We start from the raw sequence: 71,711 nt of genomic DNA on the forward strand, positions 1-71,711 counted from the left end.
AACGTGGCGCAACTTAGGCGTTTTTACGCCTAGAGTCAAAATATAGTCTTTGTAAAGCTTCAATGTACTGAAACGCCCGCGAGTTTTCAGACGCACTCTTTTCCTTTTTCGGGGCACCGAGTGGGGCCGGAGAAGGTTTTTAATGAGGCGGGCTCGCGGTGCTGCAATATAATAAAGATAGTGACAATATAACTTTTCTTCTTTATCGACATGACCAAAGTCTTCGCTCCGACGAATTTCAATATAGTTCATCGACAAAAGAAAAACCTTGCCTTGGTATTCAGATACCTCGTGAGTAAACAAACATACCAAATAGTACTCAATAACCAGCTCGCGGTATCAAAATCGCCTTAAAAATATAAATGCCTTGGTTCAAAACCTCGCAAACATACAAATATAGTAAAGAGTCACCGAAACACTCGGGGGCTAAACAAACAGAGAAATATAATGATTGCTTTACAATATAGTCATGGATTACAAAGAAGAAATATCTACAAGAAGAAAATAACTAGTCTTGATTCAATATGTCATCAAGAGTAATTCTGTTTTCCTCAGGAGCGGCACCAAGGAAATCGGCATAATGGCCATCGGCAAAAAAGTCGGCATCCATCCGAAGCAGGTCCTCAATCATTTCTTCGGCTATAGGCGTAACCTTTGTGTTAATCCTGTCAATACCAACTCTCCGACGTTTTACCTTTTGATGAACCCTCTCGACAACCTGGGTAAGGTCAAGCTTCGAGTGGCAGATCTGGAGCATGATAAGAGCAAATGCGCGCCAGCTACCAGTTGGGCTTTGACAAAATCATGGATACTGCGCGCATCCTTGAACCTTTCCATCAATTCAGGAAGAGTTTTTGGTTGGACGTTCCGAGGAAACATGGAGTTGTAAACCATGGACAAGGACTTGGTACAGAAGTCAAGGAAATCGCGAGTTTGAGAGGCGCGATCTTGAAATCTGACAATTTGGCGGGTCCTCTCCGGGGTAGCCCAAAACAAAGAACCATGGTCCAGGGAAAGATTAACAAGGAGGGTTGTCCTAGCATTTACCCTCTCTTCTTCGGCAGCAGCATCAGCAAAGGCACCTATCAAAACAAAGAAGTGGAAACCTTTAAAAGACAGTAGCATGAAGATGGAAGATATCAGAGGATGAAACAGGCATACCCGACATATCTACACTGGCTTCATTCATTAATTCGAGCATGAAATTTTCTCGAGTAGTCGCCTTTTCAGCTTCAGAAGCAGCAATTTCTTTGGCAGCCACGGCTTCGCGAGCTTGCTGAAGCGCAACTTTTTCGGCTTCAGATGACTTACGAGATTGCTCCATCATCACAAGTGTTTGTTTCTTCGCATACTGAAGTTGCTGCCGAAGTTCATCCAGTTCTTGCGACAAGGTATCGTCGACAGGAGCGGTATCAACAAAAGCCCTCTTCGCGTGGGAAGAAGAAGGCGAAACATTCGAAGGAGCGGAAGATGGAGTATAATTATCAAATATCAACTGAAATTTAAACAAGACAACATCAAACAACAAGCAAGGATAGAAGTTTTCATTAATTTCTTGGAGTAATTACAAGGGCATTACAGTGGAGCTAAGGAAGTACGTGTCGCCAAAATGACTACTTTGGCGACAAGATCAAAAGAAACAGAAAGAAAAATAGAGGCATGCAACTAGACCTCCGGCCTTGACGAGCTAGGAGTCGAAGCTGGCTTGATCCCCAGATAGGCCAAGATCTTCTTTGTGTTGGGCTTGGCTGCCTTAATCAGCGACCTCCACCGTGATTGTTCTATCTGCTCGGTGTCGCCAACTTTCATCCAGTCAATAGATCGTTGATCGTCGCAACCAATGCGACAAAGGTTCTCAACGGCAACCTTCATATTCTCTTGGCGCACCTTTAGTCCAAGGTCTTCCGACGTATTGAACATCTTGGCAAGATTAAGGAAAGTCGCGGGTTCTTCTTTCTTCGGGAAGAAGTAAGGGAACAACGCTGACAATCCTGCATTAGCATTCGCCACGCCTTCACGAATTTCGCGCCCGTGAAACTCCAGAAGAGAAAGTGCGTCAAGGAGAGGATCGTTGACAGGATTATCCAGATCAAAATCCTGGTTTGTTTGGGCTGCCACACGAGACAAGACATCAGTCAACAACCAAGAAACAGAAGTGCAAGAAAATAAAAGGGATTGATAATATTACTCAGAGTACGTCGACTTTGCGACTTCAAACGCTTGAGGATTCCTTCGTCACGAGAAGCTTGTGCAGCTTTGTGCTCATCCAAGGCAGCTGTCGCATCCTCAAGTTTCTTCTGCAGTTCCTCGACACCAGCAGCTTTCGCCTTAGCTTCATCAGCTTCGACCTTGGCTTTGCTAGCAGCGAGTTCGGCTTTCTTGCGAGCCGCCTCACTTTGCTCAAGTTTTTGAGCCAGTGCGTCGGCGCGTTCGTTAGCCTCTGCAAGTTTCTCTGTCGACATATGGAAAAAGAGAGAAGAAAGATCAAAAAATCGCGGCAAGTAACAGGAGTGACAAATTAAGGAAAAACGACAAGTATGAAAGTCGTTACCTTCGGCTCTATTAGCATATTCACGGTACCCAATAAATTGGGAACCGATGCGGAGAAGATCCTTGATCATAGGCTGTTCAACGTGAACACAGTAAGAGAAACATCGGCATAAAAAAAAAAAAAAAAAAAAAAAAAAGAAGAGATGTGAAGAAGGAAAATAAAGAAAATATAGATGTCGACAAACTTACATCATCTAGGAGCGGGGGCGACGAACTGCCCAACTGAGGGGCAGGATCAACAATATTTTCAACCCGTGCCCTTTTTGGTGAAGGGGCACGGGGGCTCGAAGGAGTAGATGTATCAACATTTTGTTGAGGAGGCGACGATTCCTCCCCTTCAACTGGTTTTTCTGAAATAACTAAAGTATGTGACGTGCTCGTTCGAGCAGCCACATCTAAAGTTGGTGTTTCTTCATCATCACTGTGACAAAATAGTGGCAGCATAAAAGCAAGGCAAAATAAAATTCTTCAAATAAAAAAGGAAAAGAGCAAGGAACCTACGAGCTGATGATACTCTCGATGTATGGATCATAAGCTGCTTTTCGAGGTGCAGGAGCAGTTTCTTCGGGTTTCGAGGTCCCGGAATCTTCGGCATTGCTCCTTTTCCTTTTGCTCTTCGGAGAAACAGCAGGAGGAGGAGATTGCGCTGATGTTGTATCTTCAGAGGCAGCATCCTTCTCAGTAGATCCCGCAGATTTTCGAGAATCTGCGGGTTCATTCACAAAAGAGGGGGTCTCCTGGCTGACATCATCGACAACGGCTCTTTCTTCGACCTCTCCATCCTCAGGAAGAGGAGGAAGGGAAGCCATAGTAGGATGATTCTACAAGGAAATAGTGACAAAAGAGAATAAGTGAGATACCACTGCAATAAGATACGAGGAACAGTTCAGAACAAGATAGAACTTCGAGAAGAGAAATTACCTCGGGAAGAGGATTGGAAGCACTGTATGGTTCCACTCGACAGGAGGAGGGAATAGGATCCTTCTTGCCTAGTCGAGAAATTCTTCGAACCAATTTTTCCAAGTCCTTTACAGAAAGATCACTGGAGATTCTGTTGGCGTCATTTTCACCAGAATACGTCCAAAGGGGATTTTTGCGAGCCTGAAGAGGCTGCACTCTAATCCTAAGGAAGTAGGCAGTAATTTGAACACCAGATAGCTCTTTGCCTCGAGTGTTTTGAAGATGACGGATACGAGCCATGAGCGCCTCTGTCGCCTTTTTCTCTTCTTCAGAAGCTTCGGCATCCCAGGAACGGCGACGCTGAATCCTGGCACTTCCGTCAAAAGGAACTATGTTGTGCTCCACAGAATTGGCGCTTTCTTCGTGGATGTAGAGCCACTTTTTGCGCCATCCTTGGACAGAATCAGGAAACTTGACGTCGAAATAATCGACATCAGTCCGAACACAGATAACAACGCCACCTATGTTATAAGTGACGTTGTGGGAGCCATTACGGCGGAGGCAGAAAATGCGCTTCCACAGAGCCCAATTGGGAGGGATTCCGAGGAAGCATTCGCAAAGTGTGATAAAAATAGAAATGTGAAGGATGGAATTGGGAGTCAACTGGTGCAGTTGAATCCCATAAACGAAAAGAAGGCCGCGGAGGAAATCGTGGATTGGGGTTGAAAGGCCGCGGATCAGGTGATCAACAAAACTAACCCGATACTCCATTGGAGGCTTGGGGTAGCTTTCTTCGCTAGGAAAGCGGATGGCGTCCTCCTTCGTCATGAGGCCGAGCCTCTTCAGCGTGTTGATGTCTTGATTGGAGATTTTGGATCTCTCCCACTCAAGATCCTCGGCGGCCATCTTGGATTCCGGTGTGCTGTGGCGAGTCAGACGTGTGCGCGGTGGCATCAACGGCAGTGGGCAGAGCAATGTATGTGCGTACGGAAGATTGGAGAGAGTTGGGCGCAGGGGAAGTTTTGCGAAGAGGAACAGGTAAGCGGCGCAAGCAAGGGGATGAACGGAGGTTGAAGAAGGGTTTATATAAGAATCGGGTGAAGCAGTGTGCCGTTGGATGAAGAAATCGTGTGGTGAGAATGGATCTTCTAGACACAAGGGCAAAACAGTATTTTTATTGAGATAGGCGTTACCGTACGTGCGCCAGGAAAAGCGGAGGACGTGTGTCCCCCACTTGCACGACGTGTCAACATGGTCGAAGCAATGGACCCACAGGGCAGAGAACTCACGATTATTCGAGAAGGATGAAGTAAATTTGATTAAGGGAAGTATGTCGACAAGAAAAATAAAAGAAAAGTGGCGACAGAAAGAATTATTCAATACTTCGGGAGCCTTTGATCAAATACAAGTTTTTGCCCAAATGCTCGGGGGCTACTTCAGAAAAAAGTAAATTTTCGAGTATGACAAATATAGAAATTGCGGGAGCCTACAACCAAGCACAAGTTCTTGGTTGTAGCCTCGGGGGCTACTCCCATCGGGAACGCTGTTCGCGTGCCCGATGAAATTAACAAAAATAGAAAAACAAGAGAGTATATTTCGAGTTATAATTAACTCTACATATACTCCCATCGGGAGAACAATATAAGTCATATATGACTCGATAAAATGTGCCATTCCAACAGCCGGAAAAGCACTCGACAATATATTCTCAGAACGCCGAAGTTGCGATCAATTTCTGAATGCCGCAAATTTGCGAAGGTAAGACCCCAGATCCGTTCTGCTGGGCGTGGCATCGCCAAAGACTGCGCTCTGCTACTTTTATCCGTATCAACAGATACGAAGAAAAATCCTAACGGACGCGTTAGGTACCCGATAAATTTGGCGGGACTCGACGGAATGGTAAGACCTTAAGCGGCACCTGTCGACGTTTACACCAGTATCCCGAGATCATGTCCGGGGACGTGATTTTGAAGTAGGTTTTTGCGGATTGCCACTAGAGCAGTTAACTAGTACCTGATCCGTCAGATGAACTAGCCCCAATTACCAGTATCCCTGTACAATATAGAATTTTATGTGAAGAAATATAAAAGGTTAAAGCTTTCGAGTAAAAATAAACAATGGAGATTTTCCCTGACTCTACGATTCAAGCAAAATCTCGGGGGCTACTGACATAGGCATCCCAAATGGGCCTGCCGAAGATGGTACCCGGGATTTACTGGAAGCCCAATACCCGAAGAATAAGAAGATTCGGGAGCCCAAGATTTACTAAGGAAAGATAGAGTTGTAATAGGAAGTGTTGTTTGTAATCTGGCGGGATGAGTTAGAAACCGTCCCGGACTCTGTAAACTTGTATAGCACGAATCCCTCGGCTTCACCTCATATATAAGGGGGAGTCGAGGGACAAAGAATCAATCGAAACATTGTCTGCAAACCCTAGTTTTCATAGTCGTCGAGTACTTTTCGGCTGAAACCTTCGAGATCTACTTGCCCTCTACTTCTAACTAAACCCTAGCCTACAATCCATAGGCATTGACAAGTTAATCCCTTGTCAGGTAGAGATAACGTCCTTCATGGGAGCCGCTCTTTGAAAGTCTGTTTGACAAGGGGGTTAGAGTGCCCATTACCATTCGCTTGACAACAACAAACACCTCTCAAAACTTTATTTTTTATGCTCTCTTTACGATTTCAAAATCTTAAAAAGCTCTAGCACATGATTTAATCCCTGCTTCCCTCTGCGAAGGGCCTATCTTTTACTTTATGTTGAGTCAGTTTACCTACTTCTTTCTATCTTAGAAGCAAACACTTGTGTCAACTTTGTGTGCATCATTTCTTATATGCTTGCTTATTGCACTCATCATAATACTTTGTGTTGACAATTATCCATGAGATATACATGTTAAAAGTTGAAAGCAATTGCTGAAACTGAAATTTCCCTTTGTGTTGCTTCAAAACCTTTTATTAAGAATCTATTGCTTTATGAGTTAACTCTTATGCAAGACTTTTTGATGCTTGTCTTGAAAGTACTATTCATGAAAAGTTTTTGCTATATGATTCAGTTGTTTAGTCATTACCTATTTGTTAGCAAACTATAGACCATTACTTTGAGTCACTTCATTCATCTCATATGCTTCACAATAGTATTGATCAAGATTATGTTGGTAGCATGTTGCTTCAGAAATTATTCTTGTTATCGTTTACCTACTCGAGGACGAGTAGAACTAAGCTTGGGGATGCTTGATACGTCTCCAACGTATCTATAATTTCTTATGTCCCATGCTAGTTTTATGCCAATAGCTACATGTTTTATATGCACTTTATATCATATTATGGCATTTATTGGACTAACCTATTAACAAGATGCCACAGTGCCAGTTTCTGTTTATTATGTATGTTTATTGCAGAAAAGGCCCAAAAATCAAAGTGCTCGGAAAAATCCAGAAAAATTACAGAAATTCTATTTCGCCAGAAGACCCACGGAGCCAGAAGGGCCAGGCCAGAGGAGGCCCACGGCCTCCTCCCCATCCATTGGTGCGGTCAGGAGGGGGGCGGCGCCGCCCTATGGGGTGGGCCCCTCGGGCACCCCCTCGCGCCGCCCTTTCGCCTATATTAAGCTCCTACCCTGAAAACCCCGAGGAGATCGACGATTTCTCCAGAAGAGTTCCGTAGCTCCGCGGCCACCAAAAACCCTAATTCGGGGGACAGAAGTCTCTGTTTCGGCACCCTGCCGGTACGGGGAATTGCCCCCGGAGCCATCTCCATCGACTCCATCGCCATCTTCATCGTTGTTGTTGTCTCCCATGATGAGGAGGGAGTAGTTCTCCCCCGAGGCTGAGGGCTCTACCGGTAGCTATGTGGTTCATCTCTCTCTCCCATGGTGTGATCTTTATGTGATCATGAGCTTTGTAATCTAGTTGAATATGTAGATGTTACTCTTGTCTATTATGCACTCTAGAGGTTACTTTAATATGAACTCCGGAGTCACTCTCCACGGTGTGATGGTGACAGTGTGCGCATCATGTGTGATTCCTTTATGACGTTGTGGAGCTTGTTTACTCCGGCTTGAGGTGTGCTTTTGCAGCCCTACACAATGAATGGTGTTTGTTATCCAACAAGAGAGTGTTTGAGAGTAGCATTTATTTATTCAATTATGTGATCATTATTGAGAGTGTCCACTAGTGAAAGTATGATCCCTAGGCCTTGTTTCTAAGCACAGAAACACCATTTCCAACAAGTTCTGCTACATGTTCGCTTGCCGCCATTTTTATTTCAGATTGCAATTACTACTTATAATCATCCATATTACTTGTATTTCACTATCTATTCGCCGAACTAGTGCACCTATACATCTGACAAGTGTATTAGGTGTGTTGGGGACACAAGAGACTTCTTGTATCTTAATTGCAGGGTTGCTTGAGAGGGATATCTTTGACCTCTACCTCCCCGAGTTCGATAAACCTTGGGTGATTCACTTAAGGGAAACTTGCTGCTGTTCTACGAACCTCTGCTCTTGGAGGCCCAACATTGTCTAGAGGAATAGAAGCGTGCGTAGACATCACTGCGCAAGAGAAACAGTTTAGTAAAATTCTACAGAGGCAAAGCCGGTACGAAAGAAACCGGTTAGCTCAAACAAACCTTAGCATTGGCTATGGGTAAGCTGGAGCCCGTCGAACACCTCAGTAAGGTCGCGGTGCTCCCATAGCAGCTCCTCAAAGAGTTGCTTGCGTGAGTCCAGCACGTCCTGCAAAGTTAATCATGAGAGATGCCAGTTTTTGGAACAGTTTTGCACTAAGTATTGCATGCTTAACCCGAAACTCGGGGACTATGTATGCTGGTTTTTTCTAACCAGTTTCGCGCTAAGTACTGCGTGCTTAACCCAAAACTCGGGGACTATGAGGATATATATCTACAAGATCTAAGTTCGAAACAATCTGGTATGACGATAAATATTCAAGTTCGAATGAGAAGCTTACCAGCACATTCTTGTCCGCATCGTGCCAGGCGTTGTCAAACTCCTGCACGGCGTGCTTGAGCCGCGCCAGATGCTGCACGGTATTCCCGGGGCCGCGGGGGTCAATCACCACCTTCCCATCCTTGCCAACGCCGAGGGTGGCCTCGGTCATGTCGGAGGTGTTCCATTTGTCGACATACCGTTGGAGCGCGCCCAAGTTGGCCTCGCCGCGATTCAACTCGTCAATCCGGCCCAGTTGTGCTGAGACCTTTGCGCTGGCAGCGATCGCTGCGCGCCCGACATGCAAAGTAAGGGCTTCGAGCCGGTAGGCTGAGCTGCTGCAGCTTGGACTGCGCTAGAGAGCTGCTCTGCGGTAACGTTGGCGACCTTCCAGGAGAACTTCTTGCCGGAAGGGCCAGAGGGAGGCTTGCTGGAGGAGGTCGACGGTGGTGCAGCGGCGCCCTTGGCCGGAGAGGGTGGCTTCGATCGTGGAGAGGGAGAAGTCCTGGCAGGCGAGGTTGTTGGTGCTTCAGTTCTTTTTTCAAGGACGGGCGGAACCAAAGGTTCCGACCACCCGGATTGATCTGAACCGGTGCCCGTGTTGCTGGCGCAGGTATCTTCGAAGCCCAGAGGGGAAGAAGAATCCTCCTCGGCACGATGATATTCTTGCTGGGGACCGCTTTCCCCGAACTTGTTGTACCTCCCCGAGGGGAGGAAGGAGCTTTGCCGGCACCAGAGTGTGCAGGACTTTTGTGAAGAGGATCCTGAGTTTTTGCCGGTATCCTGGGGGGCTTCAGGCCTCATCCCGGGTGTGCTCCGGGTAAGCTCAAGAGGTCTGGAAGGTAAAAGAAAATAGAAGTTAGCCACAGGAGCTGCAAAAAGTAAAAATATAAACCGGAATGGTGCTTTAAGAAAATTTACCCGGAGGAGGTAGGAATGGAGTTATTCTTCTTCGGCGGCCCGAAGCTTAAGATCTGCCGGCGCTTGGGGGCTGACACACCGCTTGAACCGGAATCAGAGGCGGGAGCCTTCCGGACTCGAGAGGCCGGAGGATCCCCGACCTCGGCGTCGAGCGGGGTAACATGCTCCAGCACCTGGCGATCCTGGTCAGCTGAAACCGACATTGAAGAGAAAGCATAAGATGAGAAAAGCAGATCAAATACCTTAAGTATGACGCAATCATCGTTCTCACTGCCGGAATCACCGACCCGAGTTCTTGAAGGGCGAGATGCAGAACTGTTACCCGAACGCGAGGTGTGGGTGGTGCCCATCTCGTGCGTGTTTCCGTCCCTGAAAGGATCCGGGTTCACGTCGTCCTCGTGAGTACGTCGGGGAGCGAAATATTCCGGTTCCTCGGCGCTGATGCGGACAAAGTTCTGCAACACAAGAAACAAACAAGTTAGAGAGCGGTTTTCGGTATTCCGGAAAGAATATTCCGGAAGCCCCAAGATCTTACTTCGGGGGCAGGCGAGCGTCAGCGGCTATGAAGCTGCACGCCCCACTTCCAGTCAATCGACATCTTTGTTTTGCAAATCTGTTTGGTCTTGGAGACCACATAAGATCTGCTGAGCGAGAAGGTTGTGATCCTCGTTGGATTAAACCGCCCAGTCATTTATCACATTTTATGGGCGCGACGCTATAAGGGGAGAACCCAGCGCGAGACAAAGGCGCGCACTATATCATCAGCTGAGAGATCGGTATCCTTCTTCAGCTTCTTGATATACCGGACGATCCGGTTGGTTTCATCGTGATTGTTCTGGGGGTTGTACTGCCAGTTGGTTCTGGCAGGTGCGCCAGGGACGTATGCCGGAAGATTGATAAAATCTACCGGCCCGGAGTTCCTCACATAGAAAAAAGTTTGCTTCCACTTCCGGCAGGACTCTAAGCCGGAGGTCCGGATCCTGGATCGAATTGATCCGGAGGTTGTAAAATTTAGCGAAGGTCTCGGTAGTGGGCCAGAGACCGACAAATCCTTCCATGAAAGAGACAAAGGAAGAGAGGTATAAGATGGCGTTGCCAGGAAGATGGTGAGGTTGGAGTTTGTAGAAGTCAAGGAAGCGTTGGAAGAAGTCCGACGCTGGGAGACCGAAACCGTGCTCAAAATGGGCGGTGAAAACTACCACTTCACCTGGGCGGGGCGCAGGCTCACGCTCGCCGCCAGGAATCCGGCAGAACACCTCTGCCGGTGTCCTCTGGGACCGGTATAACCAGTTAATCTCAGCCCGGCTCACATCGGAGCCCCTCCAAGTGCCGCGCGTGTACGCCGCGTGGTTGGGACCGATACCTTGATTCGGTCCGTCAGCTTGTTTATCCGGCCTGTCGAGCTCCTCCTCCAGCCCGTCGGTTTCTTGATTTACGGCTTCTTCTTCACCCAAAGAGATCTCGGGCTCTTCACTAAACTGGGTGCTACTAGAAAGCTCCATACCGGGTTCTTCGGAAGCCATTTCTCTAAGTTATGGGCGCTACCTAACAACAACTTTCGCAACTCCTACTCGCTTGCGAAGATCTAGAAACAAGAGAAAAAGAAAGGAAACGATATGAATAAATCTACCACAGTGGTGAAGAACACGTAGAACAGAGAGGAAGAAGATTGCAACAGATCAAGATGTACTAACCGTAAATGGGCGGCGAAGGTTCCCCACGGCCGCGCTGCAGAAGTTCATTGTAGGAGTTGTCTCCGGTGGCAAGCGGCGGCGCGGGAGCTCCAGAGGTGGTGTACGTCAGAGAGAAAGAGGGTGGCGCAAGCAAGAAATGGGGAGGGCCTGAGTTGGGTGGTCCAGCCCCCGCGGTCGCGCAGCGAGAGTTCGCCAGAGGGGAGCGTTTCGGCGGCGAGCGGCGGCGCAGAGATTTGAGAGGCAGAGCGCCGGAGGTTGCGAGAATGAGATTGAAGAAGAAGAGAAGGAACCATCGCCCCCTTTTATAGACGAAGGGCTTAACGGGCCGAAAACCTCTCGGCCCGTGCCTCTTCAACTGGTGGGCCACCACGTGGCGCTGAGATACACGCGTTTCTCAAGCGGCCACACGGGAGGCCACATGGATCGTACGCGGCACATTTAATACGCGCAGGAGACGAGGGATTTGACCCCCACTGACACTGCCATACCAGTTACAGTGCGCATGTCACTGACAGGCACGAAAATTGAGATATTCTCGACTTCGCCGAGGAGAACTTAATGACGAAGACCGTCGGAAAGAAGCCGGAAGGGTTTCGAGGAATCCGGTTTGACGGTATGAATCTGATATGACACCGGTTGAGTATAAATGGAAACCGGAATGATTAATCCGGTACGATCGGTTTAGGAACCTGGCATGGTCTGTCGGATAAATCCGCCAGATCACACCAACTTCGGGGACTAATGTCGGGGGATGGCCCCCGGTAGGCCAAGACTATGGCAAATATGCCATGTTTAGTCATTTGTGTACCGGATTATAGATTAATCCGGATCCTGAGATTAAGCTTAACAATGCTAAACCGGTACAATCCGGTATCCCAGGAGGGGTATGCCGGAGTACGGGGAGCAGGAGAGTTTTTGCTACCAAGGCAAAGATACCGGAGCTCGCAGGTAAAGGTACCAGAGATCCGGCGTAGGCTCAACTGTAGCATGTCGGCACTTCGGTCAAAGATTCCTCAAGGACTAATGGACAAGATGAGCGAAGCACTTCAGCTAAAAACGAAGCCCTGACGTCAAAGCAGAGGATGACATTAAAGAAACCGGACGAGGTCACCAGCCTCTGAGTAAAGACATGAGCATTGTCACCAGGGCCAAAGAAGCTTTATAAAGTACCTTAGGTCATCAAAGATGCCATTAGGGTTTCTTCCTTTGTAAGCCACCTCTCCCCTATATAAGGAGAGGAGGTACACCCCTGCGCGGGAGAGATCCGTTCAGTAGCGAATAGGTGAAGGTCTTGTAGCCGTACATCTTCAACCTCTGGCCCTTTGCCAAGTTCATCAATAAAATCTTGAGTTCAATCTCTCTTTTCCTCTTAACCTTACCCTCACGCGGATCCTCAAGCGTACATTCGGCCCCAACTTAAGCCATTCCATGACATCTGCCGTTCCACCACGACGACACGCACACAACCGCGAGCAACCGCCGCCGCCTCGGCGGGTGGAGTGGCGACATCCGCTGCGGATCTTGCCGTCGGCGAGGCCGCACCCCGCGGGTCGAATCCCGGCTGCACTGCATGGTTGCTGCTACAATTGTGGGGAAGAAGATCACATCGCCTCGCAGTGCGAAAATGACACCAAGTGCGTGAGGTGCGGCGGAACGCATCACACTTGAAGGGACTGCAAGCGCCCTCGGCGGGAGCTCCGGGTCATTAATGAGTTTCTTCTCGATAGAAAGCTTATTTCTAATCTGCCACGGCCCAAGATTGGGCCTGAAACAACACCCACAATAAACGTCGCGGTGACCCGACTAAGCTAGACAGAATATGGTGAAATTGGGCAAAATTCACCGATCGCCAATTGCACCCCATCATTTGGGGAAGCACACTCCAAGCGAACTTGGCCGTGGCGAATCACACTTTAGCTGTTGGAGGGGAGCTTATCTAAAGCTAACTCCACAAGAAAATTTTAATTTTTAAGGGCACTGCAACTTTCTAAAGATCTTTACCGAATGCCACCGTCACCCCTTGCCACAGGTTGCCGTACATAGATTTGACGGAGAAACAACCAATCTTCTATTCAGTATTCACTAGCTGTATTGGGAATTTTTGGGGCACAAAGTGGCAAAGAGCACACCTGCTGGCCTGCTGCAGCCAACATTGCTCTTGCTCTGGTCTTGCCTGGGCCGAGCGCCTCTACACCTGGGCAGCCAGAAGCTAGAACTGGGGAGCGACCGCGCTGGCGAGGGGATGGAACCTGCAGGGGAAATCAAAGATGGGGCGAGGAGGCGAGCGAGGCGGCCAACAACGAAATTAGGTCTAGCTTCATTTCCCCTTTCCGTCTAGTCTAGAGAGAGTCGAGAGAGAAGCGGGATAGCCTCGACGCACCCTAGCAGACGTTCTTCGATCTGGAAAAAGGCCAATTGGGCCATGTTCTGAAGCAGTAGACTAGGTGTAGTGAAGAAATTTCAAAGAATTTCACCCTGTTCGTACGCCCATGCTTTGTGCCACGTGCTCTTTCTTGTGCTATATGAAGCTTTTTCCCCAACAGTGCATGACTGCGATGCGTGAAGTTCGACCGTTTGGCATGAGGAGGGCTGTTTAGCATTGGGAAAATTTCTTTTGGTAAACAGAAAATATAAAACTTGTTTTTTAGGGAAAAAATAAAACTTGCTAAATCTAAAAGATCTTATAAATAAAAAGGAAAAACATATTGCTCAATCACTTTTCCTTAAATTTTTGTAAGATAAGACAAGAATTTAATTATTTTTTTCGTATATATTTTATACTTTGTTTTTTTTTTTTTCGAGTTGAGGTTTTGCTACATTGTGCCGATCCGCACATACACGATCATTGCCACGCCGTGTGGTGGGGTGTGCCCTCGTGACGTCCTGGCGTCCTTAGCACTATTTTATACTTTGTTTTGATATAATATACTCGTATAGAAATGTTTCCCTTTTAAATCTATTTATATTTATATAGGACGCATATTGGTGTGAGGAGGATCGAGATCCGTCCGATTGAATCGCACGTGTCAAATCTCTGTTCACCCGCCCCCCCCACGCTCTCAGTCGTCGAAACCCTTGACACCGCCGCCGGCTAACTGCGGCGCTTCCTCGCCGCCACCCCCCTTAGCCTTGCCGCCGTTGTATGCCGGAGAACACCATGCTCTCGGATTAAGGGGAATCCCCGAAATCCTTGTTTCGGTGAATCCGATTACTCGTGCGGCGGAATTCCTTTCGATTTTGTTCTCGGGATGCCTGGTCGCCGTCGGAGTTGTGGTAGCTTAATATTGACGCAGTTTCATATAGCATACTGTTTCCACCTTTCTAGTTTTCAGATTGAAAAAGTAACTATACATGATCCTGGAATGTCACGTCTGGCACTGAATGACTGAAATAAGGTTAACTTGAGTCTCATAGATCATGTATTCGTGTGGCGTTGGTTTTGCAGATTGTAGCTTGCGTTTGATCTAAGAGTGCTTCAATCCTTGTGCGCCATGGCTCCACATTACCAGTCCGCTACGCTGATTGCTTCCCCGTCCTATCCGAACGCCATCGCCTGGTCAAACGAGAACTTGGTGGCTGTTGCCTCTGGTCACATTGTCACCATCCTGGTATGTGCAGTTTCATCAACCTACGGCACTTGCCTGCGGGCATTACCATACTTCAGCTCCTCTATCGGATTGACCATCCATTCATCATGTTTTCAATACAGAATCCAGCAGCACTTGAGGGACCTCGTGAATTTGTCTTGCTTCGTGCTAGCGAACCTTTCCCCATTGGAGTGGTTAAACGAGAAGGTATTGGTCTTCAGGAAAACACACGTGTTGTGCTCTGTTCCTTTCGTTGTATAATAAATGTTAGCATGCTACTCATGAAATTTGACAGACGTAATAAAGCGAAATATAACTTTAATTTTGATATCCTCAATACTAAATGCCTGTGAAAGTTCAAGCTATTTTGTTAGTTCTGAGACACTGGGAAGTTTGAAGTTTTAAATTGGCACACTCAGTGAGATATTTGGCTGAGAAGGTGGAGGGAGGGCCAAGCTCAAAGGACGATGTTGATTAAGATACATTTTTATTTTATTTTGCAAGTATCAATAAAGATTTAGTTTAATCACTGTAATCAGAAGCTTCTTCCCAATATTAACATTGCAGATATTGCTAGTATATGCTATTCTAAATGAATGGAAAAGCCAGAAACATTTCAGACAATAGTTGTTCAACGATTACTAACAATTTAAGTAATCAGCTACTCTATGAGAATTCAAAATTAGCAGCTCTTTGCTTGATCTGAAATGTTCAATTCTCAACATATGCAGATCTCTTTCAACCATGTTTAGTCCCCACTTTCTTAGTGCGTGATACTGAACCATGTGCACGGTCTATTTCATGGTCTCAGCCAGGATTTGCACCTAATTCCGGGTACATATAATTTTAGTGGCATTTAAAGCTAACTTTTTGAAGTAACGTTTGTAGCCTAACTTTTTCTTGTTTATATGAACAATTATTTCAGTTGTTTGCTTGCTGTTTGCACTGCTGATGGTCATGTGAATCTATACCGCCCACCAATTTGGGAATTTTGTGATGAATGGGTTAAGGTAAAGCCTATTCTGTAAATGTTTGTAGGTAATCAAAATATGCATTGAACTTTCATAGTAAAGCAGCTAGAAAGCTAGATCAAATACCCACCAAATTTCTATATTTTTTTTGAAAGGAATACGGTAGGGGAATCCCCTACAGTGTTTTTTTTTTAAATAATAAAAACCCAATTCTGGATCCGTGGGGACTTGACTTGAACCTGGGTGGCTGGGTTGTACATCCTCTTCCCTAACCGAATGAGCTAGGCTCACTTCTTACCAAATTTCTATATTGCCAGGCAAACACAATCTGTAAATAACTAAATATTCCCTGAGGATAAGGAAGTCAAGATGAGCTCACAGTTTAGCAAGCTTGCATTCTATTTATTTATATAGTAGTACTTCCTCTGAGAAAATCTATACCACTACTAGAAACACTAGTTTAGTTTCGATAGTTCTTATCTTGGTCATTACTGCCTTTTTTCTGGACTAGTCACTGGTCACATGCAAGGAACCTGCAAGGTGCAAGCCTAAGAATTGCTCTGTTCACGGATGACCATATGAATTGACGTTAAATAATATGGGACTTGCCCTGTTCACCGTAAGAGGACATATGAACTGATGGCAATTGACGAGGAATGTTTTGGGATCGGTTACAACAATTGATATGCTTCTGGGAATCTGCATGGTCTTTTGCCATGGCATAGTTACGAAGTTCGCAGACTAAGAGCATCTTCACTCGTGCCCCCATGCGGCGTCCGGTGCAGCCGTATTTTGGGCCGTATGGGGGACGGCCAGCTAAAATGTGAGATTGGGGGCCGGTTAACTCCCAGCCACGCTCCCCATAACAAAATTTTCAAATTTTAGATTTGATAAAAAAACTAGCGATTTCATAGATATTTTGGGCGATTTCATACAAAGTTCGGGTAATTTATAAAAATCCCTAAAACTATTGGTGGCCACCGCCGATGCCTAGGCGTCGGTACATCGCCGCTATGTAGTCCTGCTCGTCGTCGTTGGGCTCATGCTTTGGCGGCGCGTAGTAGCTGCAGCCTCGGCTACCGTCCCCGTGTCCAGCTTGATGATCCGGCAGAGGTGGTTTTCCAACGCGGACCACTGTTCGAGGTACTCGTCTGTTTCCTGGAACGAGGCCCGCTCGGCGATCCGCTGGCCCGGAAAATCCGTCGGATCCTCCTCAACCTTCAGCTGGAGCGCCGTCGACCTGTACTCCAGCGGTGACGTCCACTAGCGCGTCTCACGCTTCGGCTGCAGGTGGCCGTGGAGAGGAGAAGGAGCCCACACGCCGCGGATGATGATGCCGCCGCCCCCCGCGACACGTGCCCCATCGACGAGACGCGTCAATGCCTGCAGCCACTGCAGCCACTGCAGGCGCTGAAGACGAGCAGGTGATGAAGGCGAGCAGACGCGAAGGATGTTGAAGCGGCGCGGAAGGCGAGAAGGAAGACGACTGGTCCCTTGCACCCTTCTTCCCGCCAACTTGCGCACATCCGGCGCCCCCGCTAGCCTCCCCGTGGGTTTGTTTCGGCCGGCGGTGCCGGATAAGTTCTTGGGCCGCGCCGGCGCGAAAATGAAATTGGGGGTGTAGCAGATTATGAAGCATCCACCTTTAATGTACGAGTACAACAAAATTGACCTTAGTCGTACTAATACAACAAAAATCAAGTGAGTCGTACTAAAAATTCAGGTTATAATTTTCCTGATAACATTCATGATATATCGCCCGATATGTTGACCTAATCTTGTATGACTTTGGGATGTTGGCTTCACATATTTTGTCCTTGCACGCTAGCATTTGAAATCGGGTTCTTCGGTTGTAATTGGCCTCACCTCTTCATGAAACTTGGATTTTCAATGTGGACTACTCACCTCTAAATAGTGAGTAGTACACACGAAGATTCTGCATGGTGCCCCGTTCTTCTATCCTTGGTCTCCGTAGTACACACGAAGATTCTGCTCTTCATTTGGTTTTGGCCAACTTCTAGCATGTGGCAATTTTGGTACAACGAGTGGTATAGACCCAACAATTAGAGGTTTCTGTTGTTGTCCATGAGGAGAGCTGCTTGCAGTGATGCTACTTGCACTCTCCCCCTCTTGACCAGCAATATTTAGTGGCTGGTCAAGCCCTTTAAATATAGCACTCAAATATGTTTTTTCACTTCCCTCTAGCTTGAACTAGATTGTCCTTAACCTTTATCCATGGCTGACATATTTTCTCTAGCACTCACTTGATAGTTGGAATACCCTACATTCCTGCCTCTAACTCCCATGAAAATTTCCTTGGCCATACCCCCTTACATGGTCGTGTCTTGGAGCTAGATAATTATGACTTTGATGCCCTTTTTCCCACATTGTGGCAATCACATGTCTCCTGCCTATTTGACACATAAGCTGGTTTATGTACTGCCTCCATTTTCTTCATTTGTTTCAGCCTAGTTACTTCTTGTGCCATGGCTGCAATGGCCTCTTCTGGTGTAGACAATGGAGGAAGATGCATTAGCGCAGCCCTCAAATGCAAGATTCAGCCACTTCAAAAATTTCATCACCCTTCTGTCCTCAATCCACTTCTTCATTGCTTCCACACATTCAGAATGAGGCAACACCAAGGGGGCAAGGTGATCCAGGTCTTCCCATGCACGTCTCAACTCTCCTACATTTGTCATCACTGATTTTTCACCTTGAGTTAAATTGTGTATTGTGTCTTCAATTTGAGAGACCAGCATGGCATTTTTCTTGACCGACTACATTTTTGATGGGGCATTCCATATCTCTATTGATGTGGAGAGCGCTTCCACGCTGCAACAGTGCAACAACAAGTGTCAAAGAATTCAGCAGCCAAGTGAGAACTATTGAATCTGTAGCATTCCATCTCTTCCACTCCCGCTCCTCCTTGTCTTTAGGCTCAAGAACCTTTCCTAACACGTACTCTTCCATCGACTTGTCCTCAGAATCAACGTCCCCTTCCAAACCCATCCAGCTTGATCTCATTTGGCATGAGATCAAGCTTATATTGCATCTCCCCATGTGGGTCTGGCTGCCTGCCTTCCCCATAAGTAGCAGAAGATGCCCCATTTGCTGTCTTGGCAGCCAACAAGTTGGCCAGATTGTCAAGCACCTTGGCCCGGCCAGATCCTTCGCCATCTCCAATCACAACAACACAACTTAACCACAAGCACAACTTCTTTCAACCTCCTTTGGATCTGCTGCCACATGCAGGAGATCCCACACTAACCCATGCTTGCCCCTCAAAGATGCAACAACAGGAGCACCATCATCGTCGCCCTGGTTGTCGCCGACACTGCCACCACTGCCGCTGGCTCTGCTACCATGTAGAAGAGGAAGGGTGTTTGACCTTGAGGCAGCCAGCAGCTGTTGTGTTCTTTCTTAGGGTTTCTCACAGACCAACCTTAGCTTATATACTATCCCATGTCACTTGGGTTAATGGGCCACATGGGCCAAAATAGGTAGACAAACTGCTAGATAGGATGCAGCCCATATGATGTCCAACACTTCTTTACCACTCTAAAACCTCATATATCATATGAACAACATAGGCATGCATGCTATAACTGTTAGCAAAGAAGTAAACAAATGCTTCACTAATAATTTTAAGATTAAGGTTATAACCCATTGGGTTTTTGGAAGTCCAACTGGTATTATACGACACCACCTAAAGCTATTATTGTTCCAGCTAGGACGTGCTGCTTGGAGAGCAAGTTTAATGTGGAATGAAATCCTTTGGAGTTTTAACAAATATTTGTTGACTAGATATTTTTCCACACATCTGATTAGAGAATGAGTTTAACTCTGGATGTATTGTAAATTTTTTGGCATCTTGGTCGAATAGGTAGAGAACAAAGTAGACAGAACAATGATATATGGTTGTCATCTGAGACTAATGTGAGTTACAGAATAGAGTAGATTGAGAGTAGACAGGCCTAGAGCTTTGAAACCATTTTTCCTATAAAACAACAATGACATTAACCATAATGAAAAAAATACTCACGCATCATATATAACTATTTTAAAATTGATATGCTTCTTGGAATCTGCATGGTCATTGACATGCCATAGTTACAAAATTCACGAACTATTTCCTTTTTATCTGTGTCATCGACATATGCGTAGCAGATGTTTGGTCATTGGCTCCGCTGGGTGACCATGATACTTGAATTTGACGTGTGATTAGTATAACAACATCAAAGCCTTTTTTCCAAGCAAGTTGGGGTAGGCTAGATATGAAACCTAACGGAAACATAAGGAAACCAAAACAAGGAAAGAGAAAAAAGAACAATTGAACTAAGATTTTGGCACATGGATCGCTGATTTCCAAACGGTCCTATCAAAGAGACAAATCTATTGGGACATTCCAGTCCCTTGAGAGTCTTTTTATCACCTCCACCCATGTTAACTTTGGTCGTCCTCGGCCCCTCCTTGTATTTCCCGTACTCCTTAGAATTCCACTCTTGGATATGACCAAACCACCTTAGTCGGTGTTGAATTAGCTCCTTGTCGATCGGTGCCACCCCTAGCCTATCACGGATTACCTCGTTCCTAATCCGTTCCTTTCTTGTATGGCCACATCCACCGTAGCATGCACATCTCCGGAACACTCATTTGTTGCATGTGTTGTCTTTTAGCGGGCCAACATTCCGCTTCGTATAGCATCGCCGGTCTAATTGCTGTCCTATAGAACTTACCTTTTAGCTTTTATGGGCCATTCTTGTCAAATAGGATGCCAGATGCTTGTCGCCACTTCATCCATCTTGCCTTGATCCTGTGACAAACATCTTCATTGATATCACCATTGCTTTGTAGCATTGACCCCAAGCATCGAAAGGTGTCCCTCTTAGGCACTATTTGTCCTTCTAAACTAACATCTCCGTCTTCACACGTAACACCGCTAAAGTCGCATTGCAAGTACTCGGTCTTGATCCTACTAATTCTAAACCCCTTCGATTTTGAAGTCTGCGTCCATAGCTTTAACTTCATATTTACGCCAACCCTGGTTTTATCCACTAGCACCACATCATCAACAAAGAGCATACACCAAGGAATATCTCCTTGTATATCTTTGTCACCTCATCCATCACTAAGGAAAACATGTATGGGCTCAAGGATAACCCTTGATGTAGTCCTACCGTGATTGGGAAGGTATTAGTCTCACTATCACCTGCGTAAACACTTGTCACAACATTATCATACATATGTCTTATGAGGGTTATGCACTTTGTTGGAACTTTGTGTTTCTCTGGCGCCCACCACATGACTGTCCTTGATATCTTGTCATATTCCTTCTCCAAGTCTACGAAGACCATATGTAGGTCCTTCTGCTCCTATACCTCTCCATAAGTTGGCAAAGTAAAAAAATCGCCTCTGTAGTCGATGTCGATCACTCGGGCATAAAACTGAATTGGTTGTTAGTTAGATTCTTTACTCCTCAAGTGATGCTCAATGACTCTCCCAAAGTTTCATAGTATGTCTCATAAGCTTAATTCCTCGGTAATTAGTACAACTCTAAATATCTCCTTATTCTTGAAGATATGTATTAATATGCTTTTTCTCCACTCTTCGGGCATCTTGTTTGACTGAAAAATGTGATTGAATATCTTAGTTAGCCATACTATTGCCACGTCTCCAAGGCTTCTCCACACTTCAATTGGAACATCATCAGGACCAAGGGCCTTTCATCCTTTCATCCTTTTAAGGGCATCCTTAACCTCAAGCTGTCGCACGAAACGATTGTTAGTGTCATCCAACTTAGGCATATTGATCCCATTCCCATCATTGAATAACCCATCAAAGTACCCCTCCATCTGTTCTTGATCTCTTTATCTTTCAATGGAAGTTGATTAGCCTCATCCTTGATGCATTTAACTTGGTTGAGGTCCCTCGTCTTCCTCTCACGAATTTTCACCATCTTCTAGATATCCTTCTCGCCTTCCTTTGTGCCTAGTCTGCCATATAGCTCATCATAGATCTGCCCCTTGCTTCACTCACGGCTCGCCTTGCATTCTTCTTCGCCTCTTTGTACTTCACCATGTTGTTTGTGCTTCTATTGTGGTGCCAACTCTTGTAGCACTCCTCCTTGATAGCCTTTTGGGCATCCACATTCCACCACCATGTGTCCTTAGCTTCATGCTTGTTACCCTTTGTCACTTCAAGCACCTCCCTAGCTACCTTCCGAATGCAAGTTGCCATCTTCACCTACATGCTATCTGCACCATCCTCTTCGTCCCATGGTCCTTCCGTGATCATCTTCTCCCTTAAGGTCTGTTGCACTTCACCTTTGAGCTTCCTCCACTTTGTTCTGGTGATTTTGGTGCCTTTGTCCCACGTCACACGAGCGTGGAAGCGAAAGTCGGCCACCACAAGCTTATGTTGCGCCACAACACACCCAGGGGTCACCTTACAATCCAAGCAAGCCCTCCTATCCATTCTTCTAGGAAGGACAAAGTCAATCTGGCTAGAGTGTTGGGCACTGCTAAAGGTGAAGTGAGATTGCCTCTTCCTAAAGAAGGTGTTAGCTAACAATAGGCCGGCAAGCGCAAATTCTAGGATGTCTTTACCCTCTTGGTTTCTATCGCCATGCCATACCTGAAGCCTCCATGCACACCCTCAAACCATATGTTAGTTGTACCCACATGGCCATTGAGATCTCCAGTGAAAAGCTTCTCGTTTGTTGGTACACTTCCAACGACGTGTGATTAGTACTCCTTTATTATGATATTGCCTATATCTTCGCATTGTTTGTTCATCATAGTGTGGATTTCATTTTACGGCGTTTAGATCTGATTTGTGATTTCTGCCTAATAGATTTTACACCCTCATGCAAATTAGTAGTTAGAATGCATTTGTTCTGACACTGATTAATATGCAACTTGGTCCTGTTATCTTGAACGATATACCCATGTAAAAGGGTGTGATAGCTCGTGTCCTATTCAGTTCTCCGTGAATTTTAGCATGATTCATTGATTAAAAAAGTATCGAGGTAGAATGCACTTAGATTAATCAACAAACAGAATCTGTTGTTAAACAATCAATAATGTTTAACTATTATTCTCCATATTGTGTTGGCTCATGTAATTAATGTATTGCATACCCATCTTCATGCATGAGCCAGTGCAACACTAATAATTACTATTATTGATAGTTAAAATATTGCTTATTTTTACTGATTATTAATCTAACATAATTTCTTCACCATTCATTCTTATTTCTGTAGAAATTCACGGAACACTGGATTGTACACAAGCTATGACACCCACTTACAAAGTATTTTGTCCAGGATAAGAGAAGTAGGTAGCATATGAAAATCAATATAACAATAATAGAGAATTATAGGTACTACCTTGGAGTCGGGTGTCGAATCCTTTCGATAGGAATTAGCTGTCATTTTGTATGAATGTGGTCTGAAGGATATAGAGGTAATCCGTAAGAACAATGAACCAGACGATAGTGGAGATAGAGGCAATGTCATAATGCACGTCAACCAAAGTATCAAGGTCACCTGAAAGGGACTCAAGGCCTATGTGTCAAAGACACTGATAAATAATAAAGAGTTAGTCCCTCCGTCCACGAATAAGTGTACATCTAGGTTTTGTGTTTAGTCAAACTTTTTAAACCAAATATATAGGAAAAAGTAGTAGCATTTATGACACTAATTTAGTATCCCGAGATTCGTTTTGAAATGTAGTTTCAAATTATACCAAAAGCTCATTATATATGTTTCTACTTTTTTTTCTACGGTTGGTCAAAACTTAAAATGTTTGACTTAGTACAAAAGCTAGAAGTACACTTATTTGTGGATGGAGGGAGTAGTCCACAAATTTCACAACTATATCATGTTAGTTTGGTCACAAGAGTAAGTCAATTTGAAGATAATGATGTAGGATTCATGAATTTTTATTTCATTATGGTTAACTCGTTGGTTTATTTCATTGGAAATAATGGGTTTGGAGCTCCAAGCCTTAACCAATAAGTTTCAATCTCAAACAGCTACAACACAAACACTAGAGAATCAAACTATGGACCTTAATTGCTTCAACGTGACCACAAAAAATGGTTTAGACTTTAGAGATACTCCATGGACCTCAGGTTTTCCGTAAATTCTTACAGTCACATATAATTTCTTTTTTGCTTTCATCTTAGACGACGACGACATATCACTGATTTCATAGTTCTAATAATCTTTTGTTGCATCTCATACAATGCTGAACAATTCCGTGAGAGACCTAAAGTTTCTCTTATACTCATTGATATACAGTGGCACATCCTCGCACAATTGTTCGAGTGCTGGACTGAGATGGGCTTCGATGTCTCAACATGCAAGTTGGTTCCCATGTCTGTTTAAGCCTAATTCTATTGCAATGTTGTTCTGTTTGCTTCTACCTCGCTTCTACCTTCTCTACGTGATCAACCAAGATGTCAAAACATTCACTTTACTTGAACCCGCTCTCTTATTGGATTTGTGGAAGAAAAAACAGTTCAAAACTATTTTTGAAAACTAGAGAGAGGATTTCATTACACCCTAACCTTGCTCAACTTAGCGACATGTCCTAGGTAGAACGATGTTTTTTTGCTGGCATCGTATAATATCAGTTTGACTTCCAAGAAATCTAAAGAGGTTACAACCATAACATTGCGATAATTTATCAGTCTTACATCTACTCCCTTTTTAACAATGCATACTTCTCTAAGATTTTTTTGTATATTATATATGTGGTTTGGTAATTGGCAAAGCAGCAGGACCATGTGTCATGAGAACTAACCTACACTGAACATTGGTTAATGGACATATGAAACCAGGTGCCAGCTGCTGACATAAAAAGTCAACGCATGTGAAGCAAACATACCCATAATTTTACGAGATATGGCCAAAACATCGGGGGAGAACATTGTTTAGATATATGTTGAACGTTATCATGAACATTATGTTGATTCATGATGATAAATATTCACCAGAATTTTGACTATGATCCACTTGCTTATAATTATATTAGTATATATAATATTAGAGAATTGTGTTTGCTTATAGCACCTAATAGAGGCCGGCCACCTTCATGTTCTTGCAGTCCAGGACCTGTTGAGGGCAGCAAGCCAGAAGAAAACCTTGAGCTTCCGTGGTGCCTAGGAACTCCAGGTAAGCTTCCCAGCTCTGTATCTGGATCTGGTAGAACCCTCAAAGGAAGCTCTTTAGGAAGGTTGAGCCGTGCGGTTGCCGTTCTGTGTCCAAAGCCAAATGATACGATCAGCTTGTTCATTGAATTGGACATGGGACACGATGCACGAGAGCTGCAGCAGCCAGTTGAGCTCATTCAAGGTAAGCAACCCACATATGTCGAGGACCCAAGAATGGTTATGTACAGCCGTGGCCAGAATCCTCTGTTTCCTGAGTCGCTTAGGCACATGTGCATATATCTCTGACGCAATCTCGCAAGCGGCTTGGTCATCAAGGCATCCGTCTTCCCAGAAGAGGAAATTTGTGTGGCTCCCGACATACATGAAGGTGGAGGCGAAGAACATGTACTTCTCAGTCAATAAGAAAACACAATTATCTAATATTATAAACAAATACAACCAAATTAAGCTCCCCTTCCGCACACCTTGCCTCGGCGAGCTCCTAGTCGACTTGTGGCTTTCTGCCATGGCCCGCACACCAAAGGACCTTCGCAAAGGCGAGGCCTCAATGGTTCTTCTCACCTCGTGGATGCTGTGGAAGAACCACAACAACTGCACCTTTAATGGTGCCCATGCTCGTGCTGCTACGCTACTCGGGCTGATCAAGGAAGAAACCAAGCTTTGGGCCCGTACTGGCATCCTATGGCTTGAGTGTTCGCCTGGAGAACGGGATGCCATTAATCCCTAATGCTCTACGATGCATTGTACCTGCTCCCTTCCTGGGGTTTTATAACTATTTCTACCTTTTGAATACATCTAGACACAAGCTCAGCATGTTCTCGAGTAATAGCACCTAATAGACGCTTCCCAATTTATTTAATATCGATTCGCCAGAGCTCATATGTTTACCTAGGAAAAATGTAACTTCCATTTATATGGTGATCCAGTCCATTCCTGTGGTGGATGAGCAATTCCTAGGGTCACACTTGCCCAATGACTGTTAAAAGTAAACTTGGACATTGCAGTTTTGATCTGTCATTTAAAAAACTTTTTTCTGCTTTCTATCAATTTCCCTGCAGGTTGTTCTTGGCAGAAGTTAATTTTTCTGTTTTCATTGCATTACTTTTGTTCATATGGAGATGGTCTAGGTTTCATATACTGCTATGCTCATGAACTTCTATTTTATTTCTCTAGGTCACGGATGTATCCAAGTTACTTTTTGACTATTACAGAAGTATAAACTTTGGAGAGGACGATAGTCCTGATTCAGTTCCTCAGGTAAGCTCCCTTGCACTCGAACATTGGAGTGTTCCTTTTGTTAATTATCTCAGACTTTTATTGTGAACTGTTTCCTCTCATATATTAGGAAAAGGCAAATAGTAAGAACGTGCAGGAAATAGGATGTACTGGTCAACTGCAAGAACCTCTTTCTTGCAGCGATCTTGGACGGAGGACAAGGAAACCAGCAAGGTGAATAATGCTTTCCTTTTTCAATTATCAAGCCTTTTCACAGTATCAAAATTCAAGGGTGTGCTGTAAAAAAAGCAGCATGAAGTTTTGAAATAATAAGATGGTCCAAAAGTGTTTTGTTCAATCAATGGAAAGCACATTGTACTTTCTTTCTTCTTGCAAACACAATTGTACAACACACACCGACAGTCCCTCCAAAGAAAATTTTGTGTTCAGCAGTTTTCACTGACTTGGATCCGATCATGCGAGAGATTATATATATTGAAGATATTTTGCAGTTGCTTTCTGAATCAAGCCCAACTTATAGTGAGAATTCTCCGATGAAAAGTTATTCGTAAATTGCAGTAACAGTAACACCATTTGCTAGTTCGTCTTTCCTCATCTTTCCATCCATATTCATTGAATTAGACTGACAGAGATCTAAGAATTCTTGCAAGTTGCAAGTGTGGTACACTTGAGAAGGATAACTCAACCTTTACCCCTACTGGAATTGCTATCTATGTGATTTTGTTGTGATTAATATAAACATATATCACCCTGTGGTGTGTCCTAAACCAGCGCTAACAGTCCCGACTGTTGATATCCTTCTCAATTCTATCACACTAACTGTGGTATACAACAACAACATCAAAGCCTTTTTCCCAAGCAAGTTGGGGTAGGCTAGATATGATTAAAATAAAAAGCCAGCGCTAACGGTGTGGAGGCTATTGCACTATCAATTTCTTCTATCGTTGTTGACTTGTATGTAGTACTTACGGTTAAAGAGAAAATTAAGGTAAGTCGAGATAAGGGTAGTGTTGGAGTATGAGTTAGTGTAATAGTAGTAGTACTCTAGTAGAGTCTAGTGTACTCTAGGGGTTGGAGACTGTTTGAGTATAGTAGATTAGTAATAGTGTCCTAGGAGAGTCTAGAATATTCTAGGGGAGTGCTATGAAGTGTATAAGCATAGTCTGGAGTATTCTAGAAAGTGTTAGTATAGTAGTAGTAGTGTCTAGATTATTCTAGTGTATGAGTGAAGATGTAAGACTAACTTGAGCTATATGTAAGAGGGTGTGGAGGTCCAAGGGACCAGCCCATCCAAAAAATTTCCCCCAAAACCTACATGATATCAGAGCTAGGCTCCTCCTAGTCATAACCCAAGACACCACCATTCCACCACTGCAGCACCCAGTCCAGCTAGTGTTTTCAAGAACACCGGGTGCATTGTAGTCACCTACGCGGCGGGAGGCCGCACCCTGTCGCTCTGTGTTGGCGGTAGCCACCTCATGTTTCAGGTGTCATGTGAGGTTTGGTTGTTGGTCTGCACTGGGTGTTGCTCCAGAAGCTAGTTATACTGGTGCAATTGAGGTGCGGAGAGGAGGAGAATAAGTTTGGGGACCAGGAGAAAGTAGAGGTGTAGGAGCACCTCTGATCTGGTCAGAGATGGGTGAATGAAGAGGAAATGCAGGCGGTTGTGAAGGAGTTGGGCGTCTGTGTTGTAGTGGTAATGGCTGGAGCGGTGCTGGGCTGTGGTGGTGAAGGGGAAAAAGAGAGGTAGGCTGTGGATATGGGTTGTAGCAGCCTGAGGTATCAAGTGAAGGTACACAGGAGTGCTCCCAGCAGGTAGTTGCTTTGGTATTGCTGGGCAAGATTCGGTTTCAGGAGGAGGAAGTTGTAGGTGTTGTGTTGCAGCAGAGACAAGAGGAGTCCAAGAGGGAGCAGCTGCTGGGGCTGTTTTGGGTTGGCTGCGATGGAGGAGCGAAGGGAACAGAGCTTGCTTATAGGAGAAGAGGAGAGAATGGAATGGATCTGATTGAGAGGTAAAGATGTCCTGCAAGTTGAGAATTGTGGAAAGCAGCAGAGGAAATGATAGGATCAAAGGGGAAGAGGAAGAAGTGGAGTCTAAACTTGTATCGCATGGTTCGTGTGATGTTGTTTTGTTGTGCTGGAGACAAAGGAGAAGAGCAGCTTGCTGCTTGGACTTTGTTTTAGGGGGAGAACAATGGTTTGCATGTTGTGGTGGTGAAACCGATCGCAAGTGTGGTGGAACTTGAAGAGTAGTTGTTGGTGGAGGTGTGTAAATGTAGATGGCAAGCAAGGAGCTTGAGGGTGATAGCAGAGATTGTGTTGCTGGAGTTGTCCAAGGGTTGACGGAAGGACTGGTAGAGGCTGTGATGACCAAGGCCAAGATGGCTGGTGGGGTTAATGGAGATGAGGTAGAGGTCAAGGTTGTGACCGTGTTGGAGAGGTGGAAGACATGTGAAGGTTAGGAGATTGTGGATAGAGGTGAGGTGTTTGTGGCTCGGTAAGAGCTGTTGTTGAGGTGAGGCAGCAGTGTTGAAGACATGGGAAAGTCAGGAGAGTGGGGATAGCTGACCGGTGAGGTGAGGTGGCTGTGGCTCTGTAGGAGCTGTTGTTGTGGTGAGGCAGCCGTGCTGGAGAGATGGAAGAAATGTGAAGGTCAGGAGAGTGTGGATAGCAGACGGTGAGGTGAGGCGGCTGTGGCTATGTAGGACCTGTTGTTGAGGTGAGGCAGTTGTGATTCTGTGCGCATGGTTGGAGAGGCAACGGTGGCCCAACGCAAGTGGGGTTGGAGCTAGATTGATGCAGAGTTGATGCTGATGGTTATGACTCGCGTTAGGCGGAGCTTGGATGCAGTGGCGGAGCTACGTTGGGACCAACCCAGGCCCTGGCCCGCCCAGTTTTCTCCCATATACTCTTGACTTTAGGCTTATATCTGACCAAAAGTATACATCCATGCTTCCCTTCAACTGCTGGCCCGCCCATGTTTCTTGTTCAAGCTCCGCCAGTGCTTGGATGGTCGGAGTTGAATGGGCGCTTAACAACCAATGGAGCAAGAGCTATAGTAAAATACTCACTGGCATCGTTGTGTGCATGTAATCTAGATGCATACTGATCGTAGCGAGAGTCATGGAGTTGTAGCAAGATAGCCATGATGGTTAACCCATCCCATCTTGAGGGGGAGTGTTGGAGTATGAGTTAGTGTAGAGTCTAGATTACTCTAGGGGTTGGAGACGGTTTCAGTATAGTAGATTAGTAATAGTGTCCTAGGAGAGTCTAGAATATTCCCCGGGAGTACTATGAAGTGTATAAGCATAGTCTGGAGTATTCTAGAAAGTGTTAGTATTGTAGTAGTGTCTAGATTACTCTAGTGTATGAGTGAAGATGTAATACTAACTTGAGCTATATATAAGAGGGTGTGGAGGTCCAAGGGACCAGCCCATCCAAAAAAATTCCCCCAAAACCTACATGTAGACATGTTATATAAATCCTATTCGTTTTAGCTATTATTTAGAGTGTCAACAGTTGATATGAGAGTCTTTTCCACCCATTAGCATGAAAGTTACTTTGGTGTTGTTTGATTCCAAGCTTATAGATGGCAACATCTAGTTAATTAGTGTTGACGAGTTATTGGGCTGTTGTGTACCTTACCTTCTAGGCCCATGTGGCCCGGTTAGAGAGTTACCTTAAGGAACTATATAAGGGGCTTTGGTCAGGGTTCCTACCCTAGCCGCCACAACATAGAAGAATAGATCAGGTTAGCTACTTCCTTTGTTCGACATGGTATCAGAGCAAGGGGCGATAGAGGTGGCTATGGTGCCGGCAGCGGAGGTGATGGTGACTGTAGCAGCGGCCTAAGGGATGGCCTGAGCTGTTGAAGGAGAGGAAGTTCCGTGGAGTGATTGCTGTGCTGTGGAAGATGGGGGATGAGCTCACAACAGCTCTTGAGAAGCTGGCACAACTTCTTGTGGCCAAGAATGTAGAGAGCACTTCCGCTGAGGGGGGGTGCTGCTCATGTTCCACAGGCAGAGGTGGTGCAGAAGGTGGAGCTCATGCCCAATGAAGTGAAGCTAGAAGGGATGAGCAACTACCTGAGTTGTTCGAGGCGAGCATTGCTCATTCTGAGGACAACGGGCCTGGCTGGGCATGGCACGTTCAGGGAAGCGCTGTTGAACTAGAGGATAAGGAGAGTGCTGATTGGAAAAAATGGAGTGTGACAAACTCCTTGATCTTTACCTGGCAACTGAACTCTTTGACCCCTTCTATTGCTGCTTGAGCTGAGGGTCTTCCAATTGCCTCGGAGGTATGGAGTACTTTGTCAAAAATGTACTCTGGTAAGGGAAATCTGATGCTAATGGCGCATATTGAGGACGCAGTGCATGATTTGCATCAAGGTGAGAAGGGCATGATGACATATGGGGCTGACTTGTAGCGTCTCTGGGCTGATTTGATTTGGATCACTATGATCCTCTTGAGCTCCTTCATTTAGATTGTGTGGTTACTGTCAAACAGTATGTGGAATGCCGCCGGGTGATGAAGTTTATGAAGGGATTGAACCCCTGTTTTGAGAGCATACGTGCGGCCTTAGTGCACCAACCCAAGCTTCCTTCTCTTGACGAAGCTATTGCAGCCATGTCACAAGAGGAGGTTCGTCTGAAATATGCTGGAGGCAGCGAATAGCCAATGCAGTCTGTCTTTGCAATGACCACTAGGAAAGAAACAAGAGACTGTTTTACCTAGGGCACGTAAGCAGATTCTGTACTACATCAATCAAGGGAAGAGGAAGAGGATACAATGGTGGTTACAACCACCGAGGTGGTCGTGGTTGGTGTGGCAACAACAACAGAGGTGGTCGTGGCTAGGTTGCTGGTCCTCGGCATGGAGAAGGTGCTCACATGGCAAATATGGTTGCACAGAGTGAAGGTGAACAACCTGTAATCGGAGAGCCTAGAGAGGGACCAGAAGCTACTACTTCAAGCTTTGGCAATTTAGCCAACTTTGTCGACACAAATAAAGGTAAGAAAGAGAATGTCAGTAGCAGCACATTCAATTAAATAGAGGATGGGTTTTAGACTTAGAGGCATCCAAACATGTTACTGGAAATCTGAAAGAATTTGAATCCTATATTCAATATCCCCCTACATATCAGCACAACCTATTAGAGGAGTTGGGACAGTTAAGGTTATTGAACTATCATCTCGTATGTGCCTGCTTTTCTGTGAACTTAGTGTCTTTCAGCATGGTGGTTGATCAAATTGATTGTCAAGTTACCATTAACAAATATATGTGCTCGATAGAGGAGAGGGTAACGAGCAGGAAACTTGGGACTGGACCAGGCATAGAGGATTGTGGTACATGGACCGCAACGTGCCTGGCCAGGATGCGAATCAAGGACTAGTGATTGTAAGTGGGTTTACAGTGTGAAGCAAAATGCACAAGGAAAGATTGAAAGATACAAGGCAAGACTTGTGGCAAGATGGTACACCCAGAACTATGGCATCGATTATGATGAGACCTTTCCACTAGTGGCGAAGATGAACACGGTAAGGATTTTGATATCGTGTGCAACAAACTTTGGGTGGCCATTACACCAACTTGATGTTAAGAACGCTTTTCTACATAGAGATCTACATGAAGAAGTTTACATGGAAATTCCACCTGGCTTCTCTTCATCTAAAACCACAGACAAGGTATGTAGAGTGAAGAAATCTTTTTATGGACTAAAAGAGTCCGAGAGCTTGGTTTGGCAAATTTAGGCGTGCAGTTACATGGGATACGGACAGTGCAACGACAGTTTTTTATAGGCACTCTAAGGGAAAGATTACCATTCTTGCGGTGTATGTGGATGATATCATTATTACCGGGGATGACGAAGGAGAGATAGCAAGACTAAAGAAGTGTTTGAGTAAGGCCATTAAAATAAAAAACCTTGGCCGACTAAAGTACTTTCTTGGTATAGAAGTGGCCAGGTTAGCAAAAGGAATAGCTTTGTCCCAAAGAAAGTATACTTTGGACCTTCTTAGTGATGTTGAGATCATCAAGATAGAGCATGTCAGTTCAGGGCAACAAATTGCAGATTGCTTAACTAAAGGTTTGGGAACCGCAGAGTGCAACCTAGCATGTGACAAGATGGGAATGATAGATATCTATCACCCCTCTTGAGGGGGAGTGTTGAAGAGTTATTGGGCTATTCTGTACCTTACCCAGTTAGAGAGTTACCTTAAGGAGCTATATAAGGGGCTTTGTTCAGAGTTCCTAGCCTAGCCGCCACATCATAGAAGAATTGATCAGGTTAGCTACTTCCTTTGTTGCACACTTAGCAAGTTTTTGTTGCTTTGATCAAATTTGGCATATGTTTGATTTGTAACGAAAAAGTTACCGCTTTCATTATCGCTCTTAGTTCCTTTTGTAGCAAATGTTTGACCAAAACCTTGCCAAGAATTTGATATCCAATATACTGCCAATATCGTCAAACATGAGTAGGGTTTGATAGTTGTGCATGGCATGAACCAAGCAACCCCTTCTATTTCCCCCCTCTGTTCCTATTATTAGGTTTATTCTTTTATGTCCTTTCAAGTGCCAGCAGTGTTATATGTACCTGAATTTATTTTAGTGTATATTGTTTGTTTGTAGATTTGAAAGCTATGTTTATGATGAGGATGAAAGTCATTTAGATGCCTCAAAGGATGCAGATTTCTTTCTCAATCCATGCTCCAAGCCAAAGAAGATATCTATGAAAAAGGTATGGACTTTGCGTGTTCACATGTATAGATTTATTGTAGGCTGAAGTTTTGGTTAAAATTGATTAATTTTTGAGTCATAATAGTCAAAAATCCTTTTTATTAGCAGTTAGCAAATAAACAACTAGTTATCCTGAAATTGCAATGTTTCATACCCTATATTTTTGGCTTCCTGTTTTATCTATTATGAAGCATCCCAAACATCTCTTTGATACCCTATTTTGTTTTACCCATTGTGTTCCTAGATTGTCAAACCTGGACATGAAATTGCCGTAAATGAGCTAGGTGGCTCACAAGATATCAAAGCAGCACTCTCTTGTAACGTAGAGAACATATGTCTCCCTATTATCAGTGCAAAACAGTATGCACGTCGAAATGCAATTTTGTCTTCTCTAGTAGTTGCATGGTCTCCAGTTGTGCCATCAGGAGATTCTACTTCTTGTTTGTTGAGCAATTGGTGCATTCTTGCTGTTGGCTCCAAGTCTGGGGATGTTTCATTTTGGAAAATGTGCAAGCCTGAGTATTACACAATAGATGTTTGCATGGTCACGAGAGATCCAATACTTGTCGGTGTTCTCAAAGCTCATAACTCATGGGTGAGTGCCATCAGTTGGGAAGTTTCGTACGCAGACTCTTCAAAGTTGTCGCTACTTTTAGCAACTGGGTGTTCAGATGGAAGGTAAACTCAATCACACTAATTCTTTTCCCTCGTTTCCCCTACTGCCATACTGTCTGCTTGATATGTTTTTTGACTTAGCTCCATGTAATTCATTAAATGGCAAAATAATACTGTGTTTAATCAACAGTGAAGTTTGAACATGATATTTGGGCTAGTTCCAGTGCTTTAAAACAAGTCCCTAGTTAAGCATGAGACATGCATTTTCATGCTTTTGCCTTAAATGAAGCTTTTTGTATAAAAAAACAGCTTTAGAAGCACTCTTGACCATGTGAAACCGAACCATAGTGCTTTAAAACAAGTCCCTTGTTAAGCATGAGACATGCATTTTCATGCTTTTGCCTTAAATGAAGCTTTTTTGTATATAAAAACAGCTTTAGAAGCACTCTTGACCATGTGAAACCGAACCATTGATGAAAATAAACTAGTGTCGTATTTAAAATAATTTTCCTAGTCATTTCAACACCAACTAAATATTTTACTACCTCTGTTCATAAATAGATGATATCATAGGTATATGTAGTCCAATCACACTTCCCTGACTTTGACTCATATTATATCAAAATTTGTTTAGTTTTGTTACGCAAAAGTAATATTTATTAGATTTTTTAATGAATGAAAAATAAATTTACCAAGTTGAACTCATCAAGGTCAAGGAAAATCGACCTCTAGTGAAATATGAAGAAATCAAGAGAAAATGGAGAGATTACTTTGACGGGTTGTTCAATAATGGGAATGGGAGCACTATGCCCGGGCTAGAGGACTCCTTTGATCCCGCAAGTGTTTCATGCGAACGATCCAAGAGCTTGAGGTTAAGGAGGCCCTAAAAAGGATGAGAGGAGGGAAGGCCCTTGGCCTTGGAAATGTGGCATTAGTATGGCTAAGCAGCTATTCAACCACATTTTTCGCTTAAACAAGATGCCTCAAGAGTGAAGGAACAATTCATTAGTTCCTATCTCCAGGAATAAAGGAGATATTCAAAACTTCACTAATAACTAATGAATTAATCGTAGGAGCTATACTATGAAGCTTCAAAAGAGTGACGTATTTCAGTAAAAACCAAATTGGTTTTATGCCTAGAAGATCGACTACAAATCTGATTTTCATCCTTCACTAGCTTATGGTGAGATATAGGGAGCAGAAGGACCTGCATATGGTTCGCATCGCCTTGGAGAAGGCATGTCATTGCGTTGTGGACGAATACGCCATGAGAGGGCGGCGAGATCCTACTTCCTGCTACAATTCACTATATGGGCAACAAGTGAACGTTAGAATGGTGAGTATTGCAATATGCCCTAAGGGCCCTCATAGGCCGGCTTATATAGTCACACAGTTGTACGGTTAGGAGAGTCCTAGACTAATACATATGCAAAGTCTCGTTCTCCAAGGCGCCAGCTTCCAACTAAGGCGGTGGCATGCCACCTTCCATTATCCTAGGTGGACACTTCCTTCAATGTCTATCTGCAACTAGGCTGCCCGATCATGCTATGGGCTTGACCACCATCTGTGGGCCACCCGGGCTTGCCGGTATGAAACTGTGTTGTGGGTATACCTATTTTGCATATCCTTAACACGGCATATGACAAGATACCAAGGACGGTCATGTGGTGAACATTGTAGAAATATAAATGCCGCTACATAGTACACTATCCTCATCAAAGATATGTTGATAATGTTGTGGCAAGTGTTCGCGCAGGTGGTAGTGAGCATGTTACTTTTCCAATTACGATATGACTACATCAAGGGTCATCCGTGAACCCATATACTTTTGCCTTAGTGATGGATGAGGCGACATAATGAAAGATATTTCTCGGTCTATGCTCTTTGCTAATGATGTGGTGCTAGTAGATGAAACTAGGGAGGTGTCAATAGGAAAATAGAGCTATAGAGATAGACTTTGGAACCTAGGAAGCTTAGACTTAGTAGGACCAAAACCGAGTATATGTGTGATTTTAGTTGTGTTGGGTGCAAAGAGGGAAATGTTAGTCTAGAAGGACAAATAGTGCCTAAGCTGCTGATACTTAGGATAAATGCTCAAGCAATGGTTGTATCGATGAGTGACAAGGTATTAACTTGTCAATGCCTACAAGTTGTAGACTAGGGTTTCGCGGAAAGTAGAGGGCAAGTAGATCTCGAAGGTTTTAACCGAAAAGGTGCTCGACTGCTAAAAACTAGGGTTGTGTTGACAATGAATCGATCCTTTCTTTCTCCCTCGACTCCCCCTTATATAGGAGGCGGAGCCGAGGGTTTCGTGATGTACAAGTTACAAACAGCAGGAGACTCTGAGTTCGTCCCGTATAGTTACAAGTCTCTATTCCTAATATATCTCCATCTTCCATATCGACGCTTTATTGGGCTTCCGGATTTTGTAATCTTCGGGTTGTGGGCTTTCAGTAAACCCCGGGTACCTTCTTCGGTAGGCCCATTATGGATGCCTATGTCTGTAGCCCCCAAGATTTTGCTTGAATCGTAGAATCGAGTAAAATCTCCATCATTACAATTAACTCATAATTTCTTCGAGTCACTATACAATTTCCATAAAACAGTTATATATTGTGAAGGGATAATGGTAAATGGGGCTGGTTCATCTAACGGATCAGGTACCATAACTGCTCTCGTGGCAATCTTGCAAAAACCTACTTCAAGGTCAAGTCCCCGGACTCGACCTCGGTATAGTGACGTAATTCAACATGTGCCGCTTAAGGTCTTACCATGATTCGAATTCCAGTCATGTTTTATCGAGTACCTAACGCGTCCGTTAAGATTTTTCTTTGCATCATTCGGGTGCAATACCACGCCACACAGGTTACGGCATTCAGAGATTTTTTCGTGGCGGACACGCTCTGAGAATATATTGTCGAGTGCCTTTTCCGGCTGCTGGAATGACATATTTATTCGAGTCAATTAATGACTTACTATCTTGACCTCCCGATAGGAGTATATGAAGAGTTATGTTTTAACTCGAACATGTACAATGATACTCCTTATATTTCATCGGGTGCGCGACCAGCGCTCCCGATGGGAGTAGCCCCCGAGGCTCAACTTTTTGTTGTCTTGTCGCTATATTGTCATCTTCCCATCTTTTTCATTTTTATCGGGTGCGCGACCAGCGCTCCCGATGGGAGTAGCCCCCGAGGCTACAGCCAAGTACTTGTACTTGGTTGTAGGCTCAATTTTTCCTATTTTGCATCCATTCAATACTCTTTTGCTGCCTCTCCCTCTTATCAGAAATATGAACCATATTTCCGATAAGAGTAGCCTCCGAGCGTATGACCAAATGCTTTGTATTTGATCATAAGCTCCCGATGTTTCTCGCTCGTGCTTTTCCCTGTCGCTATATTTGATAGAAACACTCGATGTTTTTCTTCAGAATGATGTCATTGCTGACGATAGCCATGACCACCTCCTTGAAAACCACGGCTCCTTTCACGTCTCTGAAGTGTGGATCAAAGCAGGTTGGAGGAAGTGGCGGCAAAGCATCTGCCATCCCTGTTAAAAAGAATGTCTCGCTAAAGCCAAAATATAAATTCTACACGAGGCAATCAGACATGTGATGCTATATGGAGTGGAATTTTGGCCTACTAAAAGAAAACACATCCACAAATGAGTGTGCGCATGCTATTGTATGTGTGGCCATAAGAAAGGGCCAAATTAGGAACAAGGTAATACATGATAGGGTAGGGGTGACACCAATTGAAAAGAAGCTTGTTCAAAGGTTTGGGCATATACAATGGAGGCATCCAGAAGCACAAATTTGACATGGGAGGAGGCAGTAAAAAAGGGACTTGAAGGATTGGAATGTACCTAGAGATTTGGCTCTTGATAGGCATGGAAATCAGCAATGTTTTTGTCGTTCTCTTAATTTACTTGCTTGTACTTTGCTTATTTCTTCTCTTATTCATTTTTTTTGGTTTCCATGTGTGTCTGTTGGGTTCATATCTAGCCTACCCCAACTTGCTGGGGACAAAAGTCTTTGTTATTTTTGTTGAAAAATATATTCGTAATATCACAATTAACAATATTTTTATTAGCATCTTTATGTGAACAAAATTGCCGTCAAAGTTGCATATTGGAGCCTGTATCCAATTCCAAAACGAGTTTTGGAAATATATTCTAATTATTTTATCACTTTTTGATCCAGTGATAGTTCACTGCAAACCTCTTATTTCTCATCGTGTAGAATTATATATTATATTTTCAGTGTGAAGATATGGTCAGGTAATACTGAAGGATCAAATCAATGTACAATGCCATTTTCATTATTGACCGAGGTACATAAGTGTTGCCTTGTTTTATGTTCTTTATATTTTTTACTTATGCACACAGTTGATATTTGACACCAGTTGGTGAAACATTCAATGAATATGTGCATGCAAGTCTTTTGACTTTAATGTGTTATTCAAGTCTAAATGCTCTACTGGTCAGGTCACCACTAACTCGTCAGCTCCAGTCTCGTCAATTTCATTATCCGTACCAGCTCAGCCTCAACATGGGGTTAATATTAATTTGGCAATAGGAAGAGTATCTGGATCACTGGAAACATGGACGTGGGATCCATGTAGAAACCAGATCGAGAATACAAGTGCTTGTCATGCACATGATCTAGTGGTAAAGTTGCATTGCATTTGAGTATGTATTCTCTTCAGTAAAAGAAAACTAAATGTCTAACATTGCCTCAGGTCACAGGTTTATCGTGGACTTGGGATGGTCAATGTTTATACAGCTGCAGCCAGGTCAGTTTACCTGATACAGGTTTATCATAAAATATTTATATTAGCTTGTCTACCTTCAAGCAAAATATGTTTGTTCTGTTAAGTAAAGTACGCATAGTGTGTAGCTTTGCATTTTGACTAGTTGCTGATTACATACTGGAAAGAGCTATACAAAATAAATTTAGTTTATCTAAAAAAGATCTTTTTGTTATATTACAGTAGTACTCCCTCCATTGTGCTAAATCGGAGTCAATTAAAAGGCAACGGAGGGAGTACTATTCTAGCAGCAATTCTGTGTTTGCATAGCCTCACTAGTTGACTGCATGTAACAGCAGAATTGGGTGATTTTCACGTCTGATCTTACATATTGTGTCTATATTTTCATAAAGACCACAATTTCTGGATTGCTCCAATCAGATCCCACATCTTCCACCAAGTTCAATTTAATCCAGTACACAAGTTTGAACTCTCTATCAGCTTATTTGATAGGCTAGTTGAATGCCAGCGTTGGTACAGCCCCTATTTTTTTATCTCGCAATATGGCAATACAATACATGCAAAAATTCACGTGTATGAAAACAGAGGCACACGATATTCTAAAAACCCATAAGATTCTACCTTGTTTGAATTATATTTCAATAATTAATATAATTGACATCATTTGAATATGAAATAAGCACTTGACTAATTATTCTTTTATTAACTATAATATCTACTCCTTGTTACTCCTTAGATACTGTCCTACAATATTATGGATATTTTCTTCTGCTTCATTTTCATGATATTCGAACAAATTTACCAAAAGATTCTTCCGCAGTCCCGCACAACAATATTTGTCATTGTTGGAAGAAAGGATTGTTCGAGACGTCAGATAACCCGGATTGGCCATGTTGTGGTACAGGGCGGAAACATAGGGTCGACCAGGTTCTCTATATCAGCGACCTCACCTGTCGAAGGCATACAAATTTCTTCGGGGAGCCAGATGTTGCCTTCCTCATCAGTTTCTTTGGTGTCATTGCCTACCCTCAATAAGTATTTGGTGGACCATCGGTCGTTATGCGCCTTCATGTTGGTGACGAGCCTTAGCTGACGCATGCCAGTCTAGAATTACGGACTCTGCAGGGTTGTGTCAGTTATTTGACCGCGTGACCCTTTCCTGACTACCGGAAGCACATGCCTAAAGTCCGCACCAAACATGAGTACATGACAATCTTTCCCGAAAAGCCGGTCCCGTCAGCCCCGGATGTAGCACATTCTGTTTTCTACTGTCTCAAACATGAACGTCTGTCTAACATGAACACACAACAACCATCCATTGAATATATCAAAAAAATAGTTTAAGATAAGAAAATGTGACTAATAAGGCTCAAATTGTAAAAAGCAAACGATCTGCTATTTTCCATACTACATTAGGTTGCTTTGGGCAATACAATAACATGATGGTGTTATCTAATGGACGTGCAAATGGTGGTCGATTTAATCACATATTGAAGAGCCCACAACTGGCTCTAGTGCGGATCTAGTTTTGATGGTCCTGCGTGTATGGGATTATGTGTTACCTTTAGGAGTATCCTCCTCAGAAACGATCAGAAAATCCTCTTCACTATTAGACATAAAAGCAATGAGCTCCTCCGGATCTTCTTCCTCCTTCATTCCTGGTCCACTTGCTGGGCTCTCCTTAGGCACCATTGTCTTACTCAAGTGTGCGATTCAGTATCTCTTGGAAGCACTTTGTCATCCATGTCACATAGCTCCATGGTCAACTTTGTGTTACCCTCTTCAGATTTCTACGGCAGATTCAATTTATCATCTAAGTTGACTATGTGGCACTCCAAGTCATCCATCCTATAACTCTCCAATCCACCCCTACACGACCTCAACCAGTCTTGTTGGCTGTCCAATCCTCAAAGCACCTTGCAAAGGAATAATAGGGTATCTCCTAGCGGTAAGTCTAGACAGTGCGGGCCAGTGCATCTCTACGCCAGTACCCCAGTTGGGGCTACCCCGATAGAAGACTATGTCCTGTGTCTCTGTCCTTGACACATCGTCACCTCAGATTTTCCTCAATGAGCCAACGATGATCTCCGGGTGCAAAGTTGTCACGGCCGCCAGTTTGTCACCGAATATGCTATCATCACCTTCCTTGGGGGTTGCCATTACAGTGAACTCTCGAAAGTATCCCAACAATATTTTGGGAGGTGCTTTCAGGATGTGACAGCAAACAGTACTAGTGGAGATCGTGTAGGGATGGATTGGATGGCTATTCAGATGGGTGACTTGGAGTACCACATAGTCTACTTAGATGATAATCTTGCCGCTGAAATGAAAATGAATGAGACTTCAAGTGTTACCGTAGAGAATCTGAAGAGGGCAACACCGAGTTGACCATGGAGCTATGTGAGATGGATGACAAAGTGCTTGGGAGAGAAACTGAATCGTACACCTAAGGAAGGCAATGGTGCCTAATGAGAACCTAGCAAGTGGACCAGGAAATGAAGGCGAGAGATCCAGAGAAGCTCATTGCTTTTATGCCTAAAATGGAGAGGAGTTTCAGATCGTTTTTGAGGAGGATGCTCACGCAGGTACCACACGATCCCATCCGCGCGGGACCATCAGCGCCAAGCCTACGTGGGCTCTTCAAGATGTGATTAGATGTACAACCTTTTGCCTGTTCATTTTATCATCATTGTGTTAATGTATTGACCCTACCAACTTATTGTAGTATGGCAATGCCAAATCGTTTGGTTTTCACAGTCCGAACCTTACTTTATAGGCCCATTTGCTTATCTTAAACTATTTGTTTTGATATATTCCATGGATGTTTGTTGGTTGATGTTTGTTGTGTGTTCATGTTTGAGCCACTAGACAACACCATGTGTGACATCATGGGCCGATAGGAGCGGCATTTCGGCGGGAAGAATGTCGTGTTTTGGTGGAGACTTCAGGCAGTTGCTTCCGGTAGTCAGGAAATGGTCACATTGTCAGCTTATCAACGCGACCCTGCGGAGTTCGTACCTCTAGAGTGCCATGTGCCAACTAAGGCTTGTCACGAGCATGAGGCCAACTAAGGCTTGTCACATTGGCACTGAGAAAACTAAGGAAGGGAACATCCAGCTCCCTAAAGGTATTTGTGTGCTTTCGACATGTGAGGTCACCGATATAGAGAAGCTGAGCAACCACGTGTTTCGTGCCCTATACCACAACATGGCCAATCTGGGATACATGACGTCTCGAGCAATCCTCTCCACTAAGAATGACAAGTATTGTTGCGCAGGATGGCTACAAGCCGCGGAAGAATTTGTTGGCAGACTTGCTAAAATATCATGAAAATGAAATAGAACACAATATATCCAAAGAGCATCGAGAGTAGATATTAGTTAATCAAAAAAAAAATTAGTTGAGTGCTTATTTCATATTCAAATAATGTCAATTATATCGGTTGTCGATATATACTTGAAATGAGGTAGAACCTTATGGGTTTTTAGAATATCCATACACGTGAATTTCTGCATGTATTGTATTGACATATTGCGAGAAAAACTAGGGGTCGTAGCAATGCACGGTATTGATAGTATCAAAAGGTATAGTATTGACATATTTTTCTTTTATTAAATTCAAAATAAATTGGTGTCCTGGTTTGAAGTCATTGAAGTGATGTGGTCATGATTGACGCAAATAAATAATTGAGGATATGAGTTTAAAGGAAATCATAGCATGGTCCTATGGTGAAAATCTCTAAAGCTAGGAAGCTAGTCACCTGGTTATGGTAAATGCCATGTGCTGGTGATGATACCTTTTGATACTATCAATCCGAACTCTGTTTTGTAATTGCTGAAAGTTTATGAATCTACATTTGATTAACGAGATACCGATACCTTTTGATAGTGTCAACCTGAGATTTCTTGGCTGAAAGTTTATGAGTGTACTTTTGATTGACCGAGATACCTGGTGGAGTTGTCTCAGTTTTATCATATATGTTTTTAATATCTTGAAAAGCTGAAGATTTTGTTCATTGCTGCACACTGTTATCATAAACCTTGTTTTCATGCTGATGCTTAATATTTTTCTTCTTTATCAGGACAATTCTGCACACTGCTGGATTTTCAGGGAAAAACAACTTGAAGAGATTCCTGTGCACACAAATTTTCAGGAGCTAAATGTGTCAACAGATGTAAAAAATCAGCCTCTTTGGATTCCCCATTTTTCTCTAAATGTGTGTGTTTTTCTTCTTTCTAATTGGCATATGCAATGTTTATGCAGCTTTCAGAAGTATCCAATCAATGTTTTGGACTTGCAATTGCACCGGGGCAACTAATGATTGCAGTGGTATGCTGTAGACTTCTTCATATATACATTTGTTCCTCAACTGCTCAGTTTTTTGCACTTGATGAAAATTGTCTCCTTCAGGTTCACAGCTTGGATCCTAATCTTTTAGATCAGATGTATCAAGCCAGGTGAGTTTATTTACAGGCTCACTGAGAAGTACCGGTGTCCTATCTCAAAATTTTAATACAATGATTGCATTGGAGATAATGTTAGAGAATGCTTGTCATTATAAGTTTCTGAACAATCTTTTGATGAAACAACAGGACACACAAAGCAGTGGTTGAGTTCATTTGGATTGGTGGTCAGTTCCTTGGTCTTCCACTAGTCAACGGTATTCCTATCTGTACTCAACAATCTGCCACTAACTTCTTATGGTGGGGATCCAACATTTTTTGGTCATTGAAGAAATACGAGAATGGTGAGACGGGGCTGGCCTTATGGGATACCATAGCTGCGCTACAAGTGCTCAAGAAATCCACACCAACCTTTCTGGAAGCTTTAATGCATAAATGGGTCTTAGGTTTGTTTTCAGATGATGGACAGTGTGGTTCTATCAATATGTTGTATCATTCAAGAAAGGACATGATGTCCAAGGCCAGCTTGAGGAAGTTACACTTGCTGAATATCATTAATAGGAAAGTAATGCTTAGCGATCATGCACCGTATTCTCCTGGTGGAGAAAATGGTAACAATGCGGAGACTGATTTTTGGAACAATCTTCTAGTGAGCAGTGAAACAGAGCTGCAGGAGAGGCTTGTAGCTTTCACTTTTGCTGCTGTCTTGGATCGAATAGCATATTTGCTCAAGGGCGCCTCTAATGAGGACAGGTGGTTTCCTGTTGGAATTGCCCAGATGGATTATTGGGTATCTATAAATAGTGGAGAAGTGCATAATAAGCTTAACTATCTCAGATCAAGGATCAAAGACTTTGTGAGCAGGTATCCATTGTGCCTAATTCATTGATCATTCACCATAGCCAATTTCTCTCCTGAAAGAATATAAAACATGCGTTGGTTTCTTTACAAGTTCAGTGAAACAAAATCTGGGTACCATATGTCTTCGTAAATCGTAATTGTTTTGATCTTGCAGGCTTGATTCGGTGTGTGAATATTCCATAGAAGAAACCTGCCCCTACTGCTCCGCAACAGTGGGCTTCGAGTCACCTGATGTAGCGTTATGCGGAGGCAGAGATCTTGCAACCGCCCCAGCTGAAAGGCACAAACTGTTGAGATGCACAACATCGATGCGCCTCTGCTCCATTCTGGACCCAACATGGTACTGTGTATGCTGCGGAGGAACGGTCGACAAGCTGGTACCAGAGACCTTCTTCACTTCCACAACAGCTTCCCCTTTGGATGCCATCTACGACGAAAGATCGCTTTGTTTATCAGCGCCTACTGTCCCACTTTGCCCCTTGTGCGGCATACTGCTGCAGAGGTTGATGCCGGAGTTCCTCCTCTCCGTCTCCCCCGTGTAGAAGCTAGTGGCACTCGCCAGTCCCAAGCGCGATATTCAATTATTCTTTTGCCGTAGTGTGCGCTTGTTTTTAGTAGAGGCTGCTTGTAGTCTGCGCAAAAACAAGTGTCGCTATGCCACTACTGGCAAGTTTTGTGTACTACAGTACTAATGCATTTTTATTCTATACCATCATTGTGCCACTCATGTCAGCCGATAAAGCATAGCGAGATTTCTTAAGTATAAGTACCAGACACAATGGAAGTATGGAACCATGGACGCATGCAATCCACCAAGGCCACTGGACGCCTGCTTTTGCGTATTTATTTATTACAAATCTGATCTCTAGCCAAAACTAATGTCTCATCCCTTACCCTTCGTTAAATTTTTTTAGAATCTGACCTTGGGTTCGCGCGTCAGCTAGAATGGAGACAAATTAGTGCAGATCGGCGTCAAGTATTGTCAGCGCTGAAATATGGTCGTCGTCACGGTAGATGACGCCAAAGTGAGGCCAGCGTCAATTTGTTTGGCATCAAACCCATTGAGCCCATTTTGGGCGAAATTTCTTGGCACCGACTTGCATAATTTCCGCTTCATTTTGGTTGGCGCCGAATCTAGGAGTCAGTTTTCGAAATAGTTTTGCTAAGGGTTAGATGAGGGAGCAAACGCCTTAGCACCTCTCGTTTTTTTGAGCTTGAAGGACGAACGAGTACGCGCTCCTGTGTTGTCCCTTAGGACGACACCGGGACGGGAACCTAGCCGCCGCCAAGAGCTCCTTCGGGTAGTTTCCTTGTCGCCGCTGACGTTGGCCGAGGTGGTGGCGGTCACCGGTGCTGAGAAGCGGAGGTTGCGGCAACAACTTCACATGGGCGGTTGCGGGCGTTGGTCGGGGCGACACCCCCGACCAGGTGGCGGTAACCTTCCTCGGGTGACCTTAGTGGGGGCTGATGTGGGTGGAGGTGGCTGGCCGTGGGTCTAGGACCCTGCCTAGATTCGTCGGCGGCCACGACGACGCGGTTGGGGGTTGCACGGAGCCGATTTGTGCGAACAAAGGTGGTTTGGCCTTGCTAATCTTCGAGTACCAAGTTGACGATCTGCTTCATGTCAGCCTCCTTGATCTAGTCACTGATGAGTTCCAGTCTTCCTCTCGTATATCTCCGTTGTTTGCCACATGTCGCCATTGGATATCTAGATTGGAATCGATCCAGTTGTGTCCAGCCAATGAGGTTTCATGAGGGCGTGACGTGAAGTTTCGCTTTCTTGTTAGTGCCATGAGATATATCTAAATATAGATTTCTATGGTATTGAGGTAGGTGGAGAAAGCCATGGTAGTTGCGATCGGAGCGGAAGTTTGTAATGAGTAATGACACATAGGTTTGTATGGTATTGGCTGCTAAAGAACAATTGTGGCACATGTTTGTCGAATGTTTGGTGACTTGCAGCAGTAAGCTTGGCAAGAGGGGGTGTTAGCACACGAGGACTGCATTTTGGTGGTGCTCCTCGAGTATCGAGTTGCGATGTCCAGGTGAAAGCTGACGATCTGGTCTTCATTAGTTGTACATGATAATGATTTTGTTGAAGGCATTGTTTTATGAACTTGATATTTCTCCTGAATCCAAGATCTTTAATCGAGCGACGATAATGTTTGTGCATTGTTTGCCTCTTTTAGAGACGTTGCTTTTGGAAAACTTATTTTATGGTATGGGTGTTGTCTTCGGTGGGGTAAAGTGTTGTTGTTGCGAGTGTTTCATCACCACGACAGAGTCTTTGTTTTCTATTTCTTGTTTTTAATATATTTTTTCTTGGCCGTGTGCATCTTTGATATCTTTGAACATATACCGGTGGTAGGGTGGGTAGGATGCAATTGATATCTTCGCGATATTAATATATATATTTTTAAAAACTATTAGTATATTTTTATTTTGTCAAAAAAAGAGCTACATTAGTTTTAGAAGGTTAGATTTGTTAATACTGTTTTTGCCTAATAACACCAACTTGATTGGTAAAGTGGAGACCATCCACCTCATAGCTCAGTACGGGAACTCAACTTTTGTCATGGAAAGCGATCGGGTCCGACCCAGGAAGCTTCCCCGCATCGACCACGCCACACATCAACGAACTCCGTTAATCTCCGGACGCCTGAAAACCGCCCACTTCCTCGGCCTTCCCGATTCTTGATTACCTATCCCTACCTCTCTGCTCTCTCCAGATAATCGATCCTGCTAATGGTAACCACGCCGTCCGTCCCTCCCATTCGATTGCGATCCAGGAGGAGCTAGCTGCGATGGTGAAGGACCGCGCCTACTACGACATCTTGGAGGTCAGCACTGACGCCTCCGCGGCCGAGATCAAGAAGGCATATTACCTCAAGGTGCGTAATCCTTCGCTGATCAAATGATGATGGTCTCGGTTCTCATGGGTCTTGATGTAACTGCGGTTTTGCCAACTTTTGGGTCTCTGTAGGCCAAGTTGGTTCATCCGGACAAGAATCCCGGGAACCCTGGCGCCGCACGGAAGTTTCAGGTACATTTCCCCACTCCTGCTCTATCTATATCGTCATTGTGCTCCGGACCCTCCCCCATCCCCCCTCCCGTTCCTTGATTCAGGAATGGAGAGAGAAACATGTTACATGGACTTATGGCTGTAGAATCAATTTTATACAGCAGCTGTGCACACTGCTCATGATGGTTTTAAGATAACAGAACGAACGAGATGTTCATTCTGGTAGTCTGGGTGCATCTTCTGTTCCTGAGATTTTTTGTGACATAACAGAACTTTATAATGTTCCACGCATTCCAGTTAGCTGGGCTATAAGGATGCTTTAAACTATGTTGTTTCATTCTTGCAATTCAACCGGCGAATAGCTGTTTGCTTTTAAAAAATGCATTCCAGGTATGTGAAAAATCAAAGTTTTAAAAAATGATTCAGTATAAGACATGTCTCAGTGCTGACTGCTGCAGCCAGTATAAGACATGTCTCTCTTTGTATCGGTGGATGTTGCCATGAGGGCTTTATTTATAAAGCCGGGCCATAGGCCTTGTGTTTTAAAAAAACTAGCTAACTGCAAATACTGATATAAATTGGGTTACTTTTGAAAGGAATTAGGTGAGGCCTATCAAGTCCTAAGTGATCCTGTAAAGAAAGAATCCTATGATAAGCATGGAAAGGAAGGTCTTCCCCAGTAAGTTCTGAAAGTCTGAGATTCAATTTGCATATTGAATGTGCATTTTACTATCCAGGTATCAAAATTTTAGTTGAAGGTGTCACTGAATGTCCTATAATGGCATTTCAGGGATAATATGCTTGATCCAACTACCGTTTTCGGGATGCTTTTTGGGAGCGACTATTTTGAAGACTATGTTGGTCAGCTTGCACTAGCATCTGTAGCTTCTGTAGAGAACGAGGAAGATTCAGATAGTCCAGAAGCAAAGGCAAGGATTCAAGAGAAAATAAAGGTATACTATATCCATATTACTCCCTCCATTTTTAATTAGGTGTATAAATTTTAGTCAAAGATAACTAATGTAAAAATTGACCAAGAGTTATAAAAAATATCAATATCTACGATACGAAATGGTCAAACTTGGCCAAACTTTACATTGTTTGACTCTAGGCAATATTTATACACCTAATAAAACGGAATGGAGGGAGTAGTTAGTTATTTGCAGCAAACTTGCTATCTGATTTGGGGTGCCAACCTGATGCAATCTGCACCTCGGATTCAGTGATGCTTCACACCTGCTCCTTACTAGTTTCTCTGGATTGCAGGAGCTACAAACCGAACGAGAGGAAAAGCTTCTTCTGAGCCTTAAGGATCGAATTCAACCATACGTTGACGGAAAACATACGGAATTCAGTGATTGGGCAGGTGCAGAAGCTCGACGCTTGTCTGAAGCTGGTACTATCTCCCCGTCATCATCCTCATTTTTGTAGAATCGTAGTAATATCATTCGACTTGTTTTGCTGCATACATGCTCATTTTGATGTCTTTCAGCTTCTCATGTGGTTCATTCATGCGAAATAATATTTCAGCTTTTGGTGAGGCTATGCTTCACACGATTGGCTACATTTATGTTCGACAAGCAGCTAGAGAACTTGGAAAAAGTAGAATGTATATGGGTGTGCCATTCATAGCGGAGTGGGTAAGAGACAAGGGCCACCACGTAAAGTCGCAGGTTAATGCAGCTGCAGGTATATCCTAGTACATCTTTTTTCCCTGGTTATTTCCTTGCTTTCTTATAAAAAAGAGTTAATCCAATGATAAGTCTGATTATAGGTGCAATTGCTCTGATACAATTACAAGAAGGGATGAAAAAGACTGAGGATGGTGACAGCAAGGAAGTGCAGACACTGAAGAGTATTGAGGAGAAAAAGGATGCCATGCTCAATTCTTTGTGGAAAATTAACGTGGTTGATATTGAGTCAACACTATGGCGTGTCTGTCGAGCTGTAAGCACTGTCCACCTCTGTTCGTCCTTGACGTATACAGTACCATGCATGTATGCTTATAAACTTGGAATCTTTCACGTTATTGTGATTTATTTTTTTCTCTAGTTTTTGAGAGAAAATGATACCTCCAAAGATGTCCTGACATTGCGAGCAAAAGGATTGAAAAAGCTGGGGACAATATTCCAAGTAAGTTACTTTAACCTAGTTACTTCTCCAGTTAATATGGAGGGCAAAAGTTACCAGCTTTGAATTGCATTGGACTTTTCTTTATTTCTCTGGTGCGCATAACGCTTTCTTAAACAAACAAAAAGTGATGTCTACGAATCTCATATTGCCTTCTGGATTCAAGTACGCATCACATTTTGGTAAATCTCGTTATAAACTGCAAACTATTGAAGATAGTTTCCCCATTTCGAAAACAAAACTATTGAAGATAGTGTTACTTAGCTTAGTACGCAGAACGTTCATCCTCATTGACTTGTATGCATGGTTTGGAGTTGTGTGTTTTCTGTGAGGAAATATTAACTTTGCACTTTCTTAGGTAACTTAGTACTATATAATCCTTGCCTAGTGAGGTTTCTTCTGCAGTAATTGCGGCTCGAATATGTAGTGTCACTCCTTCCTAGGACTGCATTATAAGGGTCTCTTTGATTTGGAGGAATTTCAAAAGAATTTTGTAGGACTCTAATCAAAAGGGATTCTTCCCATGGTATTTGGTCCAAAGGAATGAAACTCTAAAAATCATAACGATTGCTTTCTTACACTACAAATTCATAGGATTTTATAGCTAGAGGGTTCCTTTGAATCTTTGAACCAAACTCTATAGGAAGTTCAGGTGTTACAACAAGGTTTGCAACCAAACATGTTCTATTATTGATTCTAATGTTTTCGGTGCCTATAGCATTTCACATGCCATGGCAGTTTATGCATGTGTTTTCTCTGTTCTTCTGTTTTCCAAATGCTATGAACCAAAGAGGCCCTAAACCTAAAATGAGGGCCTCTATATTTCAAACGATTTGCATAGAAATTTTGGATGGCTAGAATCCTTCATATTTTTCCAATATTGGTGGTTTGATTTGAAGGACTTTGGTTCAAAAAAATTCCTAATACTCCACTTGAAGTACTTACCTTAGCATTGAGGTAAAAAATACATGTGCTCACACTAATTATACATCAATTCCAAGGAACCCTTAAGGATTCCTTTGCACTCTAGTATTTCGTAGGAAATTTTGCATCCAATCAAACCGCTTGGAAATAATCGTTTGTCTTTCCCGTGATGCAGTCAAACAAACCAAAATCATGTAATTAGATCCACTCAAATCTCTTTGATTCGAACGAGAATGACGTTGCAATTAATTCTGTATTTTTTCATTCTTGTGTTTGACAACCGTGCAAATCAAGGAGTCTTTTATTTCGAAAAGCTATAGTGTTAATATATTAATATCGATAGATACCAATTACATTCAACCTTTGCAACAACGCAATACCCTAATGGTAGTATGGATACACAGCTAAAAAAAGAAAAAAGAAAACTAAGAAAAAGAATTCCCTTTACGGTACTCCGGTCCTAGCAACAACAGTCAGCACCTGAAATCTAGGCTCTTCACAAGCGACACATCCAAGAAGGGAACAATGCACAAGCACCATCGTCACCCGATCAAAAGATCGTAGGTTTTCACCCTAGAGATAGTCACCGCTCTCAAAACAATGCCTTCAATAAGATCATTGCCAAGCACAACCAATTAAGGCCAGACCTTGGATTTTCACCCTGAAAGGTAAGACTCTGAACTTCAGTGCTGATGCCCATAATTGCATATTGCTTGCTGCCCCCGCTTGCATTGATGTTCACTTGCATTGATGTTACGAGACTCAGAATACCAAGCAAATCCCTCAACAACACCACGGCTCGATTCTCCGCTGCTAGTCCTCCAATCCAGCCTTCAAGAAATCCTCCATGGACCAGAATGTCATCCGCTGCTTCGCGTCGCTCCCTCCAGAACCAAACGGTCGGAATAAAAGTATGGGTGCACACGACCGAATACCTCTCAAAACAGCAAACTCTAGGCACGATCACTATTACATTTAGCGGAGCCTTCCGGAACTCAACATCCAGCCAAATCTAGACGGACATGCATAAGGAAGATCTTCGTCTTGGTGCGAGAGAGATCCGCGGGCCACCACCTTTATTCTTGCCGATCGAGCAGCCCCCACGTGACCCGCCGGAAACCTGCAAACAGCCGTTCCGAACCCTATCAGCGACCCATAGGGCAAGTCCAGCAAGGGGAAAGGAGAAGACAGTGCAGGGTCGATCCTCCAGAAACCGGCCCAACGCGCAACGAAGATCGAGATCGGGAGGGGAGGGGGCCTGGGAGACATCCAAATCGAGATCTGGGATTACCACCACCGCCACCCGCCGGCCTAGCATCTTCACTCCAGCCATGGCGCTATCGGGAAAAGATCTCCACCTCCACCCCGACCAGGGGCACCGCCGTGGACGATGCATGGCGATGACCCGACCAGACCTGCCCTAGCGGTCATGGCGAGGATCCCCGGTGACCTCCACCCCTAGCCACCTTCGACGGCTGGGTCCGCCCCCACCGCGACAAGGCCCGGCGGCAGCGGCGGCGAGAGGAGGGCGCCGCGGGAGATCGCCCCTAGAGTCGCCCTAGGGAGCGACCCGCGGGGGTACCTGGTCTTGTTCTTTACTGTTCTACATAGTGTTTGTTAGCTGTTAGTGAACTGATTTTTTTAAGGGTGTTAACTGAATTGATAGTTCACAGATAGCTACAAACTGGATAATAATTCCCGGCCTCCCATGCTTCCAGCAACATTATTTTCATAAAAAAATCGAAAGAAGCATAAAATTGTTCATGCTGGGATGCTACATACATCGCAAATCGAAGTAAATCAGTGACAACTAATAGGAAGTTCATATTGAACAAAATTCATAATGTTGTTGCTCCTTTGAAAAGAAGAAAACATGAACATGCGGATGTGAAGTTGGCAACTGGAGTTGCCACATCTAGAATTGGCAGCGTGTATTCCACTTTTTACCTTGTAGTTGTGTAATTGTGACAGGAGCTTCTACCAAAATATCTCATTTTAGAGATTTTAAACATGGTTTCGGTCTAATTTAATATTTTGCTTGTAATTGTTAGATAGGATAGGCATCATACGTGCGACAAAATATGTAAATATTGGTGAGCCTCATGACATACTTCTTTGATCCATATGTTTCGTTTCTCAGTATCATCTTGATATTTTTGGACCCCGATCCTAACACCTTTCCCAATGAATACACATCAGAAAATAAGGGGTCCAAATCTTTTAGAATGGGCAATTTTCAAAAAATTTCACTCGGCGGGATAACTAGTGTCACAAATGCATAATTAGAGAGTAAAAAGTGAAATTCACTCAAATTTATATGATTTTAGTCCCCAAATTTTCTGTCCTGCACCATCTCACAGCTTTTGTCTAAGCTAGTCACTAATGCCATACTGATTTAAAACGCATTCCCCTTTTCCATGTGAAGCTAGGTTGCAAAATCATGATCAATGAGTAATTTGAATTCCTTTCCCGTTTTCCATGTTTAAACCAGGGCGCAAAATCATACTGCCATCGGGAGAACAGCTTGCGTGTTGAATCTCGCACACCGGAAGCGACGGCGCCGCTCTGATCAGGACAATCTTGTGTCACCCCTGCCACTCAGCAGAGTACATCTACAAGAGTCCACGGCTTATCCTTCGAGTGATCTGTATAAACGCGAAGGCATCAGACATTCAGACATCGTGCTGTGTATTAATTTGTTGTCCTTCAGAACGTCTCTGCCGATGTCAATAATACTTCAGGCACTGATCCGATCAGTAATATATACCATCGAGTTGATACGGTTAAGATCTGATTCGATTGAGGGCATAGTACTCGAACATACATGATGCAGTAGCAACCAACTGCGGGACATATCCCTTTGGGATGCGTTCTTCGCCTCCGGCCAATCGGCCAAAACGTGGCACACCCGGAGATTACGTGCCACCCTCTCGTCGAGTAGCCTATGCATACGTGTCGGCACACGTGCACACGCGTCCCATCTGCTCGTACCGCCGCCCCCTGGCTCCTTGTACATATATACGTGCTGTCGCGGACGATGATTCCGCCTCCATTCCCATCCTCCGCGAGAACAGCAGCCACGGACCCAAATTGTGAATAAGATCCGTTATGAAGTCGGGAGAGCAAGCAATGGCGGGCCATGGCGGAGAGTACGGGTACCCGTACCCGCGCGTCGACCAGTACGGCAACCCAGTGGGGCCGGTCGACCAGTACGGCGTCCCCATCCCGAGGGAGCCAAGCGAGCAGCCGGCGTACAGCTCGGGGGCCAACGCTCCGTCGTTCGGCGCTAGCGACGTCACGGCGCTGTCGGCGGCCGGTGTCACGGCCTGCGACGTCCTCGGTGGCGCGGCGCACGGCCACACGCAGGCGGGCGCGGTAGGCGTAGGCCTCGCCCCTGGCGAGACGACGGTGTACCCTCGCGAGGGCGTGGTAGCCGGCGCCGTTTCCCCGGGCGGCGCCACGCACACGCACACGCACACTCACGAGAGCGCGGTGAGCGGTGGCCTCGCCCCTGGCGAGACGACGGCGTACGCTTACGAGGGCATGGTCGTCGGCGGCATCGGCACGGGCGGCCAGATCCAGCCAGTCAGGGAGGAGCACACGACGCTCGGCGAGACTTTGCGGCGCTCCGGCAGCTCTAGCTCTAGCTCCAGCTCGGTATTATTCACTCCCCCCCTCCGTTTGAGTCAAATCCGTTTACAGTGAATTCATGCTAGCTGACTGGCAAATGGGTCATGATCGATGCCCTCGCAGTCGTCGTCGGAGGATGACGGTCACGGTGGGCGGCAGAGGAAGAAGAAGAGCCTCAAGGAGAAGATCAAGGAGAAGCTCCCGGGCGGCCACAAGCAGGAGGAGCATGCCAAGGCCGGGCAGGCGGTGCCGACGGCCGGGGCGGGGACGCATGCAGCGGGGACGCACGAGAAGAAGGGCATCATTGAGAAGATCAAGGAGAAGCTCCCTGGCCACCACTGAACTGAGCAACGTTACGCGCCTGACGGTTTCGCTTGATCTTTGGCATGTACGGCTCATGACCTCTAATTAGCCATAGCTACTAGGCAGCTAGCCGATCGCAGAGTATCTCTCCACTATTCTCAGTAGTCGTGTGTTTGTTGTGTATACGCCGCTCATCTTTTTTTTTTCAGTAGCTAGCTGATCGCTGAGAGTATCACTCCATGTAATGTGCAGTTCGTGTCATCCGAGCTTATCTACATGCCGGGCCTTTGTATTTCCGCAGCAACTTCCTGCCTTGAACCGATGTTCCGTACGGGCCGCAGCGTGGCAGCAAGGAAAGACCTGCGGTGGGTGAGGCCCAATAGTTGGCCCGATTTCGCAGTAGTTGCCGAAATCACCTTTTTTTTCCAGTCGTACCGCTTCCCTTCTTACTTTTCTTGCACGTGTGTTTTCTTGTCTTTGTTAGCATAATATATAGGCTCACCTTTACTATTTCGCAACCAATAAAAAAAATCTGAAATGCTAAAAACTTGGTAGCTCATTACCCCTTTTAGTCAACTTCACCCTTTCATATAGGATGTAGACAACAAGCATCAAAGTTCACAGGACATTGTTGACCAGACAAAGTTGTCACACCACTTTGCAAATCAAATACAGTGCACACACAAGGTAAATCATAACAAGTTAACTCAGTCACATAGGGTTGATGCATACGTTTTACAATAAGTTCGATCACGGAAGTTCATGAAGAAGATTGGAATGGGGCCATAAGGTTTACAACATATTCGAGCACAAAAATTCTAGAGAGTTACTAAGTACAACGCCCATATTTTCCCTTCTACTTCCTCGCATCTTCTTTCACTGCCTTCTCCCTTGCAAGTTTAGCCTTCGGTGCATCTTCTTCCACTGCCTTCTCCCTTGCAAGTCTAGCCTTCTGTTCTAATTCTCACCTCTTTTGTCTTCTTGTCATCTTCTATTATTTTCTTTCCTTTCAAATCATTGTCATCCATGAGTTTTTTCATGACCTTCTCAACATCCTTCTTATTCCTTTCAGAGTGCTCCCTCGCCTCCTCAACTTTCTTCTCCTCCTCCATCTTCCTCATTACTTCCGCATACCACTTTCTGTACTGGAGGTTCTCCTACGATGGTATCTCATGTACTTCCCACTTTTTTTACTGCTCTACAACTGGAACTTTTTCTCCGTAGTTTCTCCAACCTCCGGACGCCATACCTACAAAATAATAGAAGATTGACATTATTACAAGAGTGCAACAATGTGTAATCAATGAGGACCTCATTTTCATACCTATAATCTATGATCCCGGCGCGGGGCCTTTTAGGTAATCAAACATGCCCCACGACCACTACCACCACGACGTCGCCCACCACGTTGGCCACCACCTTGCCAACCATGCCCACCATCGTCACCACCATGTCCACCACCGTGCCTACCACCGTCACCACCATGCCCGCCATCGTGCACACCACCATCACCACCATGCCCACCACCGTAACCTCTATTGTTATGCCCTTCCTCATTGCATTGTCCAGAACGGGTCGTGTCACGAGGCTCCGCAAAATGTTGGTTGACCCATTGCCTTCGGCATCCACCAGTCCAACCATCCATGTCGCCCCGAAAATGCTTTATTTGAGTTCTACCCCGTTTGACAACCTTCAAAGCAGGATAGGGCCAAAGATCAAGCCCATGATACTCTGGCCACTGACTTTGGTCAATATACGGTTGAAATCTCCGCGCCCAAGTAAGCTTCAATGCTTCGGTTGAGTGCTCCTCCAACCGTATTGTATCCGGATGATTAAGACCCACCTTACAGACGCATGCCGCCGTTATCAAGTGCGAGCAAGGGGGATGGTACAATGTTGGCCTCTAGCATGAGCATGTCCCTTTGCACAACCAAACCTCGAATGATAGTCCACCGTGTTGCACACCTCCTCTCGTGGTTCCCCCGGGCTCATTAACTTGATAGATCGTCAATTCTTCGTTAGCAAAGAACTCATACGTTTGTGTGCTATCCTTGTTTCATTAGTACTCCATCCAATTGTTGATCAATGGTGGACAATTGTACTTCTTTTTCTTCTTGTTAAGTCCTAGAATCTGCTTATATCACTACTAGGAAATAGGCTATCGCGGGCGAAACAAAAACGGCTACTGCCGGTGCACCAACGCGCGCATGTGGGAATAGGCCAGTGGTAACACGTTATCACTGGCGCGCAGTAACTGGATTTATTGCCGGTGCACCAGCCTAGTGCGCCGGCGGTATATTTTTCAAAATTCAAAAAACATACGAATCTAGATCTAGATTTAGACCTAGATCTCATCGTGATGTGTTCTTCATGTTTTTCACAGTCGCCAGCAAGGGTTGAGGAGGTGGGTCACAAGACGGAGATCATCGGAGAGCTTGTGGGTGTGGCTGCCGCTAATGTTGAGGAGGTGGTCGCCGGAGGAAGGTCCCGACGTGGTTGAGGAGGTGGTCACCGGAGGGAGGTCACCGGCTGGGGGAGGTACTCTCCGTAGGGAGGACACCGGGTTGAGCAGTTGCTCGGTGGGTTGAGGAAGTTCTTTACGGCTTGAGGAGGAGGAGGAGGAGATGGAGGAGAAGAAGGAAAGAGGAGGAGGGAAAGAGGAGGAGGAAGACAAAAGGAAATATGAGGAGGAGGAGGAGGAAGAAGGTGAACAAGAGGAGGAGAGAAAGTGAGCAAGGTGAAGAGGCCGTCGGGCCGTTTTCTTTATATACGCTTGGTGACCGCCAGCGCACCCAATATGGTGGTTCGTCGGGGATATTTTTAAAATTTATTTTCATCAAAATCTAAAACCTAAAAAAAACTAATTTTCTTTTTTAATTTGAGGAATCTAAAAATTGTCTAAACGCCAAAAGGGCGCTGAAATCAGATGTAAAATTTTGCGTAGATACATTTTTACATAAATTCTTTTTTCATCGGGAGGTCGTATGGAACATAAATCCCGTTTTACCGAAACATGACGTTATTTTGCATAATATATCGAAATCCATGTTTCTAAATTTCCATTGAAACCAGATGACATAACACGTGGGAATCTCGAAGGATTTTAGTTTTTGAAACTTCTATCATTTTCTTTTATTTTTTCGAAAACCAAAAAGGCGATCTAGGGGGGATGGAGGAAAAATCGGAGTCTGCCCTACCGCCGATGCAACACCATGTTGATGCGCCAGCGGTAAGTGGTCTCTGATTTTTGGGCTGGCCTTTAACTGGTCGACCCTTATCCCACTAGTAGGGAAAAGGCGATAGGGGCTCGACTAATGGAAGCGGGCTCTTGCCCACGCATGCGGTTGTTGTTCTTAGCTGCTAACAGAAATGGCACACGCGACTATTAAGGCCGTAGTGGCAGCGTACATCAAGGTATAGCACGCGACTAGTAAGTGGGCCCTGCCTGCGCCTGGGCACATAACTTGGCCGCAGCGTGCGACCTTGTCGGCACACTGCTAGTACGCACTTATCGGTCGCGTGCCCCTGTGGGCACACACTACCACTAGTTGACGACAGAGGAGAGTGACAAATAGTGGTAGCGTACCCCGATGTGGCCCACTGCTATTGTTCTGACTTAAACCAAAATTTCTAGGGACACGCATTTCAGTTCCCCCAGTTCACACATCTACCAACCTAATCTCTCTGTACGACGACCTCCATGCCACGACCGCGCCGCGCCTCTGACCTCCTCCGCTCCGTGCCTCGACGTCGCCGGCCGCCGACCGCACCGTGCCTCCTTGCCGCCGACCACGCCGTGCCCCCTCCCCCGCCGCCACCCGGTATTATACTTGTGCATGCCTCGGGCCCGGCCAGGCCTCGGGCCGGGCCGGGGAAAGCCCGACACTGAAAAAACATGCCCAAGCCCGGCCCGGCCTGACCAAATACCCACTGATACGTCGCAAACGTATCTATAATTTTTGATGTTCCATGCTTGTTTTACACCAATTATATATGTTTTAAGGGACTAGCCTATTAATAGTTGCAAAAGTGCACAAGTTCTTGGTTTCAACTTTATTGTGCAGGAAATAGGCAAATATGGAAGGAAATAGCTCATTATGGTGAAATCTGGAATTTCCCGTAATCTGTCCCTGCTGAACACTTTTCAAAGATCGCTTCGAAACTCCATCAAAACAACGTCCAATGGAAAAGTCGTAAACTACAAAGTTGTATAAAATTTCAAACCGAACAATTTGGACATCTTATTCGTCCAGAACGGACAATGGATGCATCAGGCAGAGCAGAATTACTACGGAGGTTCGTGCAGTCTCGGGACTCCGAAAGTTGGTGACGTATTTGACACAAACTCTTTCCATACCTGGATATTTCGGCCCAGCCACGAGTTGTGAGGCTCATGAAGGACAGAGGGGAGTCCTAGGAAGGTTATAGAGGTGCCCAAGAGCCCTTGGATCAAAGGGGCATCCATCCCATGGCCTAGATTGCATCTCCAACACTATATATTGATGGGAAACCCTATTTTTGGAGGCCCCCAAGCATTGTCACGAAAATCCTCCTCCTTGGCAGCAGCCAAGGAGGGGGAAACACTCATCTACACTAGCACCAACTCAAGGAAGAAGAAGGCTAAGGGGCGGCGCTCCCCCATGATGCCAGCGGCGGGGAAGGAGTCCCCCGCGCCGCCGCCGCCGCCCACGCCTCCGCCTCCCGGCGCTCCTCGCTGAGCCCTCCAACGTCTTCACCGCCATCTCCATCACCAACTCCTCATTGTATTCAGTGGTCCATCCTCTCACAAACCTCTGTACCGCCCTATGTAAACATGGTGTTTGATGCTATAAGTTATAATCCTATGATCGATGTCATGTTGCCATAGTTTATTTGTTCTTTGATTGATTGGTTGTTTCTCTTTGGTTCATTAGAGTTGTATGTTGATATGTTACCGTCCTTGGTAACCATTATATTTGTGCGCGCATGGATCAAGCACCATAGGGTTGGTAGTACTTGTATACTAGAAGGGGGAAGTTCTGTCGGAGTGGCAGAAACCTAAGGACGCGAACCGGATAGTTGCATGTATGGGAGTAAGAGGACCATTTACTTAAGGCTATGGTTGGGGAAACCTTAATGCTTGCTAGTATTTACGGATGTTTGCTAGCAAGCCAATCATATATTACATGTAATCCCGGAGGGAGAGCATGTATATTTAGCCTCTCCTACATAGAAAGCTGCATCGAAGATATTGAACCCAAGATCTTCACTAATCAATCTTGGACAAAGCCACCACTATTACCACCGTCTTTCCACACTCATGGTATTGTTAGTTTAGTTTGTTTTATTTCTGCAGCACTAACATTTATTCCGTGTATTTTATTGTTCTCCAAAGTCACCTCTCATATCCGTTATCGCTCTAGTTTTATTTCCTAGATATTGCAAACGCTTAGTGTGCGTAGAGTTGTATCAGTGGTTGATAGAACTTGAGAGAATGTTTATCCTACCTTTAGCTCCTCGTTGGGTTCGACACTCTTACTTATCGAAAAGGCTACACGCGATCCCCTATACTTGTGGGTTATCAAGACCTTTTCTGGCGCCGTTGCCGGGGAGCCATAGCGTAGGTGAATATTTTCGTGTGCACTTGTTTTCTTTATCTCTAAGTAGTTTTATTTCTTGTACCTAGTTGTTCTCTATCTCTTGTATGGATAGGGAATGCGAATTACAAAAAAAAAAATTTAGTTGTACTTCTTATATAAAAAAAATAAAAAATGTTTTTAGAAAAGAAAAGTGATTGGAAAGATGAGTAATAGTGAAGTGGGGGTCGACCTTAAACACTTGTGTTCATGCCTGCGAAACCAAAACAATTCTTTCCATGGAAGCTTTTCATTAAAAATTTGTAAATAGTGTATATTGTGTATATAGTGTACATATCCCGCTGTAAATAGAATGTATAGATACCCCCTGGTGACATAGGCATCCCCAATGGGCCTGCCGAAGATGGTACCCGAGGTTTACTGAAGGCCTATGACTCAAAGAATAAGAAGATTCGGAAGCCCAAGTTATTGTTAAGGAAAGCTAGAGTTGTATTAGGAAATACTACTTGTAATCTTGCGGGACGGGTTGGAAACCCTCCCGGACTCTGTAACTTGTGTATTATGAATCCCTCGACTTCACCTCCTATATAAGGGGGAGTCGAGGGACAAAGATAGCATCGATTCATTGTTTCACGCAACCCTGGTTTTCATATCGTCGAGCACTTTTCGGCTGAAACCTTCGAGATCTACTTGCCCTCTACTTACGAGTAAAACCCTAGGCTACAGCTTGTAGGCATTGAAAAGTTAATCCCTTGTCAATTGGCGCCATCTGTGGGAATTAGAGGTGTCAAGGATCTGATCTCGATGGCACGTTCAAGATCGTCGACTTCATCAACTGCAAGCAACGCGATGGACAGAGGTAAACAAATCGAAACTGGTCTAGTTGATTTTGTTCCTCACCCGCCCTCCCGTTTGGATGCATATGCGTATCTGGAGGAGCCCATGGACATGACGTTCGGAAAATTACACTTCCGCGTCGAGAAAGAAGGAGCATATCGTCTCGAAATTCCGATCTCGTCGGGATTATCGGCGGTCGATTCCGATTTTTCGAGTTCAACATCGTCAATCGAGTCTGGCGACGAGGAGATTTCGTCGCCACGCTTCATCAGCACTATGGCAAGTGCAAAACTTGCCAAGATCTTCAGCGACATGTCTTTCGAGTCATCTGCAGACTCCGATATAAGCGGTGACTCGAGCAGCATCGACAGCTTCAACTTCATCGACAGATCCACTATCGTTGGCGAGGTCTTCACCAATCTATATGATGGTGTCACCAAACCAGACAAAGCTCAGAATTCAAAATATCATCAGATTTATGCAATTGGAGATCCGAGTCGCCCACAGGAGGAGACATCGGAGAACTTCGATGAGGCGGGAAATCCGTATGTCGATCCTGCAGATCTCACGAGAGGTCTAGGAACAAAATATATCGGACCTGGAACACGAGAGATGGTGCGATTTCCGCAGGCAGTATGGGATCGAGTTGCAAGAGCTATTGATGGTACAGAGCCAATGACCGTAACGGCGACACCTGAGGAGCTACAAGCATATCAATATAGGCTTGCACGTACCAGGCGAGAGCTCGAGAAGCAGAAAATCGAGTTGGATAGAAGGCAGGAAGCAGCCTCTGCGTCAAGCAGGCGAAGAGCTAACTTGAGTCAACAATCTGGTACTTCGGGAGATAGTCACAGAGCAGCTCGAAATAGAGCGAGATCTCGGCTGCAAAATATACCCGAGGCAGATAGGGAGAATCTGGTTCAAAACCTCGACATGTCCTTTATGTCAATAGACACGAGAGGGAACATTATCCCTAAGACACCAGAAGCTGGATACATGGCGACGCAAGCGTTCATCCTCGCATCCAAGCCACCTCCCGGAGATCCAAGAGAAGCATTGTACAATATGGCTATGGCAGGAGTTGGAGCCATGGGAACGGCGTTTATAAATTCGCCTCCCGAAGGACCAGCAAGGCAAAATAGTTCACGACCTACTGCAGCAGCACCAGGTCCCGAGAGAACAAGTGTAGCAAGAGACACAGGAGCACAGACACAGATGGACAGAGCACGACAAAATAAATGGGAACATCGGCATTCCCCAGAGATAGATGACAAGGATATGTGTGGGCTGCCGCGCTTTACAAGGAGGGTCCGGAAAACTCGAGTTCCTTCAGGGTTTAAATTACCCGATAATTTCAAAAAATTCGACGGCCTGCAAGATCCAGAGGATTGGCTAGTCGATTATCTCGAGACGGTAAAGCTGATAGGAGGAACCAGAGCAACAGCCATGCAGAGCATCCAAGTGCATCTAAGTGGAGCCGCGCGATCTTGGATAAAGAAGCTTCCCCCGGGTTCCATCGACAGTTGGGACAGTTTCGAGGATGTGTTCGTCAAGAACTTCCGATCCACCTGCAAAAAACCCGCATCACTAGAAGAGTTGAGATCGTGTCGACAAAAGCATGATGAATCAATGAGAAAGTACATCCAAAGGTGGAAAATCATTAAAAACTCGGCAGAGAACATATCTGTCGAGAGAGCGATAGATGCGTTCGTAGCAGGAATCTGCTGGCGTGCAGTTGACGTGGGAGTTAGAAATCTATGTGGTGTAATTTTCCTTCACGTCCCCGGCAACGGCGCCAGAAAAAGTGCTTGACACGCGTACAACACGCGTCCGTTGGGAACCCCAAGAGGAAGGTGTGATGCGTACAGCGGCAAGTTTTCCCTCAGTAAGAAACCAAGGTTTATCGAACCAGTAGGAGCCAAGAAGCACGTTGAAGGTTGATGGCGGCGGAGTGTAGTGCGGCGCAACACCAGGGATTTCGGTGCCAACGTGGAACCTGCACAACACAACCAAATTACTTTTCCCCAACGTGACAGTGAGGTTGTCAATCTCACCGGCTTGCTGTAACAAAGGATTAGATGTATAGTGTGGATGATTATGTTTGCAGAAAACAGTAGAACGAGTATTGCAGTAGATTGTATTCGATGTAAAGAATGGACCGGGGTCCACAGTTCACTAGTGGTGTCTCTCCCATAAGATAAATAGCATGTTGGGTGAATAAATTACAGTTGGGCAATTGACAAATAAAGAGGACATGACCATGCACATACATGTTATGATGAGTAGTGTGAGATTTATTTGGGCATTACGACAATGTACATAGACCGCTATCCAGCATGCATCTATGCCTAAAAAGTCCACCTTCAGGTTATCATCCGAACCCCCTCCAGTATTAAGTTGCAAACAACAGACAATTGCATTAAGTATGATGCGTAATGTAATCAACAAATACATCCTTAGACATAGCATTGATGTTTTATCCCTAGTGGCAACAGCACATCCACAACCTTAGAACTTTCTGTCACTGTCCCAGATTTAATGGAGGCATGAACCCACTATCGAGCATAAATACTCCCTCTTAGAGTTACAAGTAACGATTTGGCCAGAGCCTCTACTAATAACGGAGAGCATGCAAGATCATGAACAACACATAGATAGATTGATAATCAACATAGCATAGTATTCCATATTCATCGGATCCCAACAAACACAACATGTAGCATTACAAATAGATGATCTTGATCATGTTAGACAGCTCACAAGATCCGACAATGATAGCACAATTAGGAGAAGACGACCATCTAGCTACTGCTATGGACCCATAGTCCAGGGGTGAACTACTCACACATCACTCCGGAGGCGACCATGGCGGTGAAGAGTCCTCCGGGAGATGATTCCCCTCTCCGGCAGGGTGCCGGAGGCGATCTCCTGAATCCCTCGAGATGGGATTGGCGGCGGCGTCTCTGGAAGGTTTTCCGTATCGTGGCTCGCGGTACTGGAGTTATTATCGATGAAGGCTTCTTATAGGAAAAGAGGTAGGTCAGGGGGCGACACGAGGGGCCCACACGCTAGGGCCGCGTGGCCAGGGGCTGGGCCGCGTCGCCCTGTTGTGTGGCCGCCTCGTCGCCCCACTTCGTTTCCCTTTCGGACTTCTGGAAGCTTCGTGGAAAAATAAGATCCTGTGCGTTGATTTCGTCCAATTCCGAGAATATTTCCTTACTAGGATTTCTGAAACCAAAAACAGCAGAAAACAACAACTGGCTCTTCGGCATCTTGTTAATAGGTTAGTGCCGGAAAATGCATAAAAATGACATAAAGTATGTATAAAACATGTATGTATCATCATAAAACAAGCATGGAACATAAGAAATTATCGATACGTTGGAGACGTATCAGCATCCCCAAGCTTAGTTCCTACTCGTCCCGAGTAGGTAAACAATAACAAAGATAATTTCTGAAGTGACATGCCATCATAATCTTGATCAATACTATTGTAAGCACATGTAATGAATGCAGCGATTCGAAGCAATGGTAAATACAATGGTTAAACAATTGAATCATATAACAAAGACTTTTCATGAATAGTACTTTCAAGACAAGCATCGATAAGTCTTGCATAAGAGTTAACTCATAAAGTAATAAATTCAAAGTAAAGGCATTGAAGCAACACAAAGGAAGATTAAGTTTCAGCGGTTGCTTTCAACTTGTAACATGTATATCTGATGGATATTGTCAACATAAAGTAATATAATAAGTGCAATAAGCAAGTATGTAGGAATCAATGCACAGTTAACACAAGTGTTTGCTTCTAAGACAGAAGGAAATAGGTGAACTGAATCAACATGAAAGTAGAAGAAAGGCCCTTCGCAGAGGGAAGCATTGATTGCTATGTTTGTGCTAGAGCTTTTATTTTGAAAACATAAAGAGAGCATAAAAGTAAAGTTTTGAGAGGTGTTTGTTGTTGTCAACGAATGGTAGTGGGCACTCTAACCCCCTTGCCAGACAGACTTTCAAAGAGCGGCTCCCATGAATTTTATTTTTGGGTGGCACTCCTTCCAACCTTGCTTTCACAAACCATGGCTAACTGAATCCTCGGGTGCCTGCCAACAATCTCATACCATGAAGGAGTGCCTTTTTATTTTAGTTTTATTTAGATGACACTCCTCCCCACCTTTGCTTTCTCAAGCCATGGCTAACCGAATCCTCGGGTGCCGTCCAACAATCACATACCATGGAGGAGTGTCTATTTGTAAATTTATGAAAGTTTATTAATTCGGGGCTGGGAACCCCATTGCCAGCTATTTTTGCAAAATTATTGGATAAGCGGATGAAGCCACTAGTCCATTGGTGAAAGTTGCCCAACAAGATTGAAAGACAAACACCACATACTTCCTCATGAGCTATAAAACATTGACACAAATAAGAGGTAATAACTTTTGAAGTGTTAAAGATAGCACTCAAGCAATTTACTTTGGAATGGCGTAGAAATACCATGTAGTAGGTAGGTATGGTGGACACAAGTGGCATAGTTTTTGGCTCAAGGATTTGGATGCACGAGAAGTAATCCCTCTCAATACAAGGCTTAGGCTAGCAAGGTTGTTTGAAGCAAACACAAGTATGAACCGGTACAGAAAAACTCACATAAGAACATATTGCAAGCATTATAAGACTCTACACTGTCTTCCTTGTTTTTCAAAACCTTACTAGAAAATATCTAGACCTTAGAGAGACCAATCATGCAAACCAAATTTTAGCAAGCTCTATGTATTTCTTCACTAATAGGTGCAAAGTATATGATGCAAGAGCTTAAACATGATCCTTATGAGCACAACAATTGCCAAGTATCAAATTATTCAAGACATTCTACCAATTACCACATGTAGCATTTCCCGTTTCCAACCATATAATAATTAACGAAGCAGTTTCAACCTTCGCCATGAACATTATGAGTAAAGCTAAGGACATATTTGTCCATATGCAACAGCGGAGCGTGTCTCTCTCCCACACAATGAATGCTAGGATCCAACTTTATTCAAACAAAACAAAACAAAAACAAACAGACGCTCCAAGTAAAGCACATAAGATGTGATGGAATAAAAATATAGTTTCACTAGAGAAACCTGATAATGTTGTCGATGAAGAAGGGGATGCCTTGGGAATCCCCAAGCTTAGATGCTTGAGTCTTCTTGAAATATGCAGGGATGAACCACCGGAACATCCCCAAGCTTAGAGCTTTCACTCTCCTTGATCATATTGTATCATCCTCCTCTCTTGATCCTTAAAAACTTCCTCCACACCAAACTTAAAACAGCTCATTAGAGGGTTAGTGCATAATCAAAATTCACATGTTCAGAGGTGACATAATCATTCTTAACACTTCTGGACATTGCACAAAGCTACTGAAAGTTAATGGAATAAAGAAATCCATCAAACATAGCAAAACAGGCTATGCGAAATAAAAGGCAGAATCTGTCAAAACAGAACAGTCCGTAAAGACGAATTTTTTATGTGCACCAGACTTGCTCAAATGAAAATGCTCAAATTGAATGACAGTTGCGTACATATCTGTGGATCCCTCACGTAAATTGGCAGATTTTTCTGAGTTACCTACAGAGACTACTGCTCAAATTCGTGACAGCAAGAAACCTGTTTCTGCGCAGTAATCCAAATCTAGTATGAACCTTACTATCAAAGACTTTACTTGGCACAACAATGCAACAAAATTAAGATAAGGAGAGGTTTCTACAGTAGTAACAACTTCCAAGACTCAAATATAAAACAAAAGTGCTGTAGTAAAATCATGGGTTGTCTCCCATAAGCGCTTTTCTTTAACGCCTTTCAGCTAGGCGCAGAAAGTGTGTATCAAGTATTATCAAGAGATGAAGCATCAACATCATAATTTGTTCTAATAATAGAATCAAAAGGTAACTTCATTCTCTTTCTAGGGAAGTGTTCCATACCTTTCTTGAGTGGAAATTGATATTTAATATTACCTTCCTTCATATCAATAATAGCACCAACAGTTCGAAGAAAAGGTCTTCCCAATATAATGGGACAAGATGCATTGCATTCAATATCCAACACAACAAAATCAACGGGGACAAGGTTATTGTTAACCGTAATGCGAACATTATCAACTCTCCCCAAAGGTTTCTTTGTAGAATTATCAGCAAGATTAACATCCAAATAACAATTTTTCAATGGTGGCAAGTCAAGCATATTATAGATTTTCCTAGGCATAACGGAAATACTTGCACCAAGATCACATAAAGAATTACAATCAAAGTCATTGACCTTCATCTTAATGATGGGCTCCCAACCATCCTCTAACTTCCTAGGAATAGAAGCTTCACGTTCTAAGTTCTCTTCTCTAGCTTTTATGAGAGCATTTGTAATATGTTTTGTAAAGGCCAAATTTATAGCACTAGCATTAGGACTTTTAGCAAGTTTTTGTAAGAACTTTATAACTTCAGAGATGCGCCAATCATCAAAATCTAAACCATTATAATCTAAAGCAATGGGATCATTGTCCCCAACATTGGAAAAAATTTCAGCAGTTTTATCACAGGCAGTTTCGGCAGTTTTAGCAGTTTTAGGCAGTTTTGCAAGCTTTGCATTAGGAGTAGAAACATTTCCAACACCAATTATTTTACCATTGATAGTAGGATGTGTGTCAACATGTGAAGCATTTTCATTGCTAGTGGTGGTAATAGTCCAAACTTTAGCTACATTGTTATCTTTAGCATTTTCTTTTTTTTCCCACCTAGCACGCAATTCGGCCATCAATCTTATATTCTCATTAATTCTAACTTGGATGGCGTTTGCTGTAGCAAATGACTTAATATCTTTATCTTCATTAGGCATAACTTTTGATTTCAAAAGATCAACATCAGCAGCAAGACTATCGACTTTAGAAGCAAGTATATCAATTTTCCCAAGCTTTTCTTCAACAGAATTGTTAAAAGAAGTTTGTGTAGTAATAAATTCTTTAAGCATGGCTTCAAGTCCAGGGGGGTGTATTCCTATTATTGTTGTAAGAATTCCCATAAGAATTACCATAATCGTTACCATTATTATAAGGATATGGCCTATAGTTGTTACTAGAATTGTTCCGATAAGCATTGTTGTTGAAATTATTATTTTTAATGAAGTTCACATCAACATGTTCTTCTTGAGCAACCAATGAAGCTAACGGAACATTATTAGGATCAACATTAGTCCTACCATTCACAAGCATAAACATAATAGCATCAATCTTATCACTCAAGGAGGAGGTTTCTTTGACAGAATTTACCTTCTTACCTTGTGGAGCTCTTTCTGTGTGCCATTCAGAGTAATTAATCATCATATTATCAAGAAGCTTTACTGCGGCGCCTAGAGTGATGGACATAAAGGTACCTCCAGCAGCTGAATCCAATAGGTTCCGAGAAGAAAAATTCAGTCCTGCATAAAAGGTTTGGATGATCATCCAAGTAGTCAGTCCATGGGTTGGGCAATTTTTAACCAAAGATTTCATTCTTTCCCATGCTTGAGCAACATGCTCATTATCCAATTGCTTAAAATTCATTATGCTACTTCTCAAAGATATAATTTTAGCAGGAGGATAATATCTACCAATGAAAGCATCCTTACATTTAGTCCATGAATCAATACTATTCTTAGGCAAAGATAGCAACCAATATTTTGCTCTTCCTCTTAATGAGAAAGGAAACAATTTTAATTTTATAATGTCACCATCTACATCCTTATACTTTTGCATTTCACATAGTTCAACAAAATTATTGAGATGGGCAGCAGCATCATCAGAACTAACACCAGAAAATTGCTCTCTCATAACCAGATTCAATAAAGCAGGTTTAATTTTAAAGAATTCTGCTGTAGTAGCAGGTGGAGCAATAGGTGTGCATAAGAAATCATTATTATTTGTGTTTCTGAAGTCACACAACTTATTATTTTCAGGAGTACCCATTTTAGCAATAGTAAATAAAGCAAACTAAATAAAGTAAATGCAAGTAACTAATTTTTTGGGTTTTTAATATGGCAAACAAGACAGTAAATAAAGTAAAGCTAGCAACTAATTTTTTTGTATTTTTTTTTAGTGCAGCAAACAAAGTAGTAAATAAAATAAAGTAAAGCAAGACAAAAAAAACAAAATAAAGAGATTGGAAGCGGAGACTCCCCTTGCAGCGTGTCTTGATCTTCCCGGCAACGGCGCCAGAAAAAGTGCTGCTGGCGTGCAGTTGACGTGGGAGTTAGTAATCTATGTGGTGTAATTTTCCTTCACGTCCCCGGCAACGGCGCCAGAAAAAGTGCTTGAGACGCGTACAGCACGCGTTCGTTGGGAACCCCAAGAGGAAGGTGTGATGCGTACAACGGCAAGTTTTCCCTCAGTAAGAAACCAAGGTTTATTGAACCAGTAGGAGCCAAGAAGCACGTTGAAGGTTGATGGCGGCGGAGTGTAGTGCGGCGCAACACTAGGGATTCTGGCGCCAACGTGGAACCTGCACAACACAACCAAATTACTTTGCCCCAACGTGACAGTGAGGTTGTCAATCTCACCGGCTTGCTGTAACAAAGGATTAGATGTATAGTGTGGATGATGATGTTTGCAGAAAACAGTAGAACGAGTATTGCAGTAGATTGTATTCGATGTAAAGAATGGACCGGGGTCCACAGTTCACTAGTGGTGTCTCTCCCATAAGATAAATAGCAAGTTGGGTGAACAAATTACAGTTGGGCAATTGACAAATAAAGAGGGCATGACCATGCACATACATGTTATGATGAGTAGTGTGAGATTTAATTGGGCATTACGACAAAGTACATAGACCGCTATCCAGCATGCATCTATGCCTAAAAAGTCCACCTTCAGGTTATCATTCGAACCCCCTCCAGTATTAAGTTGCAAACAACAGACAATTGCATTAAGTATTGTGCGTAATGTAATCAACAAATACATCCTTAGACATAGCATTGATGTTTTATCCCTAGTGGCAATAGCACATCCACAACCTTAGAACTTTCTGTCACTGTCCCAGATTTAATGGAGGCATGAACCCACTATCAAGCATAAATACTCCCTCTTGGAGTTACAAGTAACGACTTGGCCAGAGCCTCTACTAATAACGGAGAGCATGCAAGATCATAAACAACACATAGATAGATTGATAATCAACATAGCATAGTATTCCATATTCATCGGATCCCAACAAACGCAACATGTAGCATTACAAATAGATGATCTTGATCATGTTAGGCAGCTCACAAGATCCGACAATGATAGCACAATTAGGAGAAGACGACCATCTAGCTACTGCTATGGACCCATAGTCCAGGGGTGAACTACTCACACATCACTCCGAAGGCTACCATGGCGGTGAAGAGTCCTCCGGGAGATGATACCCCTCTCCGGCAGTGTGCCGGAGGTGATCTCCTGAATCCCCCGAGATGGGATTGGCGGCGGCGGAGTCTCTGGAAGGTTTTCCATATCGTGGCTCTCGGTACTGGAGTTATTATCGACGAAGGCTTCTTATAGGCGAAGAGGTAGGTCAGGGGGCAACACGAGGGGCCCACATGCTAGGGCCGCACGGCCAGGGGCTAGGCCGCGCCGCCCTGTTGTGTGGCCGCCTTGTCGCCCCACTTCGTTTCCCTTTCGGACTTCTGGAAGCTTTGTGGAAAAATAAGATCCTGGGCATTGATTTCGTCCAATTCCGAGAATATTTCCTTACTAGGATTTCTGAAACCAAAAACAGCAGAAAACAACAACTGGCTCTTCGGCATCTTGTTAATAGGTTAGTGCCGGAAAATGCATAAAAATGACATAAAGTATGTATTAAACATGTATGTATCATCATAAAACAAGCATGGAACATAAGAAATTATCGATACGTTGGAGACGTATCAGAATCCGACGAGGAGATTTTGCCGAAGACTTGGGGAGAACCAACCCAAGGACAGTATCCGCATTGATGGAGATAGCAAACAGGTGGGCAGATGGAGAAGATGATGTTCACAATAAGCGGCACATGTCGCCTGAAGAGGACCGCAGTCGAAATTTCCAAAACAGACGATGATTTCCTCGGCAGTTCTCGAGTTATGACGCTCCTGGCCAAATATCGGCTGGTTTCCGAGGAAATAATGGAGGAGGCAATAGAGATGAATATCAAAGGAGCAGCGAGCAGCGAGGCGACAGTAGAGATGACTCCCGAAATAACAGGAAAAATAGTGGACCAAGGTTCCAGAGACCTTTCGTATCTCCCGAGGATATGATGAACGGGCCGTGTCAGATGCATTTTTATCTCGACAGCAATGGGAAGAGACAGTCAGGACATCTGCAGAAGGACTGTCGAAATTTTCAAGCAATGTTGAGGTTTGCGGGGCAAGCCAATTGATACGTCTCCAACGTATCGATAATTTCTTATGTTCCATGCTACTTTATTGATGATACCTACATGTTTTATGCATACTTTATGTCATATTTATGCATTTTCCGGCACTAACCTATTAACAAGATGCCGAAGAGCCAGTTGCTGTTTTCTGCTGTTTTTGGTTTTAGAAATCCTAGTAAGGAAATATTCTCGGAATTGGACGAAATCAACGCCCAGGACCTTATTTTTCCATGAAGCTTCCAGAACACCGGGGGAGATACGAAGTGGGGCGACGAGGCGGCTAGACGCTAGGGTGGCGCGGCCCAAGCCCTGGCCGCGCCGGCCTAGTGTGTGGGCGCCTCGCATCGCCCCTAAACCTACCTCTCCGACTATAAGAAGCCTTCGTCGATAATAACTCCAGTACCGAGAGCCACGATACGGAAAACCTTCCAGAGATGCCGCCGCCGCCAATCCCATCTTGGGGGATCAGGAGATCGCCTCTGGCACCCTGCCGGAGAGGGGAATCATCTCCCGGAGGACTCTTCACCGCCATGGTCGCCTCCGGAGTGATGAGTGAGTAGTTCACCCCTGGACTATGGGTCCATAACAGTAGCTAGATGGTCGTCTTCTCCTAAATTGTGCTTCATTTTTGGATCTTTTGAGCTGCCTAACATGATCAAGATCATCTATCTGTAATGCTATATGTTGTGTTTGTTGGGATCTGATGAATAGAGAATACTATGCTATGTTGATTATCAATCTATTATCTATGTGTTGTTTATGATCTTGCACGCTCTCCGTTACTAGTAGAGGCTCTGGCCAAGTTTTTGCTTGTAACTCCAAGAGGGAATATTTATGCTCGATAGTGGGTTCATGCCTCCATTAAATCTGGGACAGTGACAGAAAGTTCTAAGGTTGTGGATGTGTTGTTGCCACTAGGGATAAAACATCGATGCTATGTCTAAGGATGTAGTTGTTGATTACATTACGCACCATACTTAATGCAATTGTCTGTTGTTTGCAACTTAATACTGGAAGGGGTTCGGATGATAACCTGAAGGTGGACTTTTTAGGCATAGATGCATGCTGGATAGCGGTCTATGTACTTTGTCGTAATGCCCAATTAAATCTCACAATACTCATCATATCATGTATGTGCATGGTCATGCCCTCTTTATTTGTCAATTTCCCAACTGTAATTTGTTCACCCAACATGCTTATTCTTATGGGAGAGACGCCTCTAGTGAACTGTGGACCCCGGTCCATTCTTTTACATCGAATACAATCTACTGCAATACTTGTTCTACTATTTTCTGCAAACAATCATCATCCACACTATACATCTAATCCTTTGTTACAGCAAGCCGGTGAGATTGACAACCTCACTGTCACATTGGGGTAAAGTAATTTGGTTGTGTTGTGCAGGTTCCATGTTGGCGCCGGAATCCCTGGTGTTGCGCCGCACTACACTTCGCCGCCATCAACCTTCAACGTGCTTCTTGGCTCCTACTGGTTTTATCGACCTTGGTTTCTTACTGAGGGAAAACTTGCCGCT

General features: G+C 44.2%; 3 protein-coding genes across 5 annotated transcripts; all 3 read left to right on the forward strand.

Moving 5' to 3' along the window:
* The first annotated feature begins 14,025 nt into the window (after positions 1–14,025).
* On the forward strand, positions 14,026–44,076 carry LOC127343509 (uncharacterized). 3 transcript variants are annotated; one of them, XM_051369637.2, is made up of 17 exons: positions 14,026–14,211; positions 14,459–14,621; positions 14,723–14,807; positions 15,332–15,434; positions 15,526–15,610; positions 25,922–26,005; positions 26,094–26,197; positions 32,612–32,720; positions 32,964–33,397; positions 37,596–37,665; positions 37,820–38,002; positions 38,074–38,127; positions 42,185–42,277; positions 42,367–42,432; positions 42,514–42,560; positions 42,696–43,370; positions 43,522–44,076. In XM_051369637.2, the coding sequence occupies exons 2-17, from the start codon at positions 14,505–14,507 to the stop codon at positions 43,907–43,909; spliced, it is 2,697 nt and encodes an 898-aa protein (XP_051225597.1). In that variant the 5' UTR covers positions 14,026–14,211; positions 14,459–14,504; the 3' UTR covers positions 43,910–44,076. The 3 variants fall into 3 exon arrangements, with proteins under 3 accessions (XP_051225597.1, XP_071684459.1, XP_051225598.1); XM_071828358.1 differs by lacking the exon at positions 43,522–44,076 and having other exon boundaries at positions 42,696–42,733; positions 42,838–43,003; XM_051369638.2 differs by lacking the exons at positions 14,026–14,211; positions 14,459–14,621; positions 14,723–14,807; positions 15,332–15,434; positions 15,526–15,610 and adding an exon at positions 24,784–24,929.
* A 1,886-nt stretch (positions 44,077–45,962) lies between these two features.
* Positions 45,963–52,230, forward strand: LOC127343510 (chaperone protein dnaJ 10). The gene is made up of 9 exons (XM_051369639.2): positions 45,963–46,258; positions 46,351–46,410; positions 46,986–47,068; positions 47,180–47,342; positions 47,656–47,785; positions 47,920–48,078; positions 48,164–48,336; positions 48,442–48,522; positions 51,935–52,230. Exons 1-9 carry the CDS (start codon positions 46,172–46,174, stop codon positions 52,010–52,012), a joined length of 1,014 nt encoding a protein of 337 aa, XP_051225599.1. The 5' UTR covers positions 45,963–46,171; the 3' UTR covers positions 52,013–52,230.
* Positions 52,231–52,503: 273 nt separating this feature from the next.
* On the forward strand, positions 52,504–53,681 carry LOC127338550 (dehydrin Rab25-like). The gene is made up of 2 exons (XM_051364615.2): positions 52,504–53,100; positions 53,197–53,681. Exons 1-2 carry the CDS (start codon positions 52,552–52,554, stop codon positions 53,413–53,415), a joined length of 768 nt encoding a protein of 255 aa, XP_051220575.1. The 5' UTR covers positions 52,504–52,551; the 3' UTR covers positions 53,416–53,681.
* Positions 53,682–71,711: the final 18,030 nt, after the last annotated feature.

The sequence above is a fragment of the Lolium perenne genome, chromosome 3 (genome assembly GCF_019359855.2).
Source record: "Lolium perenne isolate Kyuss_39 chromosome 3, Kyuss_2.0, whole genome shotgun sequence".
NCBI classification, from domain to species: Eukaryota; Viridiplantae; Streptophyta; class Magnoliopsida; order Poales; family Poaceae; genus Lolium; species Lolium perenne.

Bases quoted from the DNA above. Each gene is read 5' to 3' on its own strand.
- LOC127338550 (XM_051364615.2), top strand. From the start codon at position 52,552: ATGAAGTCGGGAGAGCAAGCAATGGCGGGCCATGGCGGAGAGTACGGG. The intron at 53,101-53,196 runs GTATTATTCACT...ATGCCCTCGCAG, and splicing joins CTAGCTCTAGCTCCAGCTCG to TCGTCGTCGGAGGATGACGG.
- LOC127343509 (XM_051369637.2), top strand. From the start codon at position 14,505: ATGGCTCCACATTACCAGTCCGCTACGCTGATTGCTTCCCCGTCCTAT. The intron at 14,622-14,722 runs GTATGTGCAGTT...TTTTCAATACAG, and splicing joins GTCACATTGTCACCATCCTG to AATCCAGCAGCACTTGAGGG. The intron at 42,561-42,695 runs GTGAGTTTATTT...ATGAAACAACAG, and splicing joins GATCAGATGTATCAAGCCAG to GACACACAAAGCAGTGGTTG.
- LOC127343510 (XM_051369639.2), top strand. From the start codon at position 46,172: ATGGTGAAGGACCGCGCCTACTACGACATCTTGGAGGTCAGCACTGAC. The intron at 47,069-47,179 runs GTAAGTTCTGAA...ATGGCATTTCAG, and splicing joins GGAAAGGAAGGTCTTCCCCA to GGATAATATGCTTGATCCAA. The intron at 48,079-48,163 runs GTATATCCTAGT...GTCTGATTATAG, and splicing joins GCAGGTTAATGCAGCTGCAG to GTGCAATTGCTCTGATACAA.